Source organism: Ostrinia nubilalis, chromosome 17, assembly GCF_963855985.1.
Source record: "Ostrinia nubilalis chromosome 17, ilOstNubi1.1, whole genome shotgun sequence".
NCBI lineage: Eukaryota > Metazoa > Arthropoda > Insecta > Lepidoptera > Crambidae > Ostrinia > Ostrinia nubilalis.
The window spans coordinates 11,460,733-11,532,821 of NC_087104.1; the positions used below are offsets into that span (position 1 = coordinate 11,460,733).

At 38.0% G+C, this 72,089-nt stretch overlaps 4 protein-coding genes across 4 annotated transcripts in view; 2 read left to right on the forward strand and 2 right to left on the reverse strand.

The window, feature by feature from the left end:
• Positions 1-4,901: 4,901 nt before the first annotated feature.
• On the reverse strand, positions 4,902-6,022 carry LOC135079745 (NADH dehydrogenase [ubiquinone] iron-sulfur protein 5-like). The gene is made up of 2 exons (XM_063974354.1): positions 5,624-6,022; positions 4,902-5,042 (listed from the first exon to the last, which is right to left on the reverse strand). Exons 1-2 carry the CDS (start codon positions 5,846-5,848, stop codon positions 4,953-4,955), a joined length of 315 nt encoding a protein of 104 aa, XP_063830424.1. The 5' UTR covers positions 5,849-6,022; the 3' UTR covers positions 4,902-4,952.
• Positions 6,023-6,652: 630 nt separating this feature from the next.
• LOC135079746 (NADH dehydrogenase [ubiquinone] iron-sulfur protein 5-like) lies at positions 6,653-7,562 on the reverse strand. The gene is made up of 3 exons (XM_063974355.1): positions 7,473-7,562; positions 7,119-7,340; positions 6,653-6,810 (listed from the first exon to the last, which is right to left on the reverse strand). Exons 2-3 carry the CDS (start codon positions 7,329-7,331, stop codon positions 6,721-6,723), a joined length of 303 nt encoding a protein of 100 aa, XP_063830425.1. The 5' UTR covers positions 7,332-7,340; positions 7,473-7,562; the 3' UTR covers positions 6,653-6,720.
• A 1,096-nt stretch (positions 7,563-8,658) lies between these two features.
• LOC135080262 (activating signal cointegrator 1) lies at positions 8,659-22,837 on the forward strand. The gene is made up of 16 exons (XM_063974948.1): positions 8,659-8,786; positions 8,876-9,000; positions 9,314-9,499; positions 10,541-10,659; positions 10,985-11,133; positions 13,885-14,048; positions 14,507-14,679; positions 16,126-16,297; positions 16,344-16,497; positions 16,748-16,905; positions 16,950-17,103; positions 17,906-18,027; positions 20,904-21,000; positions 21,646-21,743; positions 22,560-22,643; positions 22,744-22,837. The coding sequence occupies exons 1-16, from the start codon at positions 8,719-8,721 to the stop codon at positions 22,764-22,766; spliced, it is 2,046 nt and encodes a 681-aa protein (XP_063831018.1). The 5' UTR covers positions 8,659-8,718; the 3' UTR covers positions 22,767-22,837.
• Positions 22,838-70,152: 47,315 nt separating this feature from the next.
• The window catches only part of LOC135080093 (DET1- and DDB1-associated protein 1), a 2,378-nt gene continuing 441 nt past the window's right edge, over positions 70,153-72,089 (forward strand). Inside the window, exons 1-4 of the mRNA XM_063974773.1 lie at positions 70,153-70,291; positions 70,396-70,534; positions 70,740-70,801; positions 70,909-72,089. The exon at positions 70,909-72,089 is cut by the window's right edge and continues 441 nt beyond it. Of these exons, the coding sequence (XP_063830843.1) occupies positions 70,289-70,291; positions 70,396-70,534; positions 70,740-70,801; positions 70,909-71,010 (306 nt within the window). The 5' untranslated portion in view covers positions 70,153-70,288 and the 3' untranslated portion in view covers positions 71,011-72,089. The remainder of the gene's footprint in view (positions 70,292-70,395; positions 70,535-70,739; positions 70,802-70,908) is intronic.

Consider the following 72,089-nt stretch of genomic DNA (forward strand, 5'->3'; position numbering starts at 1 on the left):
AAAAATTAAAATGTTTACTTATTGCCATTAAACCAATGTACAGAGTATTAATCTTATGACTAGCGGCTTCTGCACTAAGCATAGCTTGTGTCGCAGTAGCCTTTTAGTTTTGTGGAATAAGCCAACATTTCAGGTATAAATGAAATCTTGAAAGTATCGGGTCTCCATATGTAAATAGGAGCCCGCGGACAACAAAAAACAGTTGGTTTTGAAATTATAATGCGTCCGCATCGACCGCCGCATAACAAGACCGATCATTTGTCAAGTGGCAGAAATTGCTCATGTAGGTGGGCTACATGAAGACTTGCGTTATTTCTGTTAGTGATTCTACTATTCCACTCTCTCTCTTAAAAAAAACTATTTAAGAAAGTCAACATTTACATTTATCTCTAGTTATCTGGTAATAAACTATAAGACTTACTGGATAAAATTACTTCTATTTGAACTCTTTCACTCATACGCACGGCTGATAAAATGCAGACAATTGGACAATAAAGTTTCATTTTTAAACTTTTTCGAATAGACTTTGGAGATAATCGAGGATGGATAGAGGAGCTGCAAAATTGGTTTATATTCTACGGATGATTGATTTTATCAACGTTATGAAGCTGTAGCTACTCATGACAGTAATAAACTTAATTTTATAGTCCAGGTTTTAATTGAGTAATCGGAAAGCTAAAAGTAGTAGCAGACAACCAAGGCGGTCGTGTTAAAGTAGTCGCTCTACACGCCGCTCTACCGGGCAGCAAATGGCTTGCGTCGGCGCATGCATGATCAAATTGATCAATCAGTTATATCCCCGAGGAACGCTGAAATTTCGTTCCGTCTGGCCTTTGAGCCGCTACCTAGACCACACTCGGTAACCTACATGTGTCCGGGCGAATTGAGCAAAAAATCCGACATTTAGATTTTTTATACGAATTAACTAGGTACTAGGAGTTGATTAGGTCGTAGAACGTTGACTATAACCGCCTCTGTTCTGCAGTCTAGTGGGTAAGACCATCTGCTTCAGATCCAGGTCCTGGGTTCGATTCGCGGTTGGGGCAAAGTTTTTCTGCTTGGTTTAGTTGGTGGTTCCACTTTGGCCAAATCATCACTTTTCATCAGAAGAATTCCTGCATGCAAAAATAGAGTCTTCAGAGATTCTAGAGGCTAACCAGGATGTTGTTTTGATCTATTACCGAGCGCTGAAATGCATTAAGATCAACAGATCAATGGTAGCTCTACCTTCCGAAAGGAACACCTTTCAGGAGGTAGAGCTACAATTGCACAATAAACTTCCTTATTCAGGCACTTCTTGCATTGATCCAACAACTATATCACGTGTTAGTTTGTAAGCATTATTTTTTATTTATCGCAAAAATAATAATAAGAAGGTAATTCAGTTTGAAGGTATAAAAAGTAAATCGTGTCTCTCGCAACTATTTCTTTTATTATTGGAATAATCTAAAGCATAACATACTACCTTGTTCAAACACATTAACATAACATAATAACAAGGTTAAATTTTGGCAAAATTATTACTTAAATACCTAAATAAACGTTGCAGGTTATTGATCTGACGATGGCGATCACAATTATTATAAAACCCACTCTAATTTCAGATTTAGTAAGTAGTCGCTCTACACGCCGCGCCGATCTACCGAGCAGCAAATGGCTTGCGTCGGCGCATGCATGATCAAATTGATCAATCAGTTATATCCCCGAGGAACGCTGAAATTTCGTTCCGTCTGGCCTTTGAGCCGCTACCTAGACCACACTCGGTAACCTACATGTGTCCGGGCGAATTGAGCAAAAAATCCGACATTTAGATTTTTTATACGAATTAACTAGGTACTAGGAGTTGATTAGGTCGTAGAACGTTGACTATAACCGCCTCTGTTCTGCAGTCTAGTGGGTAAGACCATCTGCTTCAGATCCAGGTCCTGGGTTCGATTCGCGGTTGGGGCAAAGTTTTTCTGCTTGGTTTAGTTGGTGGTTCCACTTTGGCCAAATCATCACTTTTCATCAGAAGAATTCCTGCATGCAAAAATAGAGTCTTCAGAGATTCTAGAGGCTAACCAGGATGTTGTTTTGATCTATTACCGAGCGCTGAAATGCATTAAGATCAACAGATCAATGGTAGCTCTACCTTCCGAAAGGAACACCTTTCAGGTGGTAGAGCTACAATTGCACAATAAACTTCCTTATTCAGGCACTTCTTGCATTGATCCAACAACTATATCACGTGTTAGTTTGTAAGCATTATTTTTTATTTATCGTAAAAATAATAATAAGAAGGTAATTCAGTTTGAAGGTATAAAAAGTAAATCGTGTCTCTCGCAACTATTTCTTTTATTATTGGAATAATCTAAAGCATAACATACTACCTTGTTCAAACACATTAACATAACATAATAACAAGGTTAAATTTTGGCAAAATTATTACTTAAATACCTAAATAAACGTTGCAGGTTATTGATCTGACGATGGCGATCACAATTATTATAAAACCCACTCTAATTTCAGATTTAGTAAGTACCTACTTACTCGATATGAAACTATTATAGTACTCATTAATCATTTACGAATAAAAGGAGGCGATAATAGCCCAAGGCAATTTGGATCCATCATTAATTATAAACTAAACACGTGGTTTACAACTTCCGGTAGTGATACTTGGCTATAGTAGGTCTAATTACGTTTTCAGCCTATTAATAACTTATTTAATTAACAGAGGCCAGCACAGCAGACTTTATTTTTGCTGTTAAATATCACCTGTTACAACTAAAGAAGATGCCACATTAAGTTTGACGTACAAGTGATTTTCAACTGAAAAACTTAGGTAGTAAAGTAGGCAATGAAAATTAGAAACCGTGCTCCGCACGGGTGTACCATACCTAATTTAGAAAAGATGAAAAATTGTCTAAACGATGGTGACAATCGGATCGCAATACCTACATGGTTTAGGGAAAATTAACAGAATAAAAAAATAACAGAAGAAATAAACAGATCGACCCGGAAAACTACCTGGTCCAGTTGAATATAAACCTACTGCAAAATGTAGAGACGATATTTAAAGGTTGGTTCAAATTTTAGCCTAGAAAAGATTGGTCTAATTTTAATTTTCAAATAAGTCACTTTACTGGTGTGTCTCTATCTTTATACATATCCTATACTTACTAATTAGCATTGCAGCAATAACATTATTAATTACCTCTACATCTCTTACAAGTTTAACGCTAAAACTGGTATCACACCAGCGGTTAAGAAGAAACAAATTCCCATATACTTTGCCTATTATGTAAGATAGAAAGTCCTTTGAAAAATGTAACTAATATTTTACAGTATCTCATAATCATTTAAAGACGCCCGTTCTTAAATGTTCGTCCTAATGCAAATTCTTTTGAATTCGATCATTTCAATCGCCAGATGGAGGTCTTCGTCCTTTAAGCCCACCTTCCTTGAGCGCCCGCGCCGACCTACCCTGGATAAAAAAGCGTTAGCACCATTATTGGTTCAAAAATCTCATTAAGGTCGAGGACCTTTGCGTAGTTCCGTAATGTGCGATTTTTTGTGTTTTTTTGCTCTAATCTGAGGGCACCGATTGAAGTTTACCTTGGCATGTCGTACACAACCTTCGGAGGTGTTTCGTCACATCGGGTCATCGAACTTTATGAGACTGGTGGCGTTATTAATATTATTTTGCAATATATAATTGAAAACAAGGATCTGGTGATTGTCCGGCCAGACCAGCTACCTGCCTCCGTGGGAATGTGATCCTCAGTTTTTTGCGAGACACTTCGACATTTTCGCGAAGGGGTCGGTTCCACCTTGATGGATGTCTGAGGAATGTGATTATACCTATCAAGCTGTGAAACTCTTAAATAATTGCAATAAGTAGACTCGTAGAATGTAAACGCACTTTGAGCACAAAAGCGCTCACAAAGCGCGTTATTTCGTTTCTATGACTGCTAACTGATAAAATAAATTCGAGATACAGGCGGGAACTTTATTTTATCTGCATGACTAGCAGATTTTCAGGGCCAAAACAATTTTGTAAGGCCTAGTGACCCTTAGCTAGAGTCCCTTTACCATGTCCCAATTTTTTTAAACTTTCGCGTTCTGTTTGAATTATAAAAATAGAGAAACACGGGGCTCTACCTATTCAATTTCATTTCAACATTACAGAAAATGACATTTTCATTTTAACATCCATTCTCTCTCGGTAGTGGAGCCCCTTAGGCAGTAGTAGCCTGCTGTTCAGCGTTTACTGGATAACTTTGTCCATGTTTCTGATCGACTGTGCGGCACACCTCATTATTATTCGTATTCTGGAATATGTAATCGTGTCAGAAGCTGTAATAATCTACATATAGTTCTGACCATTTCCGTTGTCTATTTTCACCTATTTAAGCCTCTCATAAATAAAACGAAACTCGAAGGATAAACAAACTTAGCAGTGTGCGTCGTAAATCGTGTCACGTTTTCAGTCAGTCAGATCAGAACTACGCAGGCAAATAATAATACGTACTTAATTACACAAATTCTTTAGAGATCGTGTGGCAGATTAAATGATTGATTGTAAATGTAAATGAATAGTTTGGCGCCAAAATTCCGAGCAAAAAACAGCCGACCGTCCATGACTCGGTGGATAAAAAACTCGAGTTATTCGACGCGCCACATAGCTTAGTCGATATTGTTTGCAACAAATATAATGTAATGATGTTGATCGAAGGTTTTATACAAATAGTTATTTATGAGCCAGTCATTCTGGTTATTAGTAGAACCACAGTAGAACGGAGCAATGTTAAAATACGATTTTAGAGCATTACTTACTACTTATCTTACTTAAAAAAGACTACCTGAAATAGTTATGAGTAGATGTAGTAGATTTATAGGAAATGATAGAGTTCGTAATAAGGTTTTGATCATATATTAGAAGTTTGTTATGGACTAACAGACAAAAATCGTCAGAAGCTATCAATTTTGGGCGTTACATACTTGTTATCGCCTGTCAGCTTCCCAGCAGCGATTTGTCTGTTACGTTCACTGCGTATCGCCTGAAATGTTACAGAAGCTTTTGGATTAACCAATTATTTAAAATATAGCCTTATTAGTTCCTACAAAGAGGGTTAGATGAAGTAGGAAAGTTCCTTCCCTAAATAAACTCCACCGTAAGGTAACTTACTCTGCATTTTAGGCAGCAAGCAATACCTAAGTAATAAATGGAAATAATTAAGTGGTTCATTTTAGATTTGGTTAATCAAATCTACTGTATGAACATTATTCAATAATTAGCTTCACTTGTTGGCGTACACCAGTTTTGTCTGATCAAAGTGCCTGAAATTTCAGTACGGCAAAGTCTCAGATATACGAATTGCGAACAGGGGCAACGATACATAGGAACTTTTTTAAATTGGACACCACTTCTTCAGACCTAGGAGACAAGAAAAGAACCCATGGGATTTTTTCCCTAGAGCTTGAGTGGAAAGGACTACCTACATACAAACCTGCGCACCTGGCAGCCGTGACGTCACATTCCAGCGAGGTGCGCAGTTAACTCGTTCGGGTTGTAGCTATTATCGCCTATAGAATAAAATATCAGTCATAAAAATGTGATATAGAAGTAGTATTCTCTTACCACAAACCTCTTGAACTGTTTATTCAAATTGTGGCATTCAGAAAAATCGTCAATCAGTTCTGAGCACTTCTTGACGCCCCGGTCCATCCCGTACGCTTCAAGGCAGTCCATCATTTCCATTTCTTGCTTGGCACACCGCCCCAGGAGCTGATGAGATGTAACCCCCCCGGTTATATCCGTCATGGGGGAGCGCAGGAATGGCGAGATACTATTTATTTTATACATGCCTTTTCCACAAATTGTAATGCGTATTATAAAAAAGCTGGTTTTATTATTTGATGACGTAAGTCATAACAAATTTATGAACCAAAGAGAAAATCTGACATAGTAAATTGACATAAAAGTGCAAACTTTTTATGAATAAGTTCTAGTTGACATGAAGAGTCGCGTTTTATACAGGGTGTCTAAAGAAAGTTTAGGTAAAGAAAAAATAAGTTAATCCCCATATAAAAATTGACAAGGTATAAACGTTAAGAAGAACGGTCATCTGTGACCCAGGCCCGACAGAAACGAGACATACCTCAGCTTTTTTGTCATGTCTTAATTAGTTAAATTATATATTTTTTATATTCGAAATCTATGTATAACACCAAAATATTACCCTTTGTTTTTGTTTAGGCGTTATACAAAATCCGGTTGTATCTCCAGGTCATCTAGATACATTCCATAGCAGCTGTAATAGACATTTAGATACATACATTTACCAATTTTGGTGATAAAATAGCATTTTGTATTAGTTTTTGTATAACGCCTAAACAAAAACAAAGGGTAATATTTTGGTGTTATACATAGATTTCGAATATAAAAAATATATTATTTAACTAATTAGGACATGACAAAAAAACTGAGGTATGTCTCGTTTCTGTCGGGTCTGGGTTTTTTTTGTATGGGGCGTGACCGTTCTTCTTTGTACCTACTAAGTTAAAAAAAAATGATACAAATTACAAATAAAAATTCTTACTAGAGGTAAACCAGACAGTACAAGTGCCTGAAAATATTATCTAGCTGCTTAATATATAAAAACAAGTATTGTGTGATAACCCAAAATTTATTGACTTAAATATTTAAACAATCTAGTATTCATGATCTACATTTATTCAGAAGCTGTCGATCTTTGGAGATAGGTACTTCTCATCTCCCTTTAGTTTTCCTGCAGCAATTTGCCTGTCGCGTTCAGTCCTCATAGCCTGAAAATGTTAAAATCAATTAAATATAATTTTGAATGAAAGTTTTAAAGAAAATGAGATTTTGAATTTAGCTTTTATTCTGCTCTCTGTGTATTTTATCAATGAAGAAGTATTTAGAGACAACTGATGTAAAAGCCTCCCATTTTGATTCTAATTAAGTACAAGATCATTATGATATCTGAAATATTGTATTATTTACAACAATGAATTTGAATATTAGCTAACAATAACAAAATTATTTTGTTGGTAAATTATATTTCTAAGATTCCAAACACTATAATACTGTAATAATAGTAGAAAAAACTCACAATAAATCTTTTGAATTGTTTGGTCATTTGCTGGCATTCAGCGAAGTCTTCGAATAGTTCAGCGCATTTTTTGTGGCCGCGGTCCAGCCCGTAGACCTCCAGGCACTCCATGTAGCGAGCCTCCTCCTTCTGGCACCTTCCCAGCATCTGGTGCGAGATCAGACCACCAGTCAGGTCCGACACTGGATTGCGGAGGAACGGAGAGATCGACATTGTTTATCCCTAAAACCAAAGAGGTTATAATTACGTAAACAAAATTAAACACTGGCTATTGACGATTTGTTTTCTGAAGAGTTAATAGAAACAAATGAACGCTAATAGAATACGTTTAGATCACAATTAAAGAAATCTTACCACAATCAAAAGATTCCAAAATTGAAAAAAAATTCCTCCACAATTTTTTGTTTTTTTTTTAATTTGAAAATGTCAAAATTTTTGACATTTTCGTTTTGTTCGATACTAGGACAACATGGGTCGATAACAACAAATTAATATAAATCAAAATACCTAAATATAAGTTAATCATTAGTACAAGAAATAATATCTTTAATTATCGTTAAAATAAATGCATATCATGTTTTTTGAATTAATAGCGTGATCAAACTCTTGACTTTAATTTTTGTTGGTAAAAGCGTTTTGTTCTCAAGCTTTAACGAATGTCAAAATCAGCTGTAATTGATCGACTGACTTTGACATTGACATTTGACACATTTACGATCCATATCTGTGCATTTACGCGTGGCACGGTAATACTATCTATACAGTATTCCAACTCGGCCATATTTTTGAAATAAATGTCAACAGTCGCGCGGTACGTCACGTAATGACAACATGCGATAGGGCTGCCCACCTGCAGACCCTACTTTCATAACATCTGCCTTCTTAGAATTTCTATCTAGTCTTGTGATTGTATTTTTATATTTAATTTTGACAAACAAAATACTTTGTGAATGGAATAGGATAAAAATACATGTTGTTTCGTGATTAGTAGATTCTATTAAAACAACATATTTGTGTTAAGACATAATAACAAATCTTATAAATTTGCAACCGTAAAATGTATGCGCCTCGACTTAGGCGTACATAATGCTTGATTATTATATTTATAGTGTTTTTAGAAACATGGATAAGGAGGAATAAAAAGGAATATTATGCTAATAATAGTAAAAATACAAAAGTTTGTAAGTGTGTATGGATATACGTAGGTTTGCTACTCTTACTTATTTAAATTAAGTTCATAATTATCTATGGGTGCGTTATTGAGGAATTCATGCAACCAAAAACAACACAAACAGCACTACTTGACATATTTATAAATAGGTAGTTATAATTATTTTTATATAAAAAAAATAACCGCTTACTGTTTAAAAAACAACACATCATCCGTTTATTACTGTGGCACATTCGCGACACCCCCGACTTTTGCATGTCGAGCGCATACCGAGATTTGAATTTCGAAGGAAAGCTCGCGTTCCGTCTGTTTATATGAAGTTACAATACTGTATGATATTATTACCGTGCGCGTGGATTCGTCTAGTAGAACTTGTTGAAAAAGTTTTTCAAATTTTAATTAAATAATTACAAGTCTGCATGCACTACAATGGAGCAATGGTTAACAGAAGGTTTATCCAGAATCTTAGGCTTCCAAGTTCCTGAAGATTTAATAAGGTTTTATTATATTTTCACCTATAATAGCATACCAGCAGTAGTACATAGAACTTCAATAAAACTAATGATTTAATTTTATTCTTTTTCAGCTATGTTTTATCAATTGAAAACGAGGGTGATTTAAACGAGTATTTGAAGACACTTCTTGATTTCGAAAATCCACAACACAAGAATTTTGTGTCTGAATTAGTCAAAAGAAAATTCCCATCCAGAGGTAAGTTTATGGAATATAAATAGTCTTAATTAAGTAAATGAATCACAGTAAATAATACTAGTCAGTAATAATTACAGTATATTAATCTCTAGGTATATTAATCTTTATTTTACTGTGCTATCTGAAATTGTATGTACCTATCTGCTAAATATTTTTTATTTCATCATGTTTGTTTGATTCTCTGTTGGATATTACCTCCTTAGAGCTTATTTCTTAATGAAAGGATTCTTAATTTGTTGGTGTCTTTTATGTTATCTGTATTTCCATGAGCTTCTCAATATAATCCTAACAATAAATATTTGTTACATTTTAGCAAATTCCATTCAAAGACCGCAAAAAAAGAAAATATCGAAGAACAAGCAGCAGAAAACACAAGACTTTGTGTCGGTGGAAGCACCACCTCCTGAGATTGAGCCAGAAGCCAAGTCCAAGAAGAAAACCAAGTTTGTCAACCTTTACTCCCAGGAGGGGAAAAATGCTCAGGTTGTTTTGTTAAAAGGTACGCATTGAATTAGAGCGCTTTCACATTTAGACGATTTAGCAGCGTGACAAACGCGCGGCAGACGAGCTGCCGAAAATTTCATGCTATGTGACAGCTGATGCATGCCTTCACATTATAAAAACGCCACTGCTGCGCTGCTGTCGCGCTACTAACGCCCTAATGTGAAAGTGCTCTTAACACTAAGGCTGAGTTGCACCAACTTACTTTCACTGTAACTTTAACAATAACCGGTGCTATTTGTATGGAGATTACAGATTTTTTACATTTGTCAAAGTTAAAGTAAGCCAGTAGTAAGTAAGTTTAACTACGCTAAATATGGTAGCTCTGATGTATTTTTTGTTGTTAAATAGTTTTAAGCAACAGATTCTTCTTTTGACATCTTTCCATTAAAAATTTCAGTCTTGTGACTGCAACCACGTACCATAGAACTTGTATTATATGTTACGGTTAATGTGATAAATTGAAAATTATTAATAATAACCGGTTATTATGAATAATTACCGACAGTCGCGGTAAAAGTGATAAATTAATCACATTTAACAGTGATTATTTAATAATTCAACCTTAGTACTAACAAATTTCATAAAAGAGAACAACATCTTATGTACGTGCTCGTGTACAGCCAAACTTTTAAACGTTTTGATATCATATATTAATATAATTTGGCATAATAAGTTTGGAATGTTTCTTGCATAATATTACTTTTCCATGATGCCTATAACATAATGTTTGGATTTAAAGTGAAAAATAGGTTAAGGTGCGGCGGGGGTGGCCCTTGGGCCACCCCTAAGCCGCCTATTTAGTTTTATACACACATAAATGACCTCATATTAATCACATTTACCAAATCATGCGGTAATTATTCATAATAACCGGCGATTATTCATAATTTTCACATTTATCACTTTGACCGTAACATATACACTGCTTGAAAAACATATATCTTTCAGAAGCCTACTAGTGTATATTCCAATTGGAAAAAAGGTAAATACATTGCTACTTCCTTTTAATATAAGAATTCTATGTGTCTAATTGCAGGTCGAAACCACTGTGACTGTCAGGCATCGAAGCATGAGCTCATCAACAACTGTTTGCAGTGCGGCCGTGTTGTCTGCAAACAGGAGGGCTCAGGGCCCTGTCTATTTTGTGGCAACTTGGTAGGTACCTTCAGGATGTCTTTCATACATACTAATCACACTGTAAGTATCTACTTGATAATTGGTTTGAGGATTTTCTAATATGTATTTGAAGGAGGTAATATAATTTTTCCTCGGCCCCAAAAAGATACAGAAGGAATGATTTTGCAAATACAAATAGTACTATATGTATATTTGTTTATAATGGCTGAAAAAGCTAAACTTAACGATACTATAACAATCTTAAATATGCTCTTTTTCAAATGCAAATAAATCATCATTTATTTATTTCTCAATTCACACCATATCCTCCAGCTTATTAACAAAATTGCGACATTGTTTGCAGGTGTGTACTCCAGAAGAGCAGAAAGAACTGAATTTAAAGACCAAGGCCAGTGCTAAGCTGAAAGAGAGCTTAATGGAACGCGCGAGGCCGCAGGGCTGGCAGGCTGCGCTCAGCCATAGAGACCGGCTGCTGGAGTACGACCGGACCAGGTAGGCTCCTTGTAGTACATAGTAAAGCTGTACCCCACGATAGCAGTGTGTACCCTACGATAGCAGTATGTACCCCTCGATAGCAGTGTGTACCCCACGATAGCAGTGTGTACCCCAGAAGAGCAGAAAGAGCTGAACTTGAAGACCAAAGCCAGTGCTAAGCTGAAGGAGAGCTTAATGGAGCGTGCTAGGCCGCAGGGCTGGCAGGCTGCGCTCAGCCATAGAGACCGACTGCTAGAATACGACCGGACCAGGTAGGCTCATTATAGTAGGTATATAGTATAGCGTGTACCCCACGATAGCAGTGTGTACCTCACGATAGCAGTATGTACCCCTCGATAGCAGTGTGTACCCCACGATAGCAGTGTGTACCCCAGGAGAGCAGAAAGAGCTGAACTTGAAGACCAAAGCCAGTGCTAAGTTAAAGGAAAGCTTGATGGAGCGCGCGAGGCCGCAGGGCTGGCAAGCCGCACTCAGTCATAGAGACCGGCTGCTGGAGTACGACCGGACCAGGTAGGCTCCTTATAGTAGGTACATAGTATAGCATGTACCCCACGATAGCAGTGTGTACCCCAGGAGAGCAGAAAGAGCTGAACTTGAAGACCAAAGCCAGCGCTAAGCTGAAGGAGAGCTTAATGGAGCGCGCGAGGCCGCAGGGCTGGCAGGCTGCGCTCAGCCATAGAGACCGACTGCTAGAGTACGACCGGACCAGGTAACGGGAATATTCCCATTTCCCACCTCTCGTTCCCACCGCGTCAAATCTTGTATAGTCAAGATCTACAGCTTGACCGCCAATAAAAACCCAACCAATGAAGGTCCCCCAAATGTGTGGACCCTAGGAAAACAGTGTGAACCCTATGAGAAAATCGTGTACCCAAGCAGAGCAGTGTGTGTACCCCATATAAGCAGTGTGGACTAGAGATGAAACGGATAGTTGTTTGGCCGGATACCGGATATCCGGCCAGCTGCTAGGCCGGATAGCCGGATATCCGGCGGCCGGATAGTTGGCCCATTGTCTCGTTGCATGTCGTGACGAGTTTAGCGCCGCACAGGTGCTTCGAACGCGACCAGTGGGTCTATTAGTAGACTAGACAAACTTTTTAAAAATCGAATCCGTCCGAATAGAATGTCAGATTGTGCCACTTGTCTAGGGGGCAGATCAATTCGGGCGATTTCGGTTGCCATCGTGAGTGTGTGATTGAATAACGAAAATTAAATTAGTTTACTTGCTGCATAATTTGACTGAACTACATCATGTCATCAGACCATCATCAGTGAAAAAAAGATCGCCTATTTTATTTAGTGATAGTACAAGACTCGAGGCGGAATGGCAAGACTCAGTGAGCTCGGTAGGCTCGGTGCCCCGAGCTTAGCCGAGCTGCGAGCTCTCTGAGCCATGCCTCGAGGCTTTAAAAGAGCTCGAGCCTTCTAAAGAGCTCGAACCTTCAAAAGAGCTCAAATCTTCGAAAAAAATAAAAAAACATCACCTACATTGATTTTTGTTATAAGATTCTTAAAATTTACTTATATTTTATTTTGTTGGGAAAAGTTATAATTCTAATCGTATTTAGTCATTATTTGATTTGTGTCCTTTTGTGAAAAACGTTTTTCAAATATGTATTTTATTGTAGGTATCAGAATTTCTGCAGTTTTATTAAATAGAACGATCTTAACACAAAAGTTAACTGGGCTTTCAAAAAGGCTCGAGGTCTGCGAAAGACTCCAAGCTTCATACAAACGAGGCGAGCCCCGAAAAAGGCTCGAAATCTAAAAAAGACTTCCGAGTCGTCGAGCTTCATACAAACGAGGCGAGCCCTGTAAACGACTCTGAGCTCTCGGCAAAAGGACTCGGAAGCCTCAAGCCTTGTACATCACTAATTTTATTTGGCAATATTTCGACATTAACAGATAATTAATATTTATGTATTTGTCACTAGAGTGAATAGCTCAGAAAAAGAAATTAGTTTTTGAAAGGCCTTACTATTAATAATAATATGGCTTTTTTGAAAATTTTTGGACTTTAAATAAAAGCCGCCATTATTATAAGCCATTTTATTGATATTTACCTCAAAGATTAATGTATTTTATTTTATTAATAGGAAATTGTCGTAGTTTTTTAATATCCGGTATCCGGCCGGATAGTGAGCTACTATCCGGTATCCGGCCGGATAGTAAATTTAGGCCGGATATCCGGCCTACCGGATAGTTACCGGATATCCGTTTCATCTCTAGTGTGGACCCTGCGAGAATAGTGTGTACCCTAGAATAATGTGTACCCTAGGATAACAATGTGTACCCTACGAGAATAACGTGTACCCAAGCAGGGTTGTGTGTGTACCCTAGGAGAGCAATGTGTGCTCCAGAACTGGTTAAACTGATAAAGAGTCACAAGCAGTGTGGACCCTAGGAGAACAATGTGTACCCTATGAGAAAAACGTGTATGTACCCAAGCAGAGCAGTGTGTGTACCCTAGGAGAGTAATGTGTGCTGCACTGGTAAAACTAAAGAATCAACTAGCGGCCGCCCGCGACTTCGTACGCGTGGATCCCGTTTTACCTCCTTAGGGGCTGAATTTTGCAAAATCCGTCTTAGCGCCTACGTTCTAAAAGGAACTCCCATGCAAAATTTGAGACTCCTAGCACTTGTAGTTTCTGAGATTTCGTGATGAGTGGGTCAGCCAGCCAGTCAGTGTCACCTTTCGCTTTTATATTTAGATTATTGTCTCATAACATGGTCTCTTTCTTTCTCCAGCGAGCGCCGCACGCACGTTACCGACGACGACAGCGACTATTTCAGTGCGAACAGCGTGTGGCTCAACGCTGCTGAGAAGGAGAAACTTGAGAAGTATCAGCAGACTCTCCACGAGAAGAAACACGTCTCGCGTTTGGCTAAGAAGATGACCTTTGATTTTGCCGGTAAGTCTCATTTAAAGTTGTACTAGCCTAGAAAAACTAATGTTCTTTGTAATACTCTTTCATTGTTTATTAAAAGGGTCTTATTCACTAATTAATCTAAAAGTAAAAACAAACGAAGCATCGTTTGTTTATGTGAAGCAAAAAATCGAACGCACAGCGTTGAATAGAGCTCTGTGATTAGTTCATGTGTCACCCTATGCGTCCACGCGCACTGTGAGATCTCATATGTTTGTGAATACGGGCGTTATTCATTCATGCATTCACTGGCTTAACTCCAAATCTTGAAAACAATTTGACAATATGAATAAAAAGAAACTGAAAAACCAAAATATATTTGACCTCTTGCAATTGGTCCTTCCTAAATCCTAGATGAATTATATTTATTTTGCCAAGAGCTTCTCCATGGAGGAAAAATTACCAAATAACTAAATTTTGTTTAACTAAATTTATTTGTCCAGGTCGTCAAGTGGTGGAAGACAACACCATAGACTATGACGTAGACGAGGATAAGATCCGGGAGATGAGCGGCGGTAGCGGGGCCACAGCGCCTCCCGGGTTCATCAACCACGCGCTGTTGGGTACAGATGGTAGCAGGGACGTCGCGCCGGGGGTCAACGCTAGTCTGCTGCAGGTACGTGTGTCATTCCAGGGAAGGAAAGGAATGGTAACTGTATGGGCTACATACCTACCTCACATTTAAGGCTTCCACAGATCGCGGGTTAGAAGCAGTGCGGGTCAGTTGCAGCGCGGCTGAGGCACACTGAAAGCAGCGCAGTTTCAAAGCAGTTGCAACGCCGGCGGTTGTCAAAAATTTAAATAATCGAAAACCGCTTTCAACGCGCTGCTACCGCCCTGCGTCCGGTGTGTCATGCTAATATGGCCGCCATAGTAATACAACAGCGCGGGTCCGCGTTCGCGCCGCTTCTGTCCCGCACCCGCGCCGCCTCGTTTGTATTTCGGCAGTTGCAGTGCGGCGCGGTTGGAGCGCGGGATTCCAGGGAAGGAAAGGGATTGGCGAAAGAATGGTAACTGTATGGGCTACATCGTTTCAGCCGAAAGACGTCCACTGCTGGACAAAGGCCTCCCCCAAGGATTTCCACGAAGACCGATCCTGCATGGGCTACATACCTACCTCATATTTACACAACTCATAGGAGTTGCAGTGGTGGGAAAGAGAGGTGAGAAGTGGGATTAGTCCCGAACACATACTTATCTTTTGTCTTTAAGTAAATAATTACCTCAAGAGAGGTGAGAAGTGGGATTAGTCCCGAACACATACTTATCTATTGTTCTTAAGTAAATAATTATCCCCAGCGCCATGTCTGTATGTTGCGAAGATCGAACCTGCAATCTTTAGCACAATACTCCTTCTTTAAGACAACACCATAGACTATGACGTAGACGGCAGCGATGCCAGCGCGCCCCCCAGGTTCATTGACCCCGGGCTGCTGGGTACAGATGACGGCAGGGACATCGCGCCGGGGGTCAACGCTAGTCTCTTGCAGGTACAGTACAGAAAACATGCCCCCTTTAGGGGACGGCAGCCTTTTAAAATAGAAGAGCCAAAAATTTAAATTGTACCTACCACTAAAATTAAGTTTTTATTTTTTGTCCACTTCCGGCGTTGAGTGACGTATATCCCTAGGGATATAACTATATTACGGCTTTATCTATCTTACTGCGACATACACACCAGCTTTTAAGGTGTCACCAGCTCTGTAGTCCCGAGATCAATTACCACTCTGGTCAATGTGAAGACAAAACGGTGTTTTCCAACATAATTCGTTTAAGTATTCTAATCCTTGTTCGAGAAAAAAAATAATTAAAAGACAACATCGTTGCGTAACAAAACTAACAAACTCCGTTGATGTCAAACAGCAATATTTTGCTGTGTTGGTCCTATATTTCTCGGAATAGAAGTAGTGCGGTCGTCCATATAACGGGACTATTCCCACCTCTCGTTCCCACCACTGCAACTCCTGTGTAGCCAGGATCTACAGCTTGACCGCCATAATAACCCAACCAATGAATGTCGTCTATATGTCTTCATTCCACTCCTATGTGATTTGTCTTACAGTTTGACTCAGCCGTCGAAGGGCAAGGTTACGCGGCGGCGGTGATGAAGGCGCCATCTCTGTCCCAAGCTCCAAGAGTTCAGGATCCAGAGCTTCAAGAGATGAGCGACACGGGCCGCTGCCTCTCCATGCACCAGCCCTGGGCCTCGCTGCTCGTGGACGGGATCAAGATGTGAGTATGAAAGTTAAGAAACAAAAAAGATGCGTCTGTCTTTACAAGGCGAAGGGCAAATGTACGCGGCAGTACTGAAGGCGCCGTCTCTGTCCCAAGCAACGAGAGTCCAGGACCCAGAGCTTCAAGAGATGAGCGACACGGGCCGCTGCCTCTCCATGCACCAGCCCTGGGCCTCGCTGCTCGTGGACGGGATCAAGATGTGAGTATGGAAGCCTAGAAACAAAAAAGATGTGTCTGTCTTTATAAGGCGAAGGGCAAATGTACGCGGCAGTACTGAAGGCGCCGTCTCTGTCCCAAGCTCCAAGAGTTCAGGACCCAGAGCTTCAAGAGATGAGTGACACGGGCCGCTGCCTCTCCATGCACCAGCCGTGGGCCTCGCTGCTCGTAGACGGGATCAAGATGTGAGTATGAAAGCCAAGAAACAAAAAATATGTGTCGGTCTTAACAAGGCGAAGGGCAAGTGTACGTGGCAGTACTGAAGGCGGCGTCTCTGTCCCAAGCTCCAAGAGTTCAGGATCCAGAACTGCAAGAAATGAGCGATACAGGCCGCTGCCTCTCCATGCACCAGCCCTGGGCCTCGCTGCTCGTGGACGGGATCAAGATGTGAGTATGGAAGCCTAGAAAAAAAAAAGATGTGTCTGTCTTTATAAGGCGAAGGGCAAGGGTATGTAGCTGCAGTGAAATCGCCGTCTCTGTCCCAAGCTCCAAGAGTTCAGGATCCTGAGCTTCAAGAGATGAGCGACACGGGCCGCTGCCTCTCCATGCACCAGCCATGGGCCTCGCTGCTCGTGGACGGGATCAAGATGTGAGTTTGAAAGCTAAGAAACAAAAAAGATGTGTCTGTCTTTACAAGGTGAAGGGCAAATGTACGCGGCAGTACTGAAGGCGCCGTTTTTGCCCCAAGCAACGAGAGTTCAGGATCCAGAGCTTCAAGAGATGAGCGACACGGGCCGCTGCCTCTCCATGCACCAGCCCTGGGCCTCGCTGCTCGTGGACGGGATCAAGATGTGAGTATGAAAGCTAAGAAACAAAAAAGATGTGTGTCTTTACAAGGCGAAGGGCAAATGTACGCGGCAGTACTGAAGGCGCCGTCTCTGTCCCAAGCAACGAGAGTCCAGGACCCAAAGTTTCAGGAAATGAGCGACACGGGCCGCTGCCTCTCCATGCACCAGCCCTGGGCCTCGCTGCTCGTGGACGGGATCAAGATGTGAGTATGGAAGCCAAGAAACAATGTGTCTGTCTTTACAAGGCGAAGGGCAAATGTACGCGGCAGTACTGAAGGCGCCGTCTCTGTCCCAAGCTCCAAGAGTCCAGGATTCAGAGCTTCAGGAAATGAGCTGTATCAAAAATGTCTACTAGTACTACTACTACTAGTAATCTAACTTTTAATTTTAAAATTCAATTTGAATCCAATTTTTAGAGATTATGCATTGAATTATGTTGAGAGTTTAAAAGGTTTTCTAAAATAACCGCTCAGACAGCGACAACGCCCCCCACTCTACAATTATTGAGGAATGGTGTCAAATAGTCTTCTCACAATAAGACCTATCTACGACATTGAATCAAGCTAACTGACAGTCTTCAAGAAGTGCTCCATTGCGTTGCAGGCACGAGGGCCGCACGTGGTATAGCAGTCACCGCGGGCGATTGTGGATCGCTTCCACCGCTAAGCCGCCCGATCAAGACACAATACGGGCGCTGGAGAACCAATACCGTGTGCTGTATCCAGGTAATAAAGGGCAAGGAGAGTATATTTTACCTAAGGGATTCACCATTCCCCTCGAAGTTGAAGAGGCTTGCTCCAGAGCGAGCGAGCCATAGTCTGGAACGGAGCCACAAACGAATGTCATCAATCAACGTTTCATTGGCAACGTAGCCGCGAATTATTGTTCTAAATTAAAGGAGCTGACAGTGTCAGCTCCTAGCTAAGCTAGGAGCCTGACACCGTCGGATTTTAGTGGGTAGGCCCTGCTCTTCTGACGAGAGGTTTTTTCTCGACAGAAAAAAAGGGATATATTTTTGAAATATTGGAAAAGGCAATTTATCTTTTCAGACTATATTATTGTGATATAATAGTAGAAAATAGTTTTTTTTTAAATAATGAGTATAGTTGTTGTAATTTACGAAGGCGAGTGAGCTTTACATGTGTGGTGGCTCGCTACTCTTCTATTTCAAAAGTGTTGATAGACATTACAATTTAATACATAATTGTGCTGATGAACTTTTAAAACCAATTACTATAATCTTTCAAACTTCTCTAAATTCAGGCGTATTTCCTAGTATTTGGAAACGGGCTCTGATCACGCCGATACCTAAAAATAAACAAAAAGAGTTAATTACACAGTACCGTCCAATTTCTAAGTTGTGCGTACTGGGCAAGATATTAGAGAAAATTGTTACAGCCCAACTCTCCTATGCCATACGTAATCATATTTCTGATAAACAACATGGTTTTATTAAATCACGCAGTGTAGATTCTAACATGGTTACCTTTACAGATTTTATTCTAGATGCGATGGATAAGGACACTCAAGTTGATGCTGTGTATACCGATTTCTCCAAGGCTTTTGATAAAATTAGTCACAATCTATTAATCAAGAAGCTTTGGAGTTTCGGTGTGCATGGTAACTTGCTGAGATGGCTCGATTCTTACATCAGAAATCGAAGTCAAGCTGTCTGTATTAAAGGGTACTGCTCAAGCTTTCTACCAATCCCATCGGGTGTGCCCCAGGGATCGCACCTTGGTCCCGTGCTGTTTTCTATATACATAAATGACATGAGCAGTATCTTGCGTAACTGCAACCACCTACAATATGCAGACGACACCAAAATATTCGGAACCATTAAGGATGTGGGTGACTGTCACAAACTGCAGTCTGATCTAGATTCTCTTAGTAAATATTGTTTAGAAAACCAATTGTTCTTAAATACTGATAAATGTTTTGTGATAACATATACACGAAAAAAGAAACCCCTACTTTTTAATTACAACTTAAATAACATGGTCTTAAATAGAGTCGATAGAATTCGTGATTTGGGCATAATAATGGATAGTCAGCTCTCATTTAAACCACACATAGATGCTATAATCCAAAGATCTTATCGTAATCTAGGTTTCATTACCAGAATATCTAAACCTTTCCAGAAATTGATTACCTTTAAAATTCTGTATTTTTGTTTTGTCCGTTCAATACTGGATTTCGGGTGTACCATCTGGAACCCTCACTTCAAGCAGGATATTGATCGCATAGAGAAAATCCAAAGAAAATTTATAAAAGTATTAAATTATCGTAGTAACCACAGCTCGGATGTGTCATACTGTGATTCTTTAAAAACACGCAAGTTACTTACCCTACAGAACCGTCGAAAACAATTTGATCTAGTATTTCTTTTTAAATTATTGAACTCCCATGTAGACTCCCCGAACTTATTATCGAAAATAAATTTTGTTGTCAAAACTCGTTTGCCTGCACGCTCCTCACGTACCATTAAAATGTTTGTGCCACCATTATCTCGTAAAAATTATACTCGAAATAACTACATTACTCGCTGCCTTAATATGTACAACACTGAATTTTCCAACATAGATTTATTTAATAATTCCATAAACACAATTAAGTCCAAGCTCACCAAACAACTTTTGTAATTTAATGATTAAAAAAGAGTCGATAATTGTTTAGTTTTTCTCGAATATGCACTTGCACACCTTTAGTTTAAATACCATTGTAAACTTATAAACCTATCATGGATGTACTTAAACTTTAGAAATATTATTGTCTTGTAACCTATCTGTTCATTTAATTGTTACTTTTGGGCACTCGTTGTCTTTTTTCTTAGTTACTATTTTTGTTTAGAAGTGATATTTGTAATGACTGTTTTTGTGCCAAATAAATAGAAAAAAAAAAAAAAAAAAAAAATTACACTATCGTTATGTGCATGTACCATCGGCAACAGTGTTAACTATCCATTGCCTGTCATGTCGTCTCGTTCTATCGCAAAGAATCACCATTTCATGAGAGCGAGAGCAAAAACGGAAATGGATACTTAACAGTGTGGCCGTGTGTACACACACAAGCAAAGCTCACTCGCCTTCGTGAGTTGCAAGAACTATAACCAGGCCTGTTCATCTCCGCCAGTTTGCATCGAAAACAAAACACGCGCGACTACCCCTCCTGAGATACCTAATCGACAGGACAATCACGAGCGAGTATTGACGCACGCATGTATTCTTCACCCATTTGCATTGTAAAGACAATTAGCAATAATAATATGTAAAAACGGTGGTGTAATTAATACTGTGCAGTATTTTTTAACTGCCTGAATAATATTAGAAACACAAAATATAATTCATGCTTATTCGTGTATTTCCTCCGCCATTTTCCGCAGTTTGGCACCTCACGTCACACATCATTTTACCGAAGTCAGCCCTATATCTTCGGCGCAGTACCGATCACTGACGTTTGTCAACAAAATGGTGCTCGACTCTTGAGACAAGCTAAATTACACCATATTGTTAACATTTTTTTAAATACTTTCGCGAAGAAAATCTTCTGTACGAAGTACTTATTATTATTCTGTGCTATAACGTTAAATATTGCACTCCAGAGAAGCAGCTGCAGTTCCCGTCTTTCTACCCGACGGGCTGCCTGCTGGGCTGCGTCACCGTCGACGACTGCCTGCCACAGGAGGACTACCAGAAGAAGTGAGCACCTATGTTACCCACCTACCTATAATGGAGAGACAGACGTCAGAGACATGTGTCGAAGTCAAAAAAATATGCCGCTGATCTACGGCGTAAAATACACATCCTACTAATATTATAAATGCGAAAGTTTGGATGTCTGGTATTATGTAAATAGAATGAAACCTAAAAAATTATCACTTCACGGGAGTTTACAACAAAACTTTTATAGCGGTAAATAAAATATTTACCCTCCCGACGTTTCAACTCGGTTGCACCAGTCATGGTCGCGGGCAGACTGAAGAGATGCGGCGTAGTCTGCTCCGATGAATTTTCTTCACCCACCCGCATTTGCACAATATACCGAGTTGAAACGGCGTCGGGAGGGTAAATATCTTATATACCGTTATAAAAATTTTATTTTTTACTATAAAGTAAAAAAAAATATAGTAAAAAAACCAACATATTAGTTTAAAATATTATGGAACTTATAACTCCGTAGCTCAGTTAGACCAAGGCCATTAGTTTGATTCCCATCTGAGGTGACGTTCGTCTTATAAAATAGCAATATTAACCTTTTAATATATGTATTTTTAACTGAGCATAACGCTGCTTGGGGTGGGAAAGTGAATTACTTGTAGTTCTTGTAATTTGTTATTTCCCCAGGTACCCAGATGGGGAGAGTGACAGTCCGTACGTGTTCATTTGTTCGAATCCCGTCAGCTTGCGGCTCCGGTTCCCAATCAAAGGACAGCATAAAATATGTAAGCACAGTTACAAGTGTTATTTAACTAAGGGCTGATTTTTCAATCTTCGGATAACTTTTAACTGTAGAATAAGTTTGGCACATTGACAGTTTTAGTATGGGAAAATGTCAAAATGACAAGGTTGTTCTTCAGTTAAAAGATATCTGAAGATTGAAAAATCAGCCCTAAATATTCTTGATACTGCGCTGCGCCATCTAGTCACAAAGTAAACTAAGCTTGAATTTTATGTACTAAAGTCTGTTCGCCGAGAGTTGATAAATATTATGAAATGTCTTGCAATAGCGACTGTCGCTTAATTATCGCATTCTGTATGGCGGGCGTCGTTTGTCACAACGCGCACTGAGTACCATGGTACGAGCCACGCAGCTGTCGTCAAGCGCCCCGGCCGGCGGGCCGCAATGTGTGAAACGCAATGTGTGAAACGGAATAGATTTATTTTACATAAGACCGAAATGAATGGTAAGACCGAAATGAATGGTATGACAGTGGGTAGAGCTTTGCCCAACATTGGGGTACACTATAAGCCACTTGATAATAATGAAATACTTTTTATCCAACACATGGACGCCACGTGTTTGATCCGTATCCCCACGTATGCCCTAACCGGAATGATTCCCGTAAATTTAAAAGAGATAATAATGAAAATCTACCAACTTTTTCATTATATCGACAAAAATAATTAGCGGGCCGCAATTTATAATGAGTTTAGAACATCTGATATTTAATTTTTTTTATCAACTCTCGGCGAACAGACTTTAGACAATATAAATACCTGAATCCGTTTTATTTTATTTTTTATTATTTGTTTGACAGATGCACTGGACAAGACTATCCACCACGCCGCCATGAAATGCATCCAGAAGATGAGCAAGATACAAGCAGGGGAGGCCAATGCCGGTTAATATACACCAATTTATTTATTTTGCGTTAATTTTTTATTCCATATTAGAATAACCATCAATCAAAAGATTTTCTAAAATGTATTTCATATTTACAGACCAGTGGCAACAATTTCAGTGAAATATGTCCCAGTTCAGTATATTCCTAAGCGTTTGTTTTTTCATAAATAAAGCACATAAATTGTTATGAAAGTCGTTTATTTACACAGTTAACAACTAAGGTTTTACATAAATATTTAGTTCCGTTCACTCGCTATCGCTACACACACAAAAGCAGCCGCACATTATATAGTTCAATTGTTGCGGTTAAAACCGCGTTACTTGGCCAATCATACATCACAAATACACGATTATCTTATAAACTAATAACAATAGTAACAACTCTTAGAAATATTATGTAAAGAGAGCCATAGCAATAGGGAATATTACGCAAAACTACGCAGAGGGCGCCACTAACTAACCGTCTTGATGCGTCAAGTTGTATTTATTCCCAACAAATAGGTAATAATAATGGAAAATCGAATCAAATTTAAACGTTGCACTGATGCATTTTGTATTTAAGTATTTTCTGTATTTTAAAATCAAATTGTAATGTAATTTAATAACCTTTTGAATGACACTTATTGTTAAAAACTAATTTTGCTAGTGCTGCACTCTGACGGGATAAGATTGCAGTAATAAGCCCTATTTAAAAAAAATGGACAGTTTAAGTACCTACTTAAAAATAATCTTGTTAAATAAATAAACTAGTGTTCGATAGAAAATAACTACTGCTATTGGAAAATAACATTCTTTTAAGTCTTAAAAAAAGCGTACTTAATAAGTTACTACACTTCATTTATTCTTACTACAATTTAAACCATTTTACTGCAATAAAGCTCATTCTTTAATTTAATTTCATAATAAAAAATATAGTGGCAAATATATGCCAGTCTTGTAAAAGATTGAAGTATTATCCTGCATACTTTAGCCCAGATTTATAATATTTATGAAAATTGTGACACTATTCAATATTCATAAATATCTTTTTCATTATTATGCAAGCATTTCAACTTACCACAAAATAACTTTCGTCTATTGATTTCAATCCCTACTTTAAAAATGTAAAGTTTAAAATACTACAATTTTGTGATTGGCTGCCCTGCTCACTGTACCTACTTTTGTTTTCATAGCCAGTATCAAAAAGTTTTTGTAATAATACAAAAAATATCATCTATAGAAATACATAAACACATTAAAATATAATACAGCCAGTTAGCACAATAACTTAGAGAAGTTTAATTACTTTGGCAGTCAAAAAGGATTTGGTTTTGCAAACTTAACTAAAAAGGAACGTTACGATTCCTTCTTTTGGTTCAGCTGAGGGAAGAACGCCTCAATGGGCAGGATGGGGTCATCGGTGGCGATGGTGAAGTAGTTTGGTATTCTCCTGCTATTCGAAGACACAGTTTTGAACATACCAGGGGTGTTGTAGTCCTTGCTAGCAGCAAGGGTCAAGTCAGAAACCCGTTTGGAGTGCTCGAACAGATGCTCTATATGGTGGTCATGGTGCTTTTTGTCAGCTATCTTCATAATCGCACTCTCAGATCGAGTCCTTTCTGAAGTTATGTCATTCTTGTGGTCGTAGTTAACTGTGCTGTCAGTCACTGATATGTCCTGAACGGATTCTCCTAACTCAGAATCAGTTATCTTCTTCCTCTGCGGTCTTTTGCTATGAACTGTGGTCGGACTTGTAGTCTCCGTTGTTTCTTCCGTAGGTTTTGGTCTACGTATGCCGTTTCTGATTCTTGATGATATTTTTTGAGTGGTGGATTCAGCGTTCTCGGTGGTTGTTGTCGTTTGCCTTTGTCTTGAAGGATGTCTTATCGAATGTATCTCCTTTTCGATTTCTTCATTTAGTTCTGAACCATTCGCTACTTTGTGTCGTGGGTCTTTGGGCATGAATTTTTTCCTTTCCGTCGTCGTCTCACTTTCAGTGTTGAAATCAGTTGTAGCTTTCCTGTGAAGGAATCTAAGTTTAGAAGTTGACTCAGTCGACCTTTCTGTAGTGCTGGTCGTGGAACTCAATCGGTTTCTATAATCTTTAACACTGAATCTTGTACGGTTGAACTTATTTTTCAGTCTTGGCCTTTGTATTTTAGCTATATTTCCTGATGTTGTCTCTGATCTACTGGTCGATGTCGATTCAGTTACTTCGTTGGTTACCCTGAATGATTCTGTTGTGGTTTCCAATTTCGCTTCAATAGGTTTAACATCTTTGTGGAAAGCAAATGATTTTGCTGCGTCTGCGCTTGATTTTATCGATTCTAAGCTGACGTCTACGTCACTAGTTGGAGTGTCTTTCTCGTCCTGTTTATGGCTGAAGTCTGGAATTTCTTCAGTAGACCCTATCTTCGGATATTGTGGTCGGTTCGCAATTTTCATGATCGACGAATCTTTGCTATTGTCATAATCTTTGTAAGCCTGCGTGGTAGTTTCAATCCTGTCAGTCACTGTAGTTAAAGGGCGTCGGACGAGCTTCTTTTTTATAATCGTAGGAGCTGTTGGTGAGATTGTGGGCACCGCGCTGGTTGTTGAGTCAGTTGTGACACTGGGAGTGGTCAAGTTAGGTTGTTGCTTTAGCTTAGCGGGCCTAATTCTTGGCCTGATAGTGTGAACTTCATCGGACTCAGTAGTTTGGGGCAGTTCAGTAGTAGACTGTACATACTTTCGTGTGGTACTGGTACCAGGCTCTTTGTTATGGTTAATATTTGCTAGTGGAGGGCGGCGTCTTCGGTTCTTATTCCGCTTACGAATTTTTTCCTTGTCAATGGGTGTATCTGTGGTCGAGGGTCTCTTGAAATGTTTGTAAGGCGGCAGTGTTGGTAAAGCCTCGGTGTTGTCATCAACAGTCTCTTTAATTATATTATACGTAGTTATTTCAGGTGCATCTGTGAGTCTGGAAGATTCTGTGGGCTTTTTCGTTCGTTTCGAGGTGCTGTAATGTTCATACGTAGGAGTTGATACCTTATAGTAGTAATCCTTGAGCTTGTGCTTGCCGATCGGTTCGAAGTCGTCGCCTAGAGGCCGCCTGCTTTGGGATTCGACTTCGCTGTCGTAGCCCAAAGAGTTTTCATAGCCTTTCTCGGCTTCGGTCACAATGGCGTATTCTTCGGGTAGATCGGCAACGGGAGTCGTTGTGTATTTGCTGAACCCTACGTCGGGGTGCAGTTGCTTGGTCACCGTCTCTTCTGTCGTCTTCGGATTACTGTCGTAGGGTTGCTGATTCCAAACTTGAGGCGCTGAGTGTGTGACTATGTCGTCAGATTCTGTTGTTTCAATGACTTCGTAGCTGGGTACAGATTTGGGTGGTGAAGCATACTGGTGAGTGGCTTGGTTGACTCCTGCTGCGACGCTGTCGTGAATCTTCTGTTTCTTCTTTTGGTAGTTGTAGTTCTGAGTCTGTGGATCGTAGAAGGTTTGAGCTTGATTATTTTGCTGTAACTGGTAGTTGTAATCGAAGCTAAACTGGTTGCTCGCTGGCGTTGTAGTCTGGACAGGGTTGTAAGTGGTCACGGCTATTTTGTTATAGTCGCTTTGGTAGTGTTTGATGAATGGGTCCTGAGGACTGGCTTTGAAAGAGCCTTTGTTTCCAGCATTGGGATCAATTTTTGCTGGGCTAAGTTGACTGAGTTTTGGAGGTGTTGTGGACGTGCTCTTGTAATCAATGACAGTGGGTGCGAATGGTATATGATTGACAGTGGTTTGTAACTTGGGAGTAGTCGAGGTGAAGATGGTCGGTGTGGTCTTAAAAGAGGGCGAGTAGTTGAATGAGTTGAATATGGTTTGTTTATTCGGCTGCGGGGGCAAATATGTGGTCTTGGTTGGGTAAGATCCTTTCACTGGTTGCAAGCCAAACGCGCCAAATGTCCCTGAAAACATAAAAATGTAATTGAATAACAATACGACAATCCTTAACAATACTCGTAGGCATAGTCTCATTTTATTATTTGCTCTTACCTAGAATGTTTGGGGGATAAACAGGATCTTGGTACGTGTAGTGTGGATACGGGTTATGGGGTGGTTTCTGTGTTCCAATCAAGGCTTGCTGCTGCTGCGCAGTCTTCACTTGCTGACTGACCTGCTGCGGCGCGGGTTCGCTGTCCTGAAGCTTGTACACTTCAGGCTTATATATTTCCGTGCCTGACTGATTAGGCTTATTTTCAGTCGGTCTGGCGTAGCCTTCAACCGGTTTCTTAAACACATCCAAAGGCTTACTAGTCTGGTACTGGCCAAATTGGATCGGCTGTACGTTATTCAACTGCTGCAACACAGTGTTTTGCAGCGGCTGCTGCTTGATTTTGTTATTCGAATATTTGAACACTGGTCTCGCAGCGTATGGGTTCTGGGGGTTTCTGATGACAACGCTGTCAAGTGGGTAGTTCTGGATGTATTTGTACGAGACTCCGTTGTTGGTGAACACGAAGGGGTTGTGGTAGGAGTTGATAGGTTGATTCGCGGGTGGCGCGGGCTGCGCGGCCTGCACTGTTCTGAGGGTAGTCGGGCGGTAAGACTGCGCTATTGACGTCAGTTTTGCCGAGTCTCTCGTGGCGAGTGGACGTGATGATGACTGGTACAGATCCAGAACTGGCAGAGGATATTTGTACGTTGGAGCGTGCAGCGAGGCGGTGCCGTAAGACCCGTAGACTAGGCCCCCAGAGCCAACGACCGGCCTCCAGCCACCTTTCGATACTGGTAATGTCTGAAAAGAATTACTTATGTTGACGATCTCTTCTTTTCAAAAGCAATTTTTAAATATTTGATATTGAAAAAAAGATTTATCTCGCACGTAGTGTTTAAGCAAAATACAAATTGATATGCCTGCCCCGATTATATCCGGGATACAAGGTTATATAGGAGGTATACAAGGTTGTAATTGTAGGTGTTTTAGCGTCAACCTCTTATTCCTTTGAAAGCTTATTCCGTCCACATAAAGTTTAAAATATGGTGGTTATATTGAGGAAGCTTACTGCTTGGGTAGGCATCGAGCGCCGGTGGTGCCTGGCCCCGGTCGCAGTCAGCAGGAGAAGCTGCAGCCCTGCAGCCGCCAGCCATAGCCGTGCCCCTGGAATTAATAAAACAACTGTGAGTCATCATTATGACGGCTGATGGGGCAGCAAGGTTCTGGAGTGGAGGCCGCGTACCGGAAAACAAGCGTGGGATATCCACCAACAAGGTGGACCGACGACATCATAAAGGTAGCAGGAAGGCGCTGGACGCAGGCCGCTACCAATAGATCAAAATGGAAATCATTGGGGGAAGTCTATGTTCAGCAGTGGACGTCCTATGGCTGAAATTATGATGATGAAGACATCATCATCAGGTCATTTAGAACCCACTGCAGGAACAGGACCTTCTTCAATTTCTTCATCATCACCATTAAATCGACCACAGAATGTCTACTACTGTACATAGGCCTCTCCCAATGATTTTCAGATTGGACGGATGGTAGCGGCATGCATTCAGCGCCTTCCTGCTACCTTCACTTGTCATCTGTTGTTGGTCGACGTCTCTCCAATTTATCAGAAGCAAATGGATAATTTTGTGCCTATTCCTGAAGCTGGCCAGACGGGTTGAACTGTATGTAACGGAACATAACAAGGGAACATGTATTGTCTAGTTTTTTCATTATAATTGGGTTACTTCAGGGTTGATTGGCTTCGCTTTATGAGAACTTGACGCAAAAAATAACATTACGTTATGTTCGGGTTTTTCAATACACGTTCATGTGAATATAATGATCAATTAAGGAAGAACTCTAAGGTTTTTGTTCGATATGAATTATGCCAGCAGGTGAGTACAACACGTATAGAAAAGCGTGATTTTTTAAGCACCGTAATAGCAGGTCATTTAGCAAGTCATAGGACTTTGATGTACAGGCGGAAGCTAAAGTGGTTACCTCGTTACAAGCTTAGAAATTGTCCTCTTTAGTTCTCGTCAATCGGTTGTCATCAAATTTTAAATTAATAACAGCTATTAAGGCCTGTCACACTTTCTTTGCCGACAGTACTTGGACGTACAAAAGTATTTTCGCAAGTCACAATGACCAAATTATCTGTTATTACTGAGGTCTTTTTGGAAAGCAATGAAAACACGTTTTTTTACTGATGAAGTGATGGATTTCCAACAACTATCACCAATTTACCTAGTCCCGAACTTCGTAGGCCGGGTAGCAGAGAAAATGGCGAAAATGAGGTTTTCATTTTTCATTTTTGAGGTACTAAACAGTAAAATTAAAGGCTAAGATTTTTATTGGGCATAGTTGAGGATATTTTCTAGGGCTATTAACGGATGGAAACACGATTTGATGAAGTTGACTCGATAGAATAAATTCCCAAAGTTACCTCTATTCGTTTTCTATTTATGGTTTTATTTTTAAAATAAGCGATTTGAGATTCTAAATCTTTTACTAAACTAAAGTTCAGAAATAACTTGAGGGCTTTTAACGGATGAAATTTTTATATTGCGTCTTATTTAGTTACTATGTTAAAAAATGTGGAAAAAATCGTCCATGACGGCTTGGACAATCTCAATCAGTCGCGCGGTGGCGCTTACGGAGGACGGACGCGTGTCAGTTTTTTGGCCGTGACAGTTCGCGATTTGTCAATATTTTTGAAAATGATGACTTTGATGAGTCACAGTATAATAATATCAGTGTTACTGGAGAAAGCTAAAATTTTTGATAATTAAGAATTATCAATTTTGTCTACCTAATAAAATTTAAATCGTTTGCATCCTTTTAAACGAAGGCTCTACTCATGATACATAGTACATTCCTCAAATATGAGACAAAACCAATAAGTTAAAATTACATTTTAATAGTACCTACATACAATCGTCTTACACTCTTTAGAAGAGCACACTGATACAAATAAATAATCAAAAATTAGGTCAGTGGGTCAAATATAGGGGCAGCTGCACGTCACTGAAAGACGATTCTGTTTACTCGGCATCTGGGCTAGAGAACATGAACCCTTGTTTACAGATGCAGATGTAAATGGAGTTATAACTGGACAAATTTTACATAAATGTTTAACAGAAATCAGTTAAAAGACACATACATGGAATACCAATAAGGTTGCGGAGGGAAAGATACCTATTATAAACTAGCGGCCGCCCGCGACTTCGTTCGCGTGGACCTCGTTTTACCCCCGTTAGATATCATTTTGATAGATGGCGTTTCACGGTTTTCCCCGAATGAATATTTACGCACGTCATACAGTAGTTTGTCCAGCGCTGTAGATTTTAACCAATGACGATAGGTAGATATAGCTTTTTTTTTTTTTTTTTTACCAAAATATCATTACATATTTTCACATAATAACGTTGGACTCCACACTAGGCAAGCCTGTGTCGTGGAGGCCAGGAGACAGTTTTACGATGTAGTAGGTACTTAAAACTAACAACAATATTAATGTATGGATGCATAATCAGATGTTACAATCGATTATTGTGCTATGTTTTATTAGTGTGATATAACATAAAGGTCTTCTTAGTAAGCTAAATAATTGTTGAAGTTGCTTGAGTATGTGTTGTGTCTGTAGTGAATTTAGTTGATAATGTTATTTTAGTATGCGACACGTCTTATTTATTTATTGAAATTTATTTGTCACATATCGTCATAAGTTAGCCTATATGTTAATCTGGGTTATAAACAATAATACTGTAAAGTTTCAACAAAATCCGTTCAGTAGTTTTTGCGTGAAAGAGTAACAAACATCCAGACATCCAAACTTTCGCCTTTATAATATTAGTAGGATTAGTAGGATAGGATATTTCACAATCCAAACTAATATTTACTATTTAGCATTTACTTACAGTAAATATTAGTTTGGATTGTGAAATATTTAAAATAACAAAAAAAAGAACAAAACTAAATAGGGTTTCAAATTACCTATCTTTTTCTAATTTATAAAGAGGTAAAGTTTGTGTGTTTGTGTATTTGTTAAATTGTAAGGAGTAGTATCGGGATCTGCTGAACCGATTTTAAAAAATCTTTCACCAATAGAAAGCCACATCTGAGTGTAATAGGTTATATTAAAACCGAAAAATTCCACGCGGGCGAAGCGGCGGGCGGAAAGCTAGTTTATTTATAATTATGTAAGAGCATAATTATTAAAGTCGAAGTCTAACATTCTTTATTTGTGTGGGCCTATATTAACGAGAGATTACAAGGCGTCAAATATTTCAAGAAAAAAATTAAAAACTAATATAAAGCTATATTTTGCTCTCATGGAGCCTTTACCTACTCTGACAAATTAAGACTTAGAGAAGAAACTAATAATAAAACTATTTAACTGTCCTGCAATGAAAAGCTTGATCGGGTACAACACCTCAAGTTATTTCAGAACTTGATTTCATTAAAAGACTCCGAATATCAAATCGCTTAGGTATCTAAAGTCAAACGATTCTGAAATGTCAAGTGGACTAATGAATAACCCATTAAGATAGTAGCGCCCTCCTGTCAATGACATACCTGGAACGATAGAGTATTGGACAACTAATAAAAATGCTTTGTCCTAAATGACTGACGGATTCGTAGAGACCTGAAAGTTGGAAGGTGTGTCACACAAAGGTGTGACGTAGGCATCTCATAAGAAAAGATTTTCCGAAATGGGGTCATGAAATGAAGGGGGTGAAAAAACGGGGCAAAGTTTGTATGGGACAAAGTGATTCCTTGGTTCAATGTACTTGAAATTTAGCTTAACAATTCCTTAATATAATTCATGAAAGACGTGTGGAACGGGTAGAAAGTAATTTTCGCAGTCATTTTCTTCGAAGTTGATATCAATACTACTTAGTGCCTTTGATTTAATTACTTTTTATTTTTACAAGTGTTTGAAAACTCCATGTCAGATTGTGTTCAAGGTCAAGTGAAATCTCAAATTGAAATGTCTCAATCTCAATGAGGAGACTGTATTTATTCCTAGAATTCCCCTAACACCGTCAAATTTCCCTTTCGAATTCAAGACAGTGCAATTTCCCATCAGTCTGCTTCGTAATGACTATAAACAAAGCTCAAAGTCAAACTCTAGGGACCTCTGCTTGAACTCCCATGAGTGCACAGAGGTATGCAGGTAACCGCGTGTGATGCTCATAGTAATTTTCGATACAGAACCCCGTACATACGTCATACATATTATATATAGAAAACACCCAGACCAATACAAACAAATATGTTTCTGCAATTTTAGTATGATATTTTTATTTATTAATAAACAAAGAGACTGAACAAAATTGATGCGTTTATTGATTAATGTTATTAACCACATGCAAAGCTTCGTGAATTGCAACAACTATAATTTATTATCCAAGCTCTAAATAATCGCTACTAAGAATAACTTATCATAAAATGTTTTTCCCAAGGGCCTACCGATAGGTCGGGTGACGTAATCTTGAAATTCTTTAAGCTGGCGCAGAACTTCTAGAAGATCGGGCGACGCCACGGCCACTTTGAACCGTGTTTAGTTCTGCAGTTATATTTTATATTTATTAGATTTTAGAATATATTCCCAAAAAGTCTGAAAGGTGTTTTAATTTGTATCACTTGGATATGATTTGTATTAGAAAGTGTTGTGAGTGTGACGCTTGAAGGGAAGGAAGTCAACCTAACCTAACCAACTGCGTATTTTTCTATACTGTGTAGCTGGAAATTGTGGCGGGAGCTCTTTGGCGCGCTGTCTTCGGCGAAGAATTGCGCGCGCAGATTTTGACAGCGCGAAATACCTACTTTAGCAGAAATACCAAGCCTTAAGATACCGGGCAAACATTAATGTACTCGGTATAACATGTCCATGAGTTCGGATATTAAATGCTAGTCTTACTAACTAGCCTCTACATATTATTCCAGCCCACTGTTGGCGTTGTAAACCTTCACCAGACCAGCAATTTGACATTGAATTCAATTATTTTCAGAAATTAACAAAATGATGTTATTGAGGTATTGCCAATTTCTTTTTAGAAGTTTTATGATTAATTCTTTACTAAGAAATCCTCCTATATCGATGTCTCATTCATTCATTCACTCTTGTGGCAGAGTTTTAGGTTGACACTGTAGGTTTGTTGTCGACACGACAAGAAGAAGAAGATATTGTCTTAAGAAGCACTTAGATTTTAAGAGCAGCGACTAATTACCTACATAGATTGACAATACTTCAATTAACCTATTTATCGCTCTACAAAAACAGAAAAAGCCATGGAAGGGCTTTTCCTTCTACGGTAGAGTTGACAATATGTAGAGCAGAACCGACTGACCGAGTGATAGAGTTCCCACGCTTTGTTAATAGTGCCAATAACTAATGGAAACACTTTGTAAAGCGATTTCGATGTTATAATAAGACGTTGCATGAAGGCAGAAGCCGGATAACTAAATAAAAGTTCACGTAAATAGCAAGCCGATAAGTTATGTGGTAGCCTCGTATATTTATTCGTTATGTTACCGAAATATTCTCTGTAATTTTTCATCGCCATTAACAAAAGAAGAAAAAAATAATATCTTTGATACCAAATAAATATTGTTTCGTTCTTTCTTTCAAAATAATTTATTGTGCTCAGTGCTCAGTCAGTCCTATGCGGGACTTAACTCGCAATCTCATCTGGCATCCTGGTAAGGTGTGATCTAATAAATTAGGTGTGACACTTTACTTTTACGTTTTCATGTTAGAATCATGACGTCATAATGTAATACGAACAGTATAAGGGCTATTAACTTTTGAAAGTGTACCTACACACCTAATTTAAAACGTAATGTTACAAAACCGTCGTGTAACATGTCCAATAAATAATTACATTTCCCACTGGACACTTTAACCGTGAAAAGCGTAGAAAGGCTCCGATGGCGTCACTTTCTATGCGCGTGCGCGGTGCGTACGCGTCGCGCGAGTCACGTACGTTTTCTACCGTAACGTAAACCACACGTAAACGTTTCGATTGCGGCGGTCAGCGTGCGATGACTTACGATTTGTTTCACAAATATTTTATCACTGTGTTATGTTCGGAAATTAAATTCAAACGCTAGCACAGACTCAAGTCGGAATTGTAGAGTCTTGAATGAAGCTCAATATTAGTTTCAAACTTGAGCATGAACTCAAGCCTGTGATTTTAGATTCTCGAGTGTAAATCTTGAGTGAGTAAGCTCATAATTTACGGTGATTGAGCTCATAATTTACGGTAAATGAACTAATTAACACTATAGAAGTCGACATGAATTAAAAAAGCTCCAAAACTCTTGTTTTTTTTTCACATATAAGGTTGATCTCAATGCAATTATAAGTAATAAGTTATTTTCCATTTAAATTTCTGAATTGTATACTCCGACGGTTAGTTAATAATTTATTGTTTTGCATTCTGTCACTTTGGCGTTATTGTTATCCAACATTCTGTGCATGTCGTGGCAACCTTTAATTAAGGCAACACCTTAGCTTAATTTATTTTTAAGGAAACTGTGAATGTATGGTGTATGTTTTGTTGGTTGTCCTTAAATAAATAAATAAATTTCTTCATTAAAATCGCATTATTGTTAAAGAATTTGCGAATTTCTGAATCGATACGGTCCGGTCCGTCCATCACACGGGGATAAACGTTAATAAATATGTAACGACCGTCGCATTCTTTACACATGCTTCAACAAACATACCGTGTGCTAGTTTCCACAATTTTTGTGTGTATTTTACTATTTTTTCAACGTACTTAGAAATTAATTGTGTTACGGTTATCTCAACCGTTTCTAAATCAAATTAATTTATTAGGCTTATTTACTTGTAGTAGGTCCTTTTCAGAGCACTTATTACATGTCCCGTTTAATTACGAGTATTTTAATTTTATTTTTACAAAGGGTATAAAGTGGACTTAATCCTAAAAGCTTTTTTGTCATCAACTAAGCTAGCTTGTTAGTGCGGTACCTAGAGGTAAAAGAACTATAATAAACTTACATATTAATTTAAAGAAAGTCCATTATAAATACATAAATGATACTAATTAATGATAAGCAATTACTGAAAATTGTAAAGTTATCATAAAATATGAGAACTGTACTTCCGATTCCATAAAAGTCTAAACGCAATTAACATTATTTCACATAATACTATTCCTCTACACTATTCTTACATAACGTCATAATATAATATTATTATTATGAGTCGTAAAATGATCTAAAGTGACAGAATATAAATGACCTCATCAAGCCAAGTTAGGTGTGTATTTATGAGTTCAGTGAAAGTACAAGTTGATGGACTACGCGACTCTATCATATATTCATGTTCCACATAATATGGACTAAGGATTAGCACATACATTGAATCATTTATGATATAAGGAGAGCAGATTCGATTTCCTGAGGGGTCTCAAAGTATTTTAGAGCGAATTGAAATTACATTATTCTCTGACTATCCTAATGTTGTATTGATGTATAATGCAGAGAAGATGTGGCGGAAGAAATTCAGTCATATTGGTCAGCATTTATTACAGGAAACAGAATTTAAAATACATTGCGTAATAAATTAGATCCGATTATTTTAAACTAGATCAATCATATCATTTAATTATTTTAATTTAAGTAAAGCAGTTATAACAGCGTAAGATAATAAGCCATATTATAATAAGTTTATGTCGTTGTCGGGTTCGCATAGTACGAGTATAAAAGCTTTGCTTCGTTTGGGCTGTGATTAAGGACAAGTAGTGTTATGCAAGAATATCCAAGTATTTTTATAATTTATCATAAAGTCTATCTTATTAAATTGTCCACTGGTTTGTCGAGTAGAAATCGCTTATAGCGCTAAGATCGCGTAAATTGTGCCGTTTCTTCATTTATTCTTTGATCTGTGTATAGCGCCGTCTCTATTTTCTTTTACTTGTTCTGTGTCGTGTACAATGAAGTGTTTATCTATCCATTACCGATATTAAGTAGGAAGAGTAGTGCATCTTAAGTCAATGACTTCGTTTACATAAGCCACGATCTCATTTCCGAGAGAGACAATGCTCAACGACCGCCATTGAGAAGTTATGTCGATATAAGTGGTACCTATGGTAGAGCAAGAACCTTTTGTGCAGCAACCGTAAACCTACATCGCAATGGGTTATAATAAGGTAATTTCAAAAACCTTATTATGTAAATTGTAATCAATAGCAAAAGTTTTTTTTTTCAGAAGTTTTATAATTGGTCTAGTAGTGATTTAGAAATTTTACAAGAATACAATAAACTAAGTATAAAAATACTACCTATTAATCATAATAGTAATCTAAAGTAGAGCGCTGAGCTCTGTTATGAAAAAGATAACTACTTAGACGACATTCTGAAAAATTTCATAAACTTCATAACGATCAAGCCTAAACCTACACTGTAAACTGTTTGTATACACTTATTATTACAAATAAATAAATAAATACATATCATAATTTCAAGAAGTAGATTTTTTTAAGGTACAACGTGTTTTTCGACGGTTATGTGTCGACAATATAATGTAATTCTAAAGAAAAATAAATTAATGTGTTATGCCATGAACTATCAATATCATACATTTATAATTACCATGGCCATAACCATGATCAACACATGTCTAATACATAGAGATAATAATGAACAACACTATACTACATAGAGAGCAACAGCTGTAAGATAGCTGTAAAATAGAAATTATATTCACCCATCGATGAAGAGTGCTTTTAATGGTCGTAAGTTATTGCCTATAATCATGCGCATACGATGAATGGTGTTCGCTGCTCGTTCTGAAGGCACAAGTGCTCATGCGCAAATTGGTTGTGAATTTAATGGAGAAAAAATAAAAATGGGAAAAAAAGATCATAAATAATTTACTGTCTCAATTAATTACTGTACGATTAGGATTTGATAGAGGAAAAAATAATTGTAATTGTGTTTTTTTCTCATAGCAGTTGAGGCATCTCTATGATGGCTGAAATAATAAATAAATAGTGTTCAGCTAATAATTATTTTAGTGTTAACAGACAAGTAGATTTTGCAGCAATCTCTAGGAATCCTCTAAAAGATTCTGCTTTTTCTGTCCTGCTTTGCTGTCCCGTGTGATAAATCTGTCCTCTTCAATTTCATTTTGTGACAATCATATTCTCAAAGTTACATGCGATAGAGCGTGCCTCACCAATTCAATATCCAAGCGTTAAGAAATGTCTCTGAACGGATCACCACGCGTATTCCTCGCGTTGCATTTGGTTTATTAGCTAAACAATTAACAGCCAGAATCTTTTAATTATACTTTGTGGTTATAATTTAGCAGGGGGCGACGCGACACAGCCACGCTAGATACGTCACGCCTCGCGGCGTCGGCCGTACTCGTTTCACTCCAGATATTCGCTTCTAGAAAACATCATCCGCCACATTTTTATGCTCTCATCGCGCATGAGAAAACACCACACACGCTCCAAGATCCGCAAGTAAAAATGCATTCTGTAAACTTGAAAATAAAAGTGCTTTTCTCGTGCGACAACGCGAGTGCAGTGCGACTGCGCACGTTTCGAACACGAAGCTCCTGATTAAATGTAAATAGAATTGATTGTCCGTTTGTAATGCATGGTAACGGTAGTCATTGCAGAACGGCGATTTGTTTAATATTGCTTGGGCGATTGACTCGACAACTACATCGGTAGATAAGTCATCTACAAAATCGCAGCTATTAAATCAGTGTAGGTTGAGTAAACTATCAATAAATAATACTAATTTGTAGTAATGTCTCTAATTTTAATTGACAGATAAAATTAATGTAGAGCAAGTATGTAACAAATAAAACTTATTCATATTGCAATACTTTTACTTGAATTTCATATCCAAAGTAAGTAAAATTTTGCAAGCACTTTAATACACTTGTGTAAATAATACTGAAAACGTATTTAACTTGTACCTATTAAACCAGAATGAAAAAAATTCGTTATTATCTTACATAAATCATGTAATCTCGCGCACGCTATTTTAATGTCTTAAACTCGTATGCAATGATTAGGTACTTCTTTTTCAAGTGAAATGGAGAAATTCTTGCATTTGAATTATAAAACAAACAAGTTCGTTAACACCAGATAAGTATACTTAATTAGATCATATTGTAGAGATGCAGCGAATATAGGTATTTTAAAAGGCAATAAATTCAACTAAGTAGAGCTTGAGTCTGAAACGAGAGTCGTTTTATAAATACAGGCCTAAGTGCATACTTAAGTTTAATTTGTTTGATTGCACTATAGATAACAAGCAATTCATCATTTTCTTTGCTAGTTATCTTTCAGAATATTTAAAATCTCATCAGCCATCTCTATTGAGTACAATGTACAGTATTGTACAGTTGACAGCACGTTAATCTATCGTAAACTACGATCTTTCCCAGTGAATTTTGAATTTTATTAAGAAAATACCTGTATTTTTTTAAACGTCTGAGTAGGTCACAATACTCACAATCTATGGCACGAATGCACACATTCAATCCACGTTTCTATAATTAAGTTCGAATAAAAGTATGTAGTACCTACCTAAGAACTGACTTTGTAAGTAACAAAAACATTGCAATCTTGGTTTGGTATTTTGCATCAGCTTAAAGTAAGCTGGAGTTACAGTTTCCAGATCCGTCTCTGGAAATGTGACCATGCGTACAATTTCCGCAAACTATTTAGCATAATGTGAATTTTTAAGCTTTTACTTCTCTTCTTACATCTGTTCCGAGGTTACTTCCGAGTAGCAATAACGTATAATTCAAGCTTCAACGTTAAGCTGTTACTTCTGTTAGGTCCTTAGTTTCAGAGTAGGTATCAATGGCGTACGTCACGAGTTAAACTTATTCGAGAGGTACATTTACTCAGTCTATTAGCCAATTACTTAACCGTGAAATAAGAAAGTTAAATCCCAGCTACCGTCAGGAAACGCCACAAATGAGGCGAATGAGACGAGGTGCTAACGGAACTGATTGTCCAGCGATGGCGGTCGCCGCCACTTCCCATTGCTCGTACAGTTTCTAAGTTATAAAACAATATCGAAAGTGAAATTTTAATATGAGGTGGTAAGTGGACGGCCAGATTTTCTTGGACACTTCTATTTATATTACCACAGATAAATATTACATACTTATTATTTACTTTTGTTTGTGATAATTACGCTAGTTTTTAAGTAGGTACACTTACCCAGTCTAAAAGTTTGTGAGGACGATGGCTAATATCAAAGTTAAGATAATAAACATTATGTATTAATTATATGTATACTTATCTGCTTATAGTTTCATGTATTCCGTTCTGTTTTATTATAGTACCTATCAGTGATAATATACTCCGAATTTCTGTACCTTTAGGAGAGCACCAGAGTGAATTAGAAATACAGGAGTCTTTTATATCATAAGAACATGCGAAGCGAATGTCTAACAAGAGAACAAATACCCAATTTAACAAAAAAGTCAATATTGTAAATCTAAGTAAACAAAGCTAATTTTTATTTAACAAGAAAGTTCAATGACCCGGTTATTTTCTCACGGCAATTTCAACAATCGATTAGCGCGTCACCATCGCAAAATCGTTCACTTTCATTGTCCAAGCAAAAAGTACTATGAAGTTGTTTGATGGGAACCAAATCCATTGTAAATCAATGTTTTGTTACAGTAAAAGCTACGATGCATTGTGACCATAGCCGTAGAAGAAGGTTATACAGGGTTACCAGGAATTGGGCGTTTTTAAGTGATGTGAATGAGATGTTACAATGCAACAAGTTGGAAACTAAGTAAAATTCTCTAAAATTTTTTGACTTGTTCAAAGAATTTCAATTATTAAAATGTCCAAAATACTCCTAAATGAAGTAACTGTTATTGATTGCATCTATTTTCATGAATTCGTTACTTTGCCTAGAGCTTTCATACAAAGCCTGAGCCCTGTTTGAGTTAAAAAAAATCAAATAAGCATGCGCCAGCTAATATTTAATACACAAATCGCCATTGCAGGAGGTGAAAAAATTGCTGTATTTACCAAAAAAAAATGTTTTGCATTAAAAATAATTGAGGCAGGCAATAGGAACAACCAATTTCAGGCCTCTGATAAGCGTCAATATAAACGGTTTCTCAGGTAGACATCTGATGATGATCCATCCAACCGATTTCGGCCATGGCGACCACTCCGACTCCTAGCTGTCTTGACGGCGCTGGTGTGCCCGAAGATGGCTTACATAGCCGATCTTCTCGGCAAACCCCCTCGCACATTGAGGGCATCTGAGTACGCCGCCAACATAGTTATAATGAATGGCGGCAGATGAACGGGCCTTCAAGTCATCTATCACCATGACAAATCTCCACCACATTATGCCGCAATCCTGTATGCATACAATTGACACTGCAGTGTCTGGCTGCAGTGATTCATTCGACAGAGGGCCGTGTTTTTCAGCGGTGTACACGTAATTGTCTATTGCAAGAGTGTAGGAAAGGCTGCATAATGCATCTTTTTGTTTGTTGCACAATGGCACGCGCCTATTCAATCGTTGATAATTTCTCCTGTGTCCGGTTGTAATACTTAGCGAATGAGTTGCGTAGGTATTCTGTAATAGCATGTAATACTACCCCTTAATTAAGGTTTTTGTGGTGTTATGTTAGATGTTTTTTTAGGAAAAGGCGTAATTGAAACGAGTGTTATCATATCAAGGATGCTCTTGCGTCTTATAAAATCTGAAAATAAAGTCAAAATAAATGAGTCAAATCGAACACCCCACCGTGTATATACCTCGTCACCGCAACCGCGACCACTCTGACAAGATGACTAAGGAAGATCAAATAAATGACATACTTACAGTCTTATCTTGTAGAGTCGGTGATTCGATCGATCATTTTGATCAACATTTATAAAAATAACTTAAATTAAAACTTAGATAACTCTTTGTACAGTATTTTTACAATATGAAATTAAACATTATTTTCTGATTGTGCAAATCATTCCTCAATCATACACAAAAAAGAAACAAGCTACATTTGCGAAAAATAGAAATTGAAGATAGGTTCCTATTCAACTTCACAATGCATTACGATTGTATTGTAATGAGTAATGACTAACTAACGATCTAGGATGAGTCTGTGTTTCTATTTGTTAGATATTGATGGTGGATATGAAGACAAGTACATTGAAACTCGAAATTAAGACGATGTATTTTGCTGGTAAGTAACTGGTGCTAGCATAGTGGTGTAACATTATATTCAGTGGATCCTAAAAATTCACAATCCCGTATTCACAAACATTACTATGAGGTCTCACAGTGCGCGTGGGCGCACATGGTCACACACGAACCAATCACAGAGCTCTATTCAACTGTGTGCTGTTTCTGCTGAAAAATAATAATTTTAAACAATAATTAAAATACAACTGATGTAAGGACGGCGGTACATCAATTTTTCATGTTTTGCAGTTGTAATGCATGCTATGTAGGTTTGTAACAAAAAATGTAGTCTGGTGCTGTCGACAGTAGACTTTAAATTATAAATAAAAATCATTTATTGCTTCGTTTGGTAACAAATATTAAATGTTTCCTATGTGCCAAAATTATTAACAGTTCCTAATTAATTACAAACTGTTGTATACTTTCAGACTGCATTGTTTTAAGTCAAACTGCAAATGCGTGAAATATAGTAGAAATATCACTAACTTTTAACTCAAAACCACGGTTTGAAATAATGGCCACCATGACGCTTACACCACAAAATATAATTTGTGCTTACACCCAGTATTTTATACTAAGCTAGGTGTCATTGCTTTTCTCTAGTGAATAATGAATGAATCTTCGAAACATGTCAATAAAGAATGCATGCAAATGAGAAGAGATGCATGCAACTCGATATTCTGCACAATTTGAATGGATAATATTGTTTGACAAGAATACACTTGTTGTGCTCGCCGAAATGAGAGGTTAAGGTGACCTGCCACTTAAACACTTTGTGCGAAATTGTAAAATTTAAAATATTTGTTTCATCATCATCATCAACAGCCCTTTACAGTCCACTGCTGAACTATGAGCCTCGTCCACTATAGTGGGGGGTTTTGCCATAATCCCCACGCTTGGCAGGCGGCTTGGAGATCGCAGTTTAAAAGATTGATGTTTTTCAGGGACCGCTGCTGCCCGTTTTATGTTTGATGTGTAGTCCCTAAGTCGCCTCTTACGACATCCTTGGGTATTAGTTTACTACTGAAAAATATTTTTTTAAGGGGCGTTTTGCAAATGTAATGCGTTTACCTCTCTACATATAATTTGGAAGTGCAAATACCTAATTAGTTAAACATTTTTAAGCTGCAGGTTAGGACGCTGAGGAATTTACGATACTCGGCTGATCGTTTAACTATTCGAACGTTCATTATTTACATTGCACGCGAACGTTCTCAGTGTAGGAGCACCTTTACATTCGGTAGCGTGTTTTGAATACGCCCATGACATTCGGTGCATCCCAAGTATGACGATCACTTTCCATTTTTCACTTACTTGAAATAATTGCATCTTATTGAGACTGTATGACGAAAGAAGTTATTTTTGACTACTATGCTTAGGCCCATATCAAACAAACTTTTATCCGAGGATAATTCCTGGTATAACTGGCACATTGACAGTTTCAGTATGGGAAATACTAGTATGTCAAAACTGACGATTTATTCTGAGATTGATATTTACTCTTGTTTGGTCGAATCCACCCTTAGTTTTTTTTTTTTATAAAGATTATTAGTAATTTGTTATTACACAAATTACTAATACTCCCGTTAGCCCCTCGTACTAAGCTAAATATGCTTGTGTCACGAGTGAGCTCACCACAATAGTCGAGCGGCGTTACATCGCCTCTATGTGGTGTAGTGGTAAGACCTTTCAGACCCAAAGACCACGGGTTCGATTACCAACAGTAGAAAAAATTCTCTTCGGTTTGGTTGGTATTGAACGCGAAACTCAAGACCGAACGGGATGGAGGACTGTTGTGGACGCCCTCTGCCCCATCTAGGGGACATAGGACCTTAAGTTGGTTGGTATTGGTAGAGAGATAGGATTGTTAAGTACGTCTGGCTAGCTACCACCATCTTATCTAGTCTGATGCTAACTTGCTATTACTTATGCCATATGCCATAACAGCATTGTTGTGTTTTCGCATTTGATGGAAAGATAGCCAGTTCTTCTGAGCACATTTCTATCTTCGGTCTGAAAAGCGCTTGGTAAACTCGTAACTTTCCATGGATAATTTCAATCTTAATGATCGTTTTAAGGCGCTACTATCTAGCTCTACTATCATAGCGATTAGCAAGTGACAGGACCTACTTGCTAGCACCAACTGGTGATTACACTTCCCTCACTATCTTATTAACTTATCTGTCAGATGATAGGGAAAATAGTAGACAAGTAAACTAGAAAGAGCTACTGATACTGAACCGAAAAATCGTAATCGAATCTCACTAGCTTTCATAGTTAGCACCTACGTGTGGAAATCGGACCCACAATGACGAATGATTTCGTAACGGATTCAAACAGCGGCCGTGACCTTCGGTGAATCCCAATGCGGCGTCACTTTCCTTGCCCGTGACTGGACTACACTGCCGAGCACTTTCGATTGGTTCCGATTGTTTTGGTTATAAGATTAGTCACGGGTTGGGCGCCAGTTTGAGTCTACTGATGGAGGATTTATTATAGAAGAGATTTATCTTTTTTATATTTTGTCTTTGCTTTTGTTCTGCTAGAAACGGTGCAGAAAATTGAAATAATAAAAATGCTCTAATCCGAGCTCAAAACACTACTGAAATTATTTTAACCACAGATTTATAGAGAGTACCTACTTGACATTATTACGAGTATTCGCAATGTAGGATGAGTTGTTACAGATTTTTTTTTGTATATTAGTCGATCTCAGTTACTTTATTATAAAAGTAACAATCGCGTTTTTAAATAGGTATGCAAATTATGCACTAAATATAAATTCAAACTAAGTCCGTGTGCAACAGTAAGCAATCATTTTTACGCGCTATAAAATACTTTTGAAAAAGTATATCATGAAAAATTCATGGCACATTCTCTAGATAGTTTAAGTTATATAAGGTGTTATTTTTTGTACTGATCATACTTTACCAACGCATCTAATAAAATCATACAAATACAACCCAAGTGTTTTTAAAAAAAAATTCAGGCTAGTTTTTGTTTTTACTTTTCCTAACAAAAAAAAGATATTATTTTTACAACCATCCTGTCTTCACTCACTGCCTCTCTCTCTTTCTTTACTCATTTCATTCATACGAGTACGAACAATGGCCGCGCGCATTCATTCAACGTTCACACACATAAAGGTTAGATTACACTAAACCTACGTTACCAAAAATTATCACTCGTGAGTATGTACGATGTTACGTCATGTTAATAGGTACTACGCGCTGGGAGAAACAAAATCTAGCTACATAAGTAGGTAAATAAGTGTATTTTTATTAGTGTAATAGCGGTGGACTTTTCCAACGAACCGAGGCGAATCATCCGCGTTAAACTAGAAATTTAAAAAAGGATAGAAATTGGAATTCAATATCTACGGTTTCGTAATGCCTACGCAATTTATTTAGAGACGTAATAAAAAATTGATAGGTACATACCTATTACTACTTCGCTTCGCTTCAGTGGAAATGCACCCTAATATTGAATATGAATAGGTGTTGTAAATAAAACTCACTGATCAATTTTCCTGGTTTTAATTCCTAAATTATGATTTGCCATCACACTTTAGATTCATTGATTTTACTTATTCACACATTTACCTATTTTGAATGTTGTTATTTAAAGTTCCTAGGTTATTATTACACTAATCACAATACATTTTGAACGTCAAGCCTTTGTTGAATGTTCACGTAAACACTGTCTTGCACTGTCTAATCTAGCCACGATCGAATTGAGGTAATGCTTTCGGGCTGCACACTTGCTTGCTGTTCACTAGACACCACGTCGGATGTTGTATTCACAATTCGCGCACTAACTTTTTTACGGAAAAAGTCCCTTTCGCGTAAACAAGCACTCATCTGTCCAAATCACACTGTAGGTATGTACCTAGGTAGACTTCCGCAATAACCATCGATAGAACTAGGTCGCGGTCGTGGCCCTCTGGCAACAACTCCTTGATAAGGCATTCCGTATTTTTACGCAAAAGCCGCCGTCTGCGGCGCTCGCATCTGGGTACCGCCAGCACTGTGCCGGTGATTGAAATTGAAATCCAGAACTTCGTCCTCGAAGCGCACGGAATCTCGTCAAGTCAGGATACGGCTGCGCTCCCTGAAGCGCTGCGCGGCTCCAAACAAGCAAGGTATGAAGGTTTTCGACTCGTCAATGTTTCTCGTCGGCCAGTTAGTGTGCCCGAAACATAATTTCACCTGCGTTTTGTTATTGATCAAGCGCGGCATTGTAATAAATCACACATACACTGCAATACGTTTGGGCGCATTGGACGGACTGGGACGATTATTTATGTTGTTGCGCTCCCGCATGCCGATCGGCGGCTCGGCGCGGGCTGTGGGCGCGGAGCGACTGGCAGCGAGCGATATCAATATGGCCGACTCACGCGGCGCGGCACGTGGCAGTGGTCGTTGCCCTCGGCCGGCTACTACGATAGTGCGTACAAACGAATACTCACCGCGCTCAAAGGATGATTTATTTTTTATTTTTTTCGAAACATTCTTTGTCGTTTTACTCGAAAACTAGCCTGAATTTTTTTTTAAAAACACTTGGGTTGTATTTGTATGATTTTATTAGATGCGTTGGTAAAGTATGATCAGTACAAAAAATAACACCTTATATATTATACAAAATGTAAGAATGTGCAAGGAACAGAAATAATGCCACGATGTGTAGCGTGTAGCGTCACGCGCACAGATGCACGATCTGTATCTTACGACTATGAATTTTCTTTTTTTAACCCACTGCAGAAATGAGACGTATATTTTCGAGCATTTTGAGTCTGAATTTTTAACCAATCCATCAATTTTTCTTCAATTTGCAATTGTAGATGATTAGCTTTCTTCATTTCTGTCCCGATTCAATCGCCTTCATGGCGATTTTCTTTACCACAGAGAAAGTGATAAATCAGAAAATTATACAAAATTGCATTTAATGAGATTTGCCATAATTCATAAATCATGAGCATGTATCATTTCATTCATTTATTATCCTACAAAACGACACATAACTATTTTAACAATTTATTTATTATTTATAGCTTCGTTAATGCTTTATCAATAATTACCTAATTTAAATATTATTAAAATGAAATAAATAAATGGATCCTTAATAATTAATTATCCTATATCTGTTGACATACATTTTATTTGTTGATTATTATTTTATTCTGATAAGAACGTTATGTGGCTCAACTCTACTTCCGGTTTGTTTTAGATTGACGGATGTTATTTATGCTTACATTTGTATCTATTAGGTTGTCTTATGTATTTTATTTCAGCTGTTAATATAAAATAATTCAACCAGGCATGTGTAGTTGAGATGATCCATCAAAATTGACAGGTATACCTATTTATTTTAAGACATGGGTACACGATGAGTTTCAATCGGCTTGCATAACCATCCCATACAGGTTCGCAAATAGATCTAGCCTATCCATTACAAAACGGACCCATATTCGGACGTTCTTTAATCAGCGATCGCACTTTTCCAGTGAAAGTTAATTAGTGGCCGAAAAAGGAGCGGTTGGTCATTTAACATCGATTAACATCGCACTGGGCGGTGCTAGAGGGCCTTTACATGAAGAGACTTCTTGCATAGTAAGTGGTGTGATTGGGATTCTGTTGTAGGCTGTATGTTGTGCAATCTTCTTTCGTCGTGTAGTGACACATCGCAGAATAAGTGTTTAGATTGTAGGATGCGCCACAATGATTAATATCTACCTATGTATTCCTATGATATGATATGTTATGAGATCCTAGTTGTTCGAATGTTGTAATTTAATTTTTAGTTTTTGTAATTAAAATTGTAAGAGACTTGATAAATGAAGGTAGCATAGCATAGCATAGTGCAGCTGATGAAGTAACAATAGTAAACAGAGCAAAGCAAAGAAATCAATGTCAACCGATGGGGTAGGAAGGTTCTTAGCCGCGATCTGTTAACTCAGTCTCAGAGTAAGCTAACGACCTCCTTTTTTGCGTGGAAATCTTTGTGACGAGTACCGACGAGACGAGACGAGAATGGTAGAGTTATGTGGGGCACTCCAACATAATCAAAAGGATACGCAATAAATATCACAATGTGACGATTCTAACTGCCCAATAGAAATGTGCAGAACAAAGCCTAGGCGCAGACCACAGACTTTTAATTTGTATAAAGTACCGGCCGATAACAAATCGGTGTAATGTGCGCATTTTCATACATGTCCCTTGTCCATACTGATTAACAGCCCGACCCATCTATCGGCCAACAAAAAGTCGGTGGTCTGCGCTTAGACTAAAAGATTAAATTGTCAATCTTCTCCAAAAGACAAACCAGGTCAATGTTCAGCAGTGCCATTCACATGATAGCACCTTAGATAGATACTTGCATTTCATTGCGTGATTTAGAGTTGATTCTGAATTTTAAAACTGTTTTCGTTATTGAATTGATTGGACATTCGTTCGTTTCAGCCAAATGACGTTCACTGCTGGACAAATTACTCAAGCCGAATTCTCAAAGTTAATTTAGGTACTCTCAGTTAAGAAAAATATGCTTTAGTTCAAAATAAGCATGCTCCTGATAAAATATCAATTCAGAAACCAGGGGTTAACCAATTTTCTGGTTGCTGACAGCTGCCAATGTGGAAATCATTGGGGGAGGCCTATGATCACAGTGGACGTTCCTATTGCTGAAATGATGATGATGATGATAGTTGTATCGTTGTTGATTTTATCAAACCAATTTAAGATCGTCGTGTGTAAAGGGCTTGAAAACGCATCTGCGGCGCCCAGCCACCGTGAACAAGTAAGTATAAGATTTTCTTTTGCAGAAAAGCGAACGCTTGTTTCTAACTATGGCATTCTATAGAACTGGAGCATGAAACGTCCACAAAAACAAAGCAGCTTGTTTTTTTAAGCTACTCCGAGATAGGTGATTTTATAAGTAGCGCCAATCACCATTTATCTTTTGAGTAGGCCTGTTGTCATGGTTCGTTTCTTGAAATGAACTTTTTGGTGAAGTTTGTCGAATGTTTTATGTGAAAAATTATGATTATAGAGGTAGGTACTTGCTATATTTTTATTGAAACTTAGCACATCTTAATTGGCAGTGCTAATATTATTCTGCCAATAACTATCCATCATGCCATTTCTTTTATCTTTAGCAGAGAATAGGTACATCGACCTGAAATTGAGGTAGTAAATTAACTGCATTTATAGAGTGCATGCCAAGCTGTTATTTCCAGAGTGAATGTCAAGCATCCTATCGCAATACAACCTCTTAACCCTAAAAACTATATTTTTATATAAAAATAGCGTGTAGGGCAGGTGACCCGGTTTTGGCCATTTTAAGAATTTTTTAGACTTTGAGGCTATATCATTTTACCGTTTTTGTTATCACGGACTTATTTCTTGTAAAAAGTGATTAAATATATTTAGATCTAGCCTAAGGATACATTTTTTTTCATAATGATTCAATGGAAAAATAATCCTGTAGAAAAGAAAAAGAAATGGGAATTTGTGCCATTTTTGGCCAGCTTTACCCCATTTCTGGCCACAGTCATGTGCCAGTTCTGGCCATCAAAATTCATAAAAAAAAAACAAAAACTACTCGACGGATTTTAACGAAACTTGGTACAATTATTTTTCATACTCTTGGGCAGGTTATAGTATACTTAGGAATTCCCACGGGAACAGGAATTAGCGGAAAAATCCTTTTGTATGAAAAATCTAAACCGCTTAAGTTAGACGCTTGAAATTTGGCATGTAGGTACCTTAGTAAACTTAAAGCTTAGTTACAACAAGGAATTCCCGAAATTCCCACGGGAACGGGAATTAGTCGGAAAATCCTTTTGTATGAAAAATCTAAACTGCTTAAGTTAGACGCTTGAAATTTGATGTGTAGGTACCTTAGTAAACTTGAAGCTTAATTACAACAAGGAATTCCCGAAATTCCCACGGGAACGGGAATTCGCGGGAAAATCCTTTTGTATGAAAAATCTAAACTGCTTAAGTTAGACGCTTGAATTTGGTATGTAGGTACCTAAGTAAACTTAAAGCTTAGTTACAAGGAATTCCCGAAATTCCCACGGCAACGGGAATTCGCGGGAAAATCCTTTTGTATGAAAAATCTAAACCGCTTAAGTTAGACGCTTGAAATTTTGCATGCAGGTACCTTAGTAAACTTAAAGCTTAGTTACAACAGGATATTGCCACGGGAACGGGAGTTAGCGGGAAAAAACATTTGTACGAAAAAATCTAAACCGCGTAAGATAGTTGAAGGGGGTAAAACGGGATCCACGCGTACGAAGTCGTGGGCGGCCGCTAGTATGAAATATAATATCTCAGCTTGAATTGAAATTACAATTAAGGAGATCAACATTAACCTATAGTATAAGTTTATGCGGTTGGTACTGGAACAATTTTGTTTTCACAACACCGATTTTTTTAGTATTTGGTTTCGATGGAGGCATTATAATCGTAACTCTGAAAATGAATCGATTACTTATAGCAAAATAGCTAAGTAATTAAATTGAAAAATCACGATAAAAACTAAATGGCCAAAAGTGGGGTTCTTCGTGCACCACTTTTGGCCAGTCATGTGGCCAAAGATGGAAAAATTCATTCATTCTGGCTCCATTAGTGGCCACCTCTCATAAACCCACTTAATAAACAAATAGCGATAAAATATCATTAGTACCACTTAGACAGTGTATTCTTTATTAAGGATTAACATAAACATTTAAAAAAATAAGAAGGATTTAGAAAATAATGATTGTTTACTCACCCGCTCGCCTTAGCCTTTTTGCTAAGACTTAAAACAATTAACGCTTCTCAAAAAATAATGACTTGTTGGATTGAAGTGAAGCTTGACACATCAAAGCTGTTAACGCTATCAGTGTTGCTAATATTAGATATTTTTATTCCCGTAAACCATAAAGTAATATATTAGTCTTTGCCTTAGTTATAACGATTTGAAGTTCTAAATGGCCACAAAGGGGTCGGTGGCCACAACCGGGTCACTTGCCCTAAATTACAAATAAACGAGTTGAATTCCTTTATGATTGATTCTACTTCTTACCTCAGTTGAGTCAGTAACAATTAAACATTTCCAAACTTTTTTATTACAATAATTGAGTGGTCCAATCTTGTAACAATAACAGTAACAGTTCCGACTATGTAACCTATCGGGCTTTTATGCTATTTTATTATTATTAGAAGTTAATTTAATAATAATATTGTTTCCGGATATATTTATTAGTTTCGCATCGTAATGTTTTGTATTCAAATAGTACCTAAAGAAATATGTTAGTTACTTTCTTTCCTGTAGCAAATAAAGTAATAAAAATTTAATTATTTTATTAATTTACAACTAGCGACCCGCCCAGATTTGCATGGGTAGCTGATGAAATCACTATATTACTGAAAACTGGATTGAAATCCGCTTGCGTACCTTTAAAAAATCTAAGCGCACACACAGAGGGCTACTTCGTTTTATTGTTATGTCCCACAAAGTATGTAGTTTACCTAAGTTTTTTCAGGTTGAACTGATACATTTCGTGCTTCTAAAAGATTCCATTTTACTTTATTGACCGAAGTATGTAGATCAAATTCAGACGTCACCGAATCCTCTACCTTGTAGATACGCATGTAAATAGGTATCTATTATTTCGCGTTTGTCTTTTGTTTTTCAATAAATAAGCTCACACGCATGTTAAATTCATGAAAATATTATGAACTCTATAAGATTCATTTAAATGGAACGCAATTTCACCGCTGTGGAATTGATAAAGTTAACAGAACAATAAAGAGTGAAACGGAATAACCGATCACGAATTACTTTCTACTTTTTATTATAATAAAAAATGACAATAAAGTCAATTTTCTTTCGTAAAGTAAAATGCGATGATAGGTTTATTGTTTTGATAATAATAAATATTCCCGGAAAGTTGTTGTTGTAAGTTCTCAAAATTAAACTAATGATAAGTGTATTCATTAACCAGGTACTAACAAAGAACTTGAAATATATGACTTTTTGGCACGACTTTAAATAACAATCCTTCCAAAATTTCTATGCGATATATGAACCAATTACTGGGTAGGAATTCATTATAAAAATAAACGTGGAAAAGGATTTCCAATTTACATAAAAACGTACATAGTTACAATTTCGAGTTCAAGTTAGTTCAATACTCTTGATACTTTATTGCTTCACACAATGTGGACCCGGTTAGGGGCAGGGCACAGCAACCTTTGGAAAGAGGCAGAACGATCTTAGCAGACGGATATTAAATAGCGTAGTTAGCGCTAATAAAAGCTTTTAGGACACCTTACTACTCCTTATTTCAAATTATAGTTTGTAGTAAGATGGCCAATTCCCAGAGATGTCTTCCGTTACACTTATTCGTTGATCTACAACCTGCAATCGATATTCCTTATCAACCTGGCATCAATGTTTTCCATGTACCTTATTATTACTGTACTAGACAGCTAACACGGATATGTCCGATAAAGTACCGATCAGTCGCAGCATTGATTATAATATCGATCTAGTTTAGAGATCCGCAAACCAGTCTTGTCTAGGCTCCAGAATGTAGAGCAGTTTAAAAGTAGATTACTAGGAAGTAATAGTGACAAGGAACACTGATAGGGACACTGTTTTCTACCCAGTAAGTAGTCATTAAAGGAACATTGATAGGCACAATGTTTTCTACCTAGTGGTTAGGGTTGCGGTGTTTATGATTGGCAATTAACCAGTGTAACTATCTGCCTAACAAAATGCAGTACCCGTGGCAGTACTAAGGGTATTATGCTAAGCATATTGGCAATTTTAACCAGCGTACCTATTTACCTGACAAATTGCTTGAGTGAAGTGGATGGTTGTTTTTAATTGAATTGAATGGGTATAGTTCTTGCAACTCACGAAGGCGAAGGAGCTTTACTTCTGTAATTCTGTGTATACGTGTACATACATGCACATAACGATAGTGTAATATCAGAACTTTTGAAAAACGAACAGTAGCGAGCCACCACACATGTAAAGCTCACTCGCCTTTGTGAATTGCAACAACTATAATTACTCGTATACTGCTGAAATAAAACAAATGCACGCCAAAACTTGCGATCAAGTTAGCTAGAGTTGGTTGGACAAATTATACTAATTTATATTGATACATAATGTATGTATGGACCTTAGATAGGTAAGGCATAGATAACGTGACCATTTATTTTCTGTGCCAGAGCGGGACAACTGAGGAATAGTTCTAAAAAAAAACCTGCGGAATTATAAAATAAAACAAAGTTTTGGGAGTTTTACAAGTTTATAGAAGATTGAGTAATACAAATCAAAACACTAAACACAAAACAGTTAAGTAGTGGGGTGAATTCTTAGTCGTATTTTTGTATTTGTCGGCGGAACTGTTTTAGAATATCGTATGGGGAAAATTTTCATGTTTTGAGCTGTGATAGGTCCTACCTCAGATCATAGAAGGGAATAGATGTGAAACGGGGGCGTGGCGCGTGTCTCCGCGAATATCGTATCTTGTTTTTAGATAACTATGGAACTCCCATGATTTATTTATATGTATTTATTTTCGTAATCAACATAGCTTTCATTACTGCTACACTTAGCTGGGTTTTATCACTCGTCCACATTTTGTTCATTTGAGAAAAAACTCTTCTTAAAGCTAAAGCAGGACGTCTGAAAGCGGGACGTATGGTCACGTTAGGCATAGAGAACTAGAATGCCAGATATGGTTGCAGATTTGAATCCCGCGTTGACAAAAGTTAGTGGACCATGGACGAAATATTGTTTTAATTTCTTTTATTAAATCCATTTTGGTATGATTAACGTTCATATGTCGACGACCTCCACAGTACGAGTATTTAAGCTGTAGTGTAATTGGGTGTAGCTAAAACGATATGTTTGACCAATTTTTAAAAATATTTTAAACTTTAAAGATTATTTCTGACTTCATCTTAAACGTTGTATCTTTTAGGGTTTCGTAACAGTCTGATGTCGTTAAAAATAGCTTAGGTATGCGCATATTTATGACAATTAATGAGCGTAAAAAACTAATTACGTCTTATCACGATGATCTTATTTTATTATCCACGTATTATTTAAACATATTCAACGTTATACTTTCATTTCATTTAAATATGTTTTCTAACGAAGTAATACAATACTTGTACTGTCATTCATAAACAATAATAAGTAATAAATAGCCAAAGAGATTACAATTGTTTAAGTAGAAGATATTTTAAATGTATTAGGTACTTACTTGTAACTCTCTCATGCAGATTAATGACTACGAGCGGCACTGTAGCGTGCGTTGGTCCAGTGATTAGCAAATAGAAAATATCATTTTCAAGTCTATATATTAACATTATAACATTACATTATAACATTATTATTATAACATTTCATTATTACATTTAGAGATTATAACATTATAAAGATAAAATACTTCCAACTTATTCGTAAAAATTCAAACACATTTTTTTAGTATCGTCGTAAAATCCACTTTTGACGGACTTGACACATTATTCGTTTAATAAACTGTTATTTTTACGAATAAACTCAATTAAATATTTTAAAAATTACTCATTTATAATTTTTAAACCATTAAAAATAATCACACAAGTGACAATTCGTAAAAACCTAAAATTTCGTATCCCATACAAAAGACATCAACAACTCACCATACATTTTCGCACTGACAGTCCTCATGTTTGTATGTAATATCACAAGTCAAATGCACATCACTTCACAACACCGTCATGTCCCGGCGCGCGCAACGATCGCCGCGCGACTGTTGCGCCGGCGCACTTGATCAAAACCTCGCAGGGGTAGTGGTTACAACTTATGTCATTAATTTTCGGTATTGAAACTTTCTCTGTTTATTCGGGAGTGCTATAATATTGCATAGCGGCCGAATGTAAGTTAATTCACTTTCTACCATACCCTTACGGTTGGTTGCGCTGGTTATGTTTCGAAAAGAAAACGCAGGGCTGGTGGTAACCACAGGACAGTACATATCGTGGGTCGAATCACGAAAAGGCGTCTGATAAAAAAATTTACAGGCGCGACGTTTTTAAATAATTTGAATGGAAATGAATATGGAAAAATGCATTTCTGGCCCTTTTTGTACCTGTCAATACTGGCTTCCTGAAAAAGAATTCAGTTACGAGCTTTTGTGAAGTTTTTTTAATAACATGGTGTATTAATATTGCCAATTTGTTTGATGCACCTTTTCGTGATTGGACCTAGTAAAGCGGTTTATTTCAGTTTCTGAGGAAATATAATTTAATATTATGATACATTGTATAAATTGATGGTAGAATGATTGTAATGTACTCGTATGTAGTAGGTTTACGTTGTATTTCAGTAGGTAAATCTCTTAATGTTGTCACCATTCGAATTTAATTTATGTCTATCTCTAAATACACTCAGCGGCACGGAATTTGGCCCAAGCCTAAACAACCAGATATGAGGCCAAATAGGTGTTGTATACCTAAGTTTCGTGTGACATGTTAACAGAACATTTGTTATTGTTAATTTAAGAGGCTAGATTAATAAAAAAATGCGTCTGTTTAACTTTTTTTACTCTAGAAACGCATTTCGTTGTTGGAGCGTAAAGAGTACGGGTAAGTTTAAATTCGATATTAAATATTGTAAGGGTTTGGCGTTTTGTTTTTTGTTTTTAAATTAATGTTAGGGTTCTTCTCGTTTCCATAATTTGAGAATAATGCCCATTACTCCAGCTCAAGTTGCTCAAATAGTGTTGCTTAGAAGTCAAGGGCGTATGCAGCGGGAGATGGCTGAAACTTTCAATTTATGCGTACAAACTTAAGATACACGTTAAAAAGGCATGACCAGACCGCCTTTTACACAAGAAGACCAAGAAGTGGGGAATTAAGGTGTAAATCAGCGTGCGATGACCCGATTATCGTGCTTGCAATATCAAGAAATCGGGTTCTCACTACGTTTGAGATACGCCAGCGTTTACAAACAGCAAGCCCAGTGAATGTCAGTGAGCACACAATAAGAAAAAGGATGGAGGATCATAACCTGCATACTGGAAGACCAGCTCAAGGACCAGAACTTCTCAGATACCTTCGCGAAGTGCGACTTACGTTTTGTAGAGAACATGCAAATTGGACGCAAGTCTAATGGAGTAAAGTTCTATGGATCGATGATTGCAGAATCACCTTAAGAGCTCCAGACGGCCGTGGAAGAGTATAGAGAAGGTGCGGAGAAGAGTTACTACGCAAACAGACAGTTTTCATAAAGAGTTTACTCCATTAGTCTAACGTCCAATTTGCATGTTCTCTAGAAAACGTAAGTCGCACTTCGCGAAGGTATCTGAGAAATTCTGGTCCTTGAGCTGGTCTTCGAGTATGCAGGTTATGATCCTCCATCCTTCTTCTTATTGTGTGCTTACTGACATCCACTGGGCTTGCTGTTTGTAAACGCTGGCGTATCTCAAACGTGGTGAGAACCCGATTTCTTGATATTGCAAGCACGATAATCGGGTCATCGCGCGCTGATTTACACCTTAATTCCCCACTTCTTGGTCTTCTTGTGTAAAAGGCGGTCTGGTCATGCCTTTTTAACGTGTATCTTAGGTTTGTACGCTATAAATTGAAAGTTTCAGCCATCTCCTGCTGCATACGTCCTTGACTTCTAAGCAACACTATTTGAGCAACTTGAGCTGGAGTAAAGGGCATATTCTCAAATTATGGAAACGAGAATAACCCTAAGATTCATTTAAAAACAAAAAACAAAACGCCAAACCCTTACAAGATTTAATATTGAATTTAAACTTACCCGTACTCTTTACGCTCCAACAAGGAAATGCGTTTCTAGAGTCAAAAAAGTTAAACAGACGCATTTTTTTTATTAATCTAGCCTCTTAAATTAACAAAAACAAATGTTCTGTTAACATGTCACACGAAACTTAGATATACAACACCTATTTGGCCTCATATCTGGGTGTTTAGGCTTGGGCCAAATTCCGTGCCGCTGAGTGTAATTACAAAGGAAATACGTTATTTATTAGGGAAAGTAAATATAAGTATAAGGTAAATAAGGAAGTTAGAAATATGTCAGCTCCTCTAATTCAATGTTATGTAAATGATCTCAACTATATTTCAAGTAAAAATATTCATATTTTACTAACGTTCATAGAAAGTTTGTACATGCTATTTAAAACGAATATTATTATACGTAATTATTATAAAAAGCCTCATTCCAGTCGTGTAGAGATGGTATTTACTAAAGTAAGTATTTAATTTATCGCTATTGTACAGTCACGGAATGAAAAGGTTCGTCAGTTTTCAAATTGATTCCTTCAACGAATCGCGAGCACATGTTACCTTTTGAAACTATGTTACAGAATGATCTCGAGTTAGAGAAAATAATCTTTAACTGTTCGTCAGTAAAGTTCAAAATTATTCAGATCAAAGTTGTTTGACGATTTATCTTGTCAAGAAGATTATGATGATTGATAAACTAAAACCTTCTTGTTGGTTCAACCTGCCATTATTATTTCTATTAAATAAAAAAAAACTATTGTCAATTGGTCAATGTCATCATTGCATTGCACTGATGGGATAGAAAAATAAACAAGCAAAACCTTATTCGTTAGCAAACGTCATATTTATTTAAATGTTAGCAGCACTGTTTCTTGCACTGTTATGTTGGCAGGTTTGACTCTTACAGTACCTAGTGCAAGCGAAAACCGACACTAAGGTGACGAACCTTTTCATTCCGCGACTGTACAATGGAAAGAAAGTAACATATTTTATAAGCCAGTGATGGCCAAGAGATCGACCGCGGTCTACCGGTCGACCGCGAAGACGAATTTGGCAGCCCGCGAGATTAAATAAACTGAACTTATTTTAAAATGTACTCTGTATTCGCGCCAAGAAAACTGACTATCTATCTACCTATAAATATTAGGTATTCACACGCTTCGGTCGGTCGTAACGTGGTAGTATTGTTGCTGCTAAAATGTTTTATTTCACTGTTCTAAACTCTGCCTTGCAGTCGACCGCAAGAAATATTTTCGAGCATATTAAGTAGACCTCACAGGTCAAAAGTTTGGCCACCCCTGTTATTGTGTTATAAGCAATACAATTTTGAAGTGACGTATTTTGGGCCAATGTTTGTATGAGTTCACGTTACCTAATACTATTGTTATGTGTGCGTGCTCGTGACGAGTGACGAAAAGCTGTAGGGCCCTAAAATGGTTGATGGCTATCAGGGCTGTGGAAAATAGAAACAAACTTCTTAATACATTTAATTGAACTTTTGAACAATATGGTTTGTGATAAGAGCTTATCTTTAGACGTGAAGTCATTAACTAACTTATTTCAGCTGAAAGCTAACAAACAATGGGTGTTATGAAAGTTCGCCTTAACCTGGAAGATTCTTAGTACCAGATAGGTATTTTGTGTTCATAAATAACAGTCAATTTGGAGTCACTACACTTCATTTAATACAAATCACATTAATTAATATAGACACTTGGAAGTGTGTAATTATTTCTTTGCATTAAGTTAAATGCTTCAAGGAATTAAATAACATTTTTCGTATTATCGCCATATTAGGTATTGTCACGGGCAATTAGTGTCTTTCATCTCCTAGTACCAACAACAAACGTGGACACCTAACAAGGAAAAACTCCACGATTTTAGATTAAAATAAATAATTCAGTTTTACAGTTTTCTTATTAAAAAAGTTGGTCTTAGCAACAGCATTACGACTGATAATTACATACATTAAGGCTGAGTTGCACCTCCTAGCTGTAACCGTAACTATAACGATAACCGGTGTATTTTGCATGGAGTTTGACAGATTTTTGACGTTAGTTAAAGTCAAGTAAGATGGTGCAACCCAGCCTAAGATATCGGTATCAGAATGTAACGGTTGCAACAAGATTGGAAGTTTTCGCTGTGTTTATCTCTTTCTCATAAAAATATTATTGCAGTCAAGTTCACGAGAAAGTTACATTTGTTTGTCTTTAACCTAAATAAGTTTATTCGAAACATTACTGCATGTAATATTTTGCTCAACATCAATTTAATTTACAACGATGGTACATAATGAGAAAAATAAAAGTAATGCCTAATTAATATGTAGTAGAATTGATTCGTTAACTACTAATTATTTTAAAAAATCTTTAACTTAGTTATAGTTAAGTATCCATTTCAATAACTAGTACCTACACAATCATGTCATCTAAGTACCTATAGATTTTAAGCTGAAAATGAATTTAACTTAATTCAAAGAAGGAGAGATAGCCCTATTAATGCCATTGGCCCATAGTATTTGCTATATCTGAGTAAGTACGGCCACGTATTGATGACTTAACACACGTTTCCGGAATCGAGTTTAAACAATTTTTAAACGGGACACGGGTATTTTGAAATTGGGTCTCGGAGGACATGCGCGAGAAATAAACGTTATTCTTTGATGCAATAAGATTTCTATGCAACTGCTGTAGGCGTTCACGGTTGCCAGTTCTAGTTTAATCACAAGTAAAGTGTTAATAGACATGCAATAATAAATATGCAATACGCTGCAACGTCACGTGACGGCCGCATGGTGCAGCAAGGTCCTGGAGTGGAGGCCTCGTACCGGAAAGCGTAGCGTAGGACGTCCACCCACAAGGTGGATTGACGACCTCATAAAGGTAGCAGGATGGCGCTGGATGCAGGCCGCCACCAACCGGCCATTGTGAAATCATTGGGGGAGGCCTATGTTCAGCAATGGACGTCCTATGGCTGAAATGATGATGATGATGATGACAATGTCTACTTGTATACCTACTGCACGTCTTGAAGCGGATGTTCTTCCATGGTTCTGAAAGCTTTTGACTCTGATTTTCTTTTTTCAGCGCTCGAGATGCCGTATAGAAAATTCTCGAGTTAAACCCTTACCTCTCCGTACCTGTTCAAAGTACGAATTAAAAATATAAATGACATATTGTCCACTGCGATTCCGCCTTCCATTTCAACTAGTTGATTTTCCATAGCTTCTGCATCAATAAATAAATTAATATCTATTGTGTTTGCTTTCCATATGATTTGGATGCGGATCGGGTGTGTCGGCGCATGTCGATACGGGCCCATGCGATATAATTTCTCTCGTCCTTTGGAAAGTGCAAGGAAAGTCGTTCTGGCATTTTTTGGGCAGCCGATAAAATAGAAAGTCAATTAGAACTGCATAACTATTATGATTGTGTCTTACATACGGATAGTTAGTTAATATTGTCGAAGTTATGGTAACATGGTGAAATTATTTGTCATGGGACCATCTTAGATTTTTTGTGGGTTTTTTTTTTGTTTTTGTAGGCTGCGGTCCCTTATTGGGAGTTAAGGGAGCACAAGGACTACGACAAGAAATAAAATTCTGGGTGTTTCATTAAAATTAATTAGCTTTAATTGTTTTAATAAGATAGTTAAAAGGTTATTTAAAAAAGCGGTGTCATAAACTTAGTTAAAATCCAATTTTTAATTAATTTATCTTTGAAATAATCAGCACTCTACCTTCTTTTCATCCGAACCTTTGATCCTTAAATTTCAAAATCAAAAAGTTTAGAACTTAATAATTAAGAGTTATCCCCGGTATTCCAGAATCTTCCAATATCTCTTTCACAATTACCAGAGTCTTCTGTTTCATTTCCGCGGTCTCGTCTTCCAATTTCAGATTTCTCTTCAACAATAGCAAAGTTTTCACTATCAGGCTCTCTTTCGAGAGATGCCTTTTCTTCTCTCCTTGACTTTTCTTCAGAGTTATTTTCAGAAGTGTCAGCCAGTTTTGAGTGAAGGTAAGGAATTCCAGAGTGACTTTTTGAGTGAGTTGGAATTGTATGAGTGTGTGTGTCCATGGTTGTGACGTGAGGGTGGCGACTAATTTAGTGTCGTTTTTGGAGACGATAGCGTATTTGAATATGGATGATAAGGTCTTCCAGCCGGCGAGCGTTTGGGTTTCAGAATCCTGTAAATATTAGGAAATGGTATTGAAATAGAATATTCCAGGATCCTTAGGTGTAGGAAGGTTGTTATCAGAAATAAGGTAGGCTGCTGTGCCTTATTAGACAGCTGAGTGATAAGCAAAAGTGATAAGAGCTGCTGAGTGATAAGTAAAAGTACGAGTGATAAGCAAAAGCTTCGTTTAAGATTAGAAAATTGAACTGGAAGTCTTAAGGTTGATTCCCAGGTATAGGTGAGGTGATTTCGGTGCGTTTGGTCATAAGTAAAAAGACCGTCCACCAGATCGCTAAAGTCAAGTGTCATCGAAGAACTAAAAACTGTAAGGAAAAGGAAAGGTAGTAATTAACACTTACCCTGCAGCACAGCATCAGTTGGATCCTGAACATAAGTGCCCTCAGCGCGTTACATTGCTGTCCTAAAGATGGCTGAACCTCCAGATCTTGAGCCAGAACCAACGGTGTATTAGCCCCAGAGTTGAGGACAGTGTACACTAGTTGAAGCAAGCAAGCACCACGCTCACTCGTGCTATCTTGCCGAAGGGATTTTATTATGCATTGTGTTTGAATTTGGAGGACTGTTTTTGGCTGGAATGAAAGAGATAAATAGGAGAGCAGAGAATGAATGAGTTAAGTAGGTAACAATAAAGTCATTAGGATATATTTTATTATTATCTTTCATGCAAAGCTACAATATTGGTTCCGGTAGTAGAATATAACCATCCCTACACTTCCCATTCTCCTTTCCAATCAGGGAGAGTTGTTCCTGTAGTGGAAACCTAATGATAAGGATGACAATGATGACTGCTGGACAAGGGTCCCCCCTACTTGGACTCCAACGATCGGTCATGCGCTGGCCAAGTGTGCACATCCAGGTGCTACCTTCACCAGACTGTCGGGTGTCTGAGTCATTGTGTTTCCAGTCCGTAGTCGCCACTCGAGAACTTTTCTGCACCAGCGATGTATGTGTTCTGCCACTGAATGATGATTTTTCTTACCTGAGGTTCCTGGTAAAGTAGTGCACGACGTATGACAGCAGCTGCAGCGCTGCGCACGCGACGCGCTCGTCAGTACTGTTGGCGGCCACCAGCGCGCTGGCCAGGAAGCCCGCGTTGTGTACGTAAGCAGAACTAATGGCTGTAACTTCTTACCTGGTAATGGTTCCTGGTGAAGTAGTGTACAACGTATGACAGCAGCTGCAGCGCTGCGCACGCGACGCGCTCGTCAGTACTGTTGGCGGCCACCAGCGCGCTGGCCAGGAAGCCCGCGCGGTTTGTGTACGTAAGCAGAACTAAGTAATTGAAAATGAAAAGTTTTCCCATCACGAACATTGAGCTAAAGCCATTCCTACAATAGGTAGGTCTAGAGGTTAGCAGGGCAATCAAATAGCAAATAGCCTCTCGATTGGGCCATGTGCGTGAAATAGGTATACTCGTATGACAGAATATCACCATTTGTATAAAATTGATTCCTAGGGAAATGAATGCTTGTGATACCTCAACTATAAAATATTTAGTCTATTACTCTGCAAAACGAGGCTTATCAGGAAAAACACATTAAAATAAAGAGGCCACTTTTGTACCGTCTATGAAATCAGATCAAAAATGAATCAAAAATTATGAAAGACAGAGAGCTTCTGTTCAGATAGTTATTATGAAACTACATTCAAGTTTTAAATTTCAAACCCAAATTTTTTATGTCCATTGTTCATACCTCTATTGTCATTATTAGTGTCAGCCAAGCCCAGGAGATACAGACTGAGCTTCAAGCACACGTATTCGTAGTAGAACTTAGATTCTGTGCCCTCGCTAGGGTGCTCCAGGGTTTTGGAGAAGACGGTCGTGATGAGCACAGCTGTCTTGAGGCAGAGGGTCGGGTCCAGCTCTGAGGGTAGCAGTGTAGTGGCTAGCTCCAGTAAATGGCAGATGTTTGGTTCTGCAATAGGTTTTTTCTTCTTAAAGTCTACATTTAGGTTTAAGTATTCTTCGTTACTCTTCCCGTAAACATTCTTGGTCGTCTTTTTTCGCTGTGTGGTTAATAGAAATAGATGTACTCCCAATCTTCTGGGGATGACATAAAAGGCGACTAAGGGATAAATAGCGAATTTCGTCAGCGTGGTCACAGTATAGAATGTAGAGGATTTGGTTGCAGATAAATTAATGTGCCACCTTTTTCGCAAAAAAATGATTTTGAAAATGGCGAAAAGGATAAAAACTTTGTATGGGAAATAAATCATTCCTCAAGTGAAGATAAAAATTGCGTGTCCTATCCTACCTATTACATTTTGCGAGAAATGAAGGAAGAAAGAAAGCTTTAAGATACCTATTTCAGCCTCATAGTCTATCAGAGTCTTAGACAGTGCGTTGGGCAGCATCACCCACACCATTCCCGCAAACGCTTGCCTGTCCTCCTCGCTGGCTTCCTCAAGGCAGGTGTGCAGTGCGTCTGTACAGTTCTCCACTATAGTTGCGTTCTTGTCGCGGACTAGAATGGTGAGGAGCAGCTCCCATACTGATGGGATGGTTGTAAGCTCGCTAGGGATGGCGTCTTCGGCTTGAAGCCATTGGGATAGCTAAAAGATATTGATGAAAGTTTTTTTCTTATCTAAATCACCGAAGAATTTGCTGAAAAGATTGACTACCTTTACGATCAAATTAAAGATCAAGAAGTGACTAAAGACTGGTGGAGAAAAATGGTCCCATCAAAAGTTAAAGCCGCTTGCAATCAAGAACTCAATTTAGCTAAATTCGCAACATATTTTTTCGTACGTTTGTGACAAACGCAAGTTAATTTAGCTTAGTTTCAGTAAAACTCTGTTACATTGGATTGCTGCTTCACCGGCTTAATTCAGACTTTTCACATAGAGTCCGTTTTAACAATGGTGCAATGTTGCCATTACATTCTTTTATGTAATGCCTAGGTAGTCCAAATCGGGATGACGTAGGTATACATATTATGTCCTCTTTTTTTACTTACCACATGAATCCTGACATAATTAGGGATCCTCTGCGATGTGAAAGCCCACAACAGTATGGCTGGGTTGTGTGTGTAGTACACCGAAGGGTCTGGTTGCAGCATGCCTACGATCCGGTCCGTGGCCTTTTCGAGGTACACCCGCTCGTCCAGTGACGTCAGAGACCCGTTGGATACTGTGGACATCTATTTAGAAGAGGGACTTTGTAGCGGGGTTGATTCAAGATACGAGGAATGCTAGTTCGATCTCCGCGACTGCTGGACTATTGTGTTGAACCCAGTCAAGCTTATCCTGACTCTTCCGTCGTTAGTAGTTAATTAACAATTTTTAAAAGTTACTTAAAAGTGAATCCGTTACCCAAGATGTAGCTCAGAAGTCAGATTGCATCATTAACGTTTAACGGATCAACGATCTTGATCAGCTTTAATAGTGTTATTAAGCATCGTATCAGTAAAGTGTTAGTAATTTTTTGTAACATTCTGTTTTTAGTTACACGAATAAGATATTAATTTTCTTCTAATTCTAGGAACGACATGGATTTCCAAACACCACGCCGTTAGCCATGGCCATGTAGTGTCAAGCGCTTCTGGCAAAAACTTGAAGCATTAAGCAGTTTAGATTAGAAGTAAGTTTCTCTAAGCGGTGAAGTGAAATCTATTTGTTGTAAAGAAAATCTAAATTAGGTTTTCCTTACTTTTTCAGGCAAATAAGTTATTAGGTTACACAGTATAAATATAATATTGGAGGTATTTGTGTAGTATTACAGATACGCCTTAATGCCTTACAATTCATTTAATACATTTCTTTCAATTTAACTTAGTCACAAGTAAAACGCCGCCGGTGTATTTCAGAGGCCTAATAAATAAATTAAATGTATTTGTTGCCTTCTAATTTTCAGTAAAATTGGAAATGGAAGAAAATAATGAATGATAGATTCTGATGAATAGAGTAGAAAAATATTTTTCAGGCAAGTTTATCTACCTACGCGGTAGTATCTACCTAGAGCCACGGTCGCTTCTTCACACTAAAGTGCTTACCGCAAAGACGAGAGTTGACGATGTAGAACTACGAGTATGACTTGAAACGAGCTGAGCGAATTACCACGTATTCGGTAGCACTTATCGAATGCTGTTCGGAACTTCGGACGCTCCATCGGGACCTTACACTAAGATGCTTACCGCGAAGACCAGCCATAAGGCTTTGACGATGTACGGCGGTGGCTTGAAGCGAGCGGGGAGACGGAGCACGTGCTCTACCAAATGTGGAAGTAAAGCCGCGGTCGCTTCTTCAGGGCTGTAAAGGTTTATTGTTAGAATTTCGTAACATTTTTTTTACTCCAAGGGATTTTTTTATCTACAAACCGTTAAGCTACTAATATCATATCAAGTCACTAATATCCATTAAATTTCCTGCAATTGGGTAAAAATATGTGACCGACATAGCTCGCAGAATTGCTAAAATCAAGTGGCAGTGGGCGGGGCACATAACTCGTAGAGACGATGGCCGTCGGGGCGGAAAAGTTCTCGAGTGGCGACCGCGGGCCGAAAGACGTATCGTAGGCAGGCCTCACTAGGTGGACCAATGATCTGGTGAAGGTCGCGGGAAGAGCCTAGATGCGGGCAGCGCAGGACCAGTTGTTATGGAAATCCTTAAAGGGAGGCCTTTGTCCAGCAGTGGACGTCATTTGGCTGAAACGAACGAACGGGTAAAAATAAAGGCAATACTTCTCTAAAGACTGGCAGTAGAAGTATATGTAGATCAGTAGGCTGTAGGGCTGTCCCTTCTGGAGCTGAACGCCGATACTTTGCGGTTTCTCGATCCCACACTGGAGCTCTACTAAGCCCATCTGAAAATTCGTTTAGGGCTAGCAGAGATTACGTTTTAAGAGACAAAAGCTCTCTCGGTATAAATTAATTATAAATATTATTATGTAGAACTAAATACTTTTACTGTACTCTATAAAAAGGTCTCAGTAGGTAAGTTATCCTTCGTGACCACTGAATCTTCCCTGGATGGGATTCATTGGAACGAAACTTTAAATTACGAGTAATCCTCACAGGTGTGGTGGGAAAGAGCGGTAGGACTCTACATTACTTTTAGGTAAATATTTTTTTAATTATTATTACTAACTAGCGGCCGCCCGCGACTTCGTACGCGTGGATCCCGTTTTACCCCCTTCCCGCTTTTCTGTTGAAATTTTTCCTGAATTTTCTTTGCTATAAACCTCACGGAGCCCGAGAACTTTCCAACGAATGCAAAACCGTGGAAATCGGTTCGTGCGTTCTGGAGTTATAGCGTCAGGGAGGAAAACCCGACTTATTTTTATATAGTAGACTAGCGGCCGCCCGCGACTTCGTACGCGTGGATCCTGTTTTACCCCCTTTTCCCGAATTTTCTTTGCTATAAACCTCACGGAGCCCGAGACCTTTCCAACGAATGCAAAACCGTGGAAATCGGTTCGTGCGTTCTGGAGTTATAGCGTCAGGGAGGAAAACCCGACTTATTTTTATATAGTAGAAGATTAATACTACATAGAAAGTCACACGCCCGTATTCACAAACGATGCTTGCTTAAGTGAAGCAGCAAATCGAACGCACAGCGTGGAATAGAGCTCTGTGATTGGTTCGTGTGTCACCCTGTGCATCCACGCTCACTGTGAGACCTCATAGTAATGTTTGTGAATATGGGCGACAGTGTTTTACAACATTCGATAATTGGGACCTATTTTAATTAAAAAGTAACAAAAAAATAAGAAAGTTTTAAATTCTTTCTGCAAACACACAATAATCAATTCGATCAAAAATTACTTTATTTTCTCTTGTTTATTACAAACTTACTTGTATATCCCTGGAGTAAGGATTATCATCTCCCAAATCCGAGTCGTCAAAGTTAAGGTACTTGTTAGATAATACCTTCAGCATTTCCCCAAGTATCAACGTGCTGACCTTCCGCGTGGCCATGTCGTTCCTACGTGAAAAACACTTTCTTATTTCGCCGAAAATTTACGTGAATGACTTAGCATTTTCAGTTATGGGGTTCAGACGTGACCCTGATGGTATGGGCCATAGAAAATGACTACAGCTATCCATAAAAGGACTTTCCCATGTCAAACTCTATGGTCTGTCTACAACAGCAAGGTTTTTAGTCCATGCTAAATAATACCTAGGTTTCGTAGTCAAACCAGCACGAAAACCTTTGGATTTTGAATCGTTTGCGTATTCGAATTGCGAATTGCGAATTGAATTCTCGTTATCGTTGAATTCGAAGGCCGTATCGAATTTTGTCAAATACTTAAACGATTCGAAGACGAAAGTTTTTTGAGCTAAAGGTACAGTGCCTCTAGCATGAACAACTTTCGTCTTCGAATCTTTTGCGTATTCGACAAAATTCGATACTCAACCTTCGAATTAAACGATAACGTGACAATTTTGATGCTCAAAATAAGTTTCGTGCAACCATTTCTCATACTAAGTTTACTTTACGACACGTTCACAAGGGCGCTGTTATAGTTTTCGTACTAAATCTTTTGATGGCGATTCGAATACGCAAACGATTCGAACTCGTAAGTTTTTCGTGCTAGCCGTACTGATAATTAAACTCGCTTAACCGGATTATTTAACTAAACAAGATGAGAATAAGAATATTCTCATCATCTTGTTGTAACAGTTACTTAGTTAATGAAGTTGTTAACGAAGTTCATTAAAATTGCTCGCCTGCACAAATGAAGAGCTACATAGGTAACTGTGTATGGGATTAGTGATAACGTCGCTAAAGTTGCTAAAAACAATAGCAATAAATGCTTACCTTGCGATTTGAGTGTGAGGCAACATGGTCAAATAGTTCTTCGAAAATAGCATGTCGCAAAAGTCGTATAAAACTTCTCGCTTCGCATTTTCGTGAAAAAAGTTTAGTAAAATCTTCAAGAACACGCTGTATTCTTCTGTAGTTATTTGGTTTAGATTGTCCTAAAATGTTGGATCATATTGAAATAAGGATAATGTGTACAAATTCACCATATTTATGTTAATATCAGCCGCCCGCGACTTCGTAAGCGTGGATCGCGTTTTTTCCCTTAGGGGTTGAATTTTGCAAAATCCCGTCTTAAGCTAAGCTAAGTAACGGACGCATCGTACGAAACACATCGTATCGGATGTGCGATGCGTACGATGCGGACAGGTGGACGCTTAGCTTTAGTGAGCACCTACGTTCTAAAACTAATTTCTGAGAGTCGTGATGAGTGAGTCAGTCAGTGACCTTTCGCTTTTATCTAAACAAATAAGTGTGAAAAATCCGTAATTGAGTTTCAATTAAAAGTAAAAATATACCTTTGTAAATACAACTAGCTCGGTCATAATATGCTGGATACATTTATTCATCTCATGGGCGCTCTCTTTCAGCAAGTTTATCTCGTGTTCATCAGTTAGAATGCTCTGAACGAAGTCCACGTTTTGCTTCTCTCGGTATAGGCACTTTGTTAGTCTATGAACGCAAAAGACACAATTAACAGTTACACTTATTTACTAACGTACTAGGTATATTCTCCCATCAAAATCCTATAGGTAACAGTGATTCTTAACCTGTGTGGAGCATTAAGTATGGGGGTCCTCAGCCTTATGGACCATTTACAGTCACAAAGGCCATCAAAAGCCTCATAATCGTTATGCACGCCATGTTTTTTTAATTGTGCTTGATTTCCGAAGGGGACCGTGGACAAAAAAGGTTTAGAAACGCCGTCCTAATGCCCTATAAGTAGGTAAGTATATTTGATTGGAGTTGTTTTATAGTTATACTCACCCCAAAGCGTCCAAACCCAGTTGGCACACAATGACATACGCCATCCCTGACACTCCTCCATCCCCAACTAGCATTGCATGATTCAGCGCTCCCAAAAGCAGGACAAACCAGTTCTTCAAGACCTCAGTAAGCAACATGGCTGTACTGCCCCGCAGCGCCAGGTTATCTGGCTGGTAGGAGACTAAAGCGTGCAGCACTAAAGCGCTGGATATCACGCTCTTTGGGTTCGTGTTGATGCTTGAGACTAAGGAGTTCAAGCAGGCTAACAGCTGCTCAGCGCTGTAAGCGCTTTGGTTGGATAAGGGTGGAGTGGTCTCGTTGGCGCTGACTCTGTAATGATAATGAAAGTTCGTCTTCGTTTGTTCATGAGCTTAGACAATACTGGACAGTAAAACTTTGTAAAAGTGTGATGAAAAATGCTGCACACGTAGTGCGGTAGAAGAACTTCCCCTTAGTGTCATAGCAGCCACAAGCTTCTACATCAATCATTATTATCTGAGTTTCTTCTCACCCATGTGCGTACCCAGCTTCTAAGCCAAGGGGGTAGTTTTGGATTTCCGGGGTAGTCTGGCCTAAGGAGATAGTGTGGAGTGTGGACTAGGGGGTCTGGCCCAGTGGATATAATCTGACCCAGGGGTTAGTGTGGCCTAGGGGATCTGGCCCAGTGGGGGAGCCTGACCCGAGGTGTTAGTCTGGCCCGGGAGAAGTTTGGTCCAGGGGGGGCGTCTGGTTAAGAGCAGCAGATCTGATTTTTGGACTGCCCTTTGCTCTATGCCAATGTACTCTGACATAGCCCGACGGATCAGCAAGCTGAAGTGGCAGTGGGCAGGGCACATAGTACGCAGAACTGACGGCCGATGGGGCAGCAAGGTTCTGGAATGGAGGTCACGTACCGGAAATCGCAGCGTGGGACGTCCACCCACAAGGTGGACCGACGACCTGATAAAGGTAGCGGGAAGGCGCTGGATGCAGGCCGCTACCAACCGTGGGATGTTGAAGTCATTGGGGGAGGCCTAGTGTTCAGCAGTGGACGTCCTGTGGCTGAAATGATGATGATGAAGATGATGAATGTACTCACCCATCGAGCAGGTCGCACAAGAAGTGCAAGCACACGTCGACCGCAGCCCGCAGCCCGCTGCCCGCATAGTGCGGTAGCGCACGCATGACCGCCGCCATGGCGTGCGCCGCGTGCCCCTCGCTGAAGAACCGCCGTGAGCACCATAGCAGTCGAACGCATTCTAGGACTGATCTAAAAACATTATACTTATCTCTGAAAGATTTGATGGGTTATAGAGTTGAAACTTAATACAGCTTCACTTTGAAAGGCATGATGAGTAAGATAAGTAAGTAAGTGACATACCTAATGAAATTGGTCCGCGCTGACTTTATTATACCTAAGTGATATAGGGCACACCCACTTATACAATGGTTTATTTATTTTTTATATTTGGAAAACCAACAAGATCATAGGTAATACAATAAATGATGAGTGATTATTATTGCTGGTAACTGGTTGTCACGGAAATCGCAAACAATAATATTGCTTGCGACAATATACAATTTGAAGTTTAATCTTACCTGAATAGTAAAAAGTCCAAATTGGATGTGGCTTCGCATAGAAAAACAGTTATATCATTATCGAGGAGATACTCCACCATACGAGATCGTTCAATAGAATTTTTATTATAACGGCTTATTACTTCTACCAAATAACCGCAAGCTTTATTTTGAGCTTCAGTATGGCGAGAAGTTAACAATCGCTTTATATCTGATAAAGCATTGTGTTTTCCACTCGGATTATACGTGCGATTAAAATTAGAATTTACTAACGTGTACATTTTCCGCAAACTTTTGTAAACTATTCAAAAATTCCCGCCATACTCCGACTACTTTTTTTTTTAATTTGAACGGACGGAGACGTAGACGATTATAATAAGTAACATGGTAATTTTATATTTATCCTAAACTATTTTTATTGTACTATGTTTTTAATGTTGTGAATTTTTTAATGTAATTCATATTAATTTTTTTTACCAAAAATTTTAAACGAGTTTATTAATCTTGTCTGCGTGATCTATACCGTGGTGTACTGGGTGTTGCCAGTTGAGAAGTGATCGTTCCCATTTTTTTACAAAAATTTTGTTTAGCCTTTTCATTCTTTTGTTCCCATATCATCATGCCCTCAACAAACAATTTTCTTCATTATAAATTAACTAATTTTTGAAGACTCCGCATGTGTTTAGTCGGACTATTACCCTCTTACTAATAAAAAGTTACACAGTTGCTGATCACTGTTTTAAAATGACATTTCCATACTAAACGTCACTTTAAAACATTGTTCAACGAGCGTGTAAGTTTTATTAGTAAGAGGGTTAGGGTCCAAAAGTCTTCTTTTGTTAAATATCTATGTTTTTATTAAAATACTACAGGTAGGATTGGTATGAAAATAACAATAAATGTTCAATTGTTCATACTTATTGTTTTAATACCTACCTACCCCAAATCAAACAAAATTATCATTTTTGGGGGCAAAATATTTTAAGACTAGTAATCCTGCGCACCGCCGTCAATTCATCTGTCAAAACTGTCATGCTCATCTGGTTATTGCTGTTGTAGTCGAACGTTGGGAATATTTTTTTATTATTTTGCCTTTATTCTTTACTCAGGCAAATTGTAATACGTGTTTATCGTCAGATAATATCATTAAATCTGGTAATCAAAATGGTAAGTTGCTAAATAATTAGGTTTTACTTGTGCATTTCACTGTGTGGTTGACCATGCTGGGACCTTGAATGGAGCCTTTCTACATGGTTGTTTTTCTTCGACAGTCGGTGATGGACTTCTTGAAAGATCTGCCGTCGTATGACGAACATAACTTTACGTTATTTAACACTGATCACGGCATTAGAAACTGTTCGAAAAGGCCGTCAATATACCTGCAAACTAAGGACATACCTTCTGAACAAAGTTGAGTATACGTTTTTTTGTTTCCACTAATCTTATTTGAATACTTTTGCATACTTCCATGTTGAAATCATTAAATTCAGGGTCAGTTCAAAATCACTTGGTAAACATATGAATTGAACAGGTCTAATTAGATAAATATTATTTTCTAATTGTAACCTTAACTTGTCTGTATCATTGCTGCTAATCAAAACTTTGTTTTTTGCAGTTATTGTGACTGAAAAGACGAACATTCTTCTAAGATATTTACATCAGCAATGGGAGAAAAAGGTACATAAAATGTTTTATACACCAATTTTAATGTAAGAAAAAATATCAGTATTTTCTAAGTACAGTTTGATCTACACAAAACATTTATCATATTGTATATTTTTCAGAATAACAATTCTCCAAAGAAGCGTGACCAGACCCACATTGAACAAAACGGAGAAGAGACTCGACCACGCAAGAGGCCCTGTCTCAACTCTCCGCTCAACTGAACCATCCTCGTGCAACGCAGCATACATTGTGCTTCAGTTATAGACTCTACAGTGTACATTTTATATCAACTATAGATCAATCTGTACATTGATTTTATAACCATGGTATCAGAGTTAATGAAATTTATAGTGCCATTTTTGAGTGTCTCGCCATTCGGTTGAATTGGTATCGTAACAGCTAAACTTAAGACATTCTAAATGTAAATTGGCAATGTTTTAAGCTCTCGTTCTCATTCCATAGCAGCAAGCTTTGTATTGCTTTCTAATGGCTTATTTTTACACTATGTTGTTACTGTTTTACTTACTGCCCACACAAGCCAGAAAGTGGTATCTCATTTATAAAATCACTCCTTGGCTTATTAAGGCAGTTTAAGCACCTGACGGTATAAAGTTTTTGATTATAGTGAAGCTCTATTTTCAAATCTTTAAGATGTGTTCAATAATTTAAGCGTTTATCACATATTTCTGCTCTAAAATTTCTTTTCCATTAACTTGATGAATACTGATTTCTTCGTTTTAAGTTCGTCCAATAAATTATTCAATTTGAAATTTTTGAGATGGATTTATGTTATAACCTGAAGTTGGCTTTTTTGAATTAGTAACTTCAAATTAATGTTAAACTTAATACAATAGTTTATTAAAGTAAATGTGTTACTTACATAACCTTTTCTTTGATGTATTATTTTAAAATAGTATTTAATACTTTTTTTAATACATAATGGCAATATGAATTACTCAAGAATAAATCAAGTCAGTTGTGAGTAATTATACTGTAGTTTCATTTTTATAAGGTTGAAATGCATATTTAATTAGCTAAAATTAGTGATCGTGTTAATAATATAAGTGCATCTGTTGCAGAAATGCATTTTTGTTTGGCACATATTTTGCAGTTTGAGATGAATTTTGTTGTTATTGGGAACTGAAAAACAATGTTTTTAGTTGTTAACCCCTGACCTCATATGCTTGTTTTTTTGTTTCTTACTGAACACTATGAATATTATTAGTTTCTACTAATCTCATCAACTGATTAATGAAAATTGATTGAACAGAAGTGATGTATGTAATAAATAAATAGAAAG

Coding starts and splice junctions, on each gene's coding strand:
- LOC135079745 (XM_063974354.1), bottom strand. CDS start 5,848: ATGTATAAAATAAATAGTATCTCGCCATTCCTGCGCTCCCCCATGACG. Junction 5,043..5,623: donor AACAGTTCAAGAGGTTTGTG/GTAAGAGAATAC, acceptor GTAACATTTCAG/GCGATACGCAGTGAACGTAA.
- LOC135079746 (XM_063974355.1), bottom strand. CDS start 7,331: ATGTCGATCTCTCCGTTCCTCCGCAATCCAGTGTCGGACCTGACTGGT. Junction 6,811..7,118: donor AACAATTCAAAAGATTTATT/GTGAGTTTTTTC, acceptor TAACATTTTCAG/GCTATGAGGACTGAACGCGA.
- LOC135080262 (XM_063974948.1), top strand. CDS start 8,719: ATGGAGCAATGGTTAACAGAAGGTTTATCCAGAATCTTAGGCTTCCAA. Junction 10,660..10,984: donor GTCTATTTTGTGGCAACTTG/GTAGGTACCTTC, acceptor CATTGTTTGCAG/GTGTGTACTCCAGAAGAGCA. Junction 21,001..21,645: donor CAGGAGGACTACCAGAAGAA/GTGAGCACCTAT, acceptor TTATTTCCCCAG/GTACCCAGATGGGGAGAGTG.